This window comes from Lethenteron reissneri, chromosome 33 (genome assembly GCF_015708825.2).
Source record: "Lethenteron reissneri isolate LAM-NWPU_2019-01 chromosome 33, ASM1570882v1, whole genome shotgun sequence".
Lineage (NCBI taxonomy): Eukaryota > Metazoa > Chordata > Hyperoartia > Petromyzontiformes > Petromyzontidae > Lethenteron > Lethenteron reissneri.
Genome location: NC_083811.1, coordinates 15,093,878 through 15,154,825, shown reverse-complemented (window position 1 = coordinate 15,154,825; position 60,948 = coordinate 15,093,878). Strand labels below are relative to the sequence as shown.

The 60,948-nt window shown below is 44.4% G+C and overlaps 2 protein-coding genes across 4 annotated transcripts; both read right to left on the bottom strand.

Moving 5' to 3' along the window:
• Positions 1 to 2,058: 2,058 nt before the first annotated feature.
• Positions 2,059 to 29,055, bottom strand: GTF2H3 (general transcription factor IIH subunit 3). 3 transcript variants are annotated; one of them, XM_061564704.1, is made up of 13 exons: positions 28,964 to 29,055; positions 21,724 to 21,803; positions 21,079 to 21,185; positions 19,615 to 19,763; positions 19,381 to 19,446; positions 17,858 to 17,887; positions 13,473 to 13,504; positions 12,785 to 12,859; positions 11,901 to 11,950; positions 9,407 to 9,479; positions 8,995 to 9,130; positions 8,421 to 8,457; positions 2,059 to 3,387 (listed from the first exon to the last, which is right to left on the bottom strand). In XM_061564704.1, exons 1-13 carry the CDS (start codon positions 28,971 to 28,973, stop codon positions 3,306 to 3,308), a joined length of 927 nt encoding a protein of 308 aa, XP_061420688.1. In that variant the 5' UTR covers positions 28,974 to 29,055; the 3' UTR covers positions 2,059 to 3,305. The 3 variants fall into 3 exon arrangements, with proteins under 3 accessions (XP_061420688.1, XP_061420691.1, XP_061420689.1); XM_061564707.1 differs by lacking the exon at positions 28,964 to 29,055 and adding an exon at positions 28,911 to 28,940; XM_061564705.1 differs by lacking the exon at positions 28,964 to 29,055 and adding an exon at positions 23,308 to 23,618.
• A 3,734-nt stretch (positions 29,056 to 32,789) lies between these two features.
• LOC133350414 (uncharacterized) lies at positions 32,790 to 46,509 on the bottom strand. The gene is made up of 3 exons (XM_061564750.1): positions 46,372 to 46,509; positions 36,340 to 36,403; positions 32,790 to 36,147 (listed from the first exon to the last, which is right to left on the bottom strand). Exon 3 carries the CDS (start codon positions 36,143 to 36,145, stop codon positions 35,201 to 35,203), a length of 945 nt encoding a protein of 314 aa, XP_061420734.1. The 5' UTR covers positions 36,146 to 36,147; positions 36,340 to 36,403; positions 46,372 to 46,509; the 3' UTR covers positions 32,790 to 35,200.
• Between the last annotated feature and the right edge of the window lie 14,439 nt (positions 46,510 to 60,948).

Genomic DNA, 60,948 nt, shown 5'->3' with positions numbered 1-60,948 from the left:
CGAGCACGGCCCTCCTGGGGGGTACTTCTCCACCCGGTGCCTCCGCCTGGTGTGCCCAGCTCGGTGGCACTCGAACCCAAAAGTTGTGGGTTCCAGCAGGACACAACGCCTCCCCGTTTCTCCGCACGTCCACTCCCCACTTCGCCCTCTGCCTCCCCTTTCCTGGTTCCCACCCACTCCGGACCCAAGCTTCCAGATTCGCTACCGAACAGGGAGGGGTCGTCCGGGACTCGTCAGCGCCGATCATATCACCCAGACTTTCCCATTCCAAACCCACCCCTAATCCCTTAAACCCCTCAACTGCCCGTTAACTGCTCATTCGTTTTTGACTTAATCCCAGCGAGTAGTAGTCGTTCTCACAGGCTTTGGACCCGACCATTTCCTTCATTCTGCTGGGGACCACCACGTGTCTTATCAACATTGAGCCTCGTACATTCGGAAAACACATAGTCAGCAGTGGCGGCTCGTCAATAGAGGGCGCAGGGGCGCCGCCCCCATCAATATTCCAGAAATATACATATACAAAATTTATATAAAAATACATAAATAAAATATTTTTTTCATACGATGTGCCGGCTGGTAGTAAGAAAAGCATCAGCATTTAATAAAAACTGCCTTTAATCGGTCAACTATTTTCTATGTTTTTCAATGTGTTTTATGCGGGGCGCCGGACAAATGGATGTCTATGTGAGACTTTACATTTTCGGACAGCATGTGACCTGAAGCTGGTCTCTAATTGGTTTCTTAAAGATTCTCCTCGGGGCGCAAGTCGTTGCGTCCCTGGCCAATCAGAATTGGATACATGTTATTTTATCCAATCTGATTGGTTCTCGTCACCTGTCATTCAAATTTACGCTGTAGGCCACTACTGCGAGTGCGAAGGCGACACCACTTTGACACTTGCTAGGCTGATCAAATTTTTTGTGTAAACAATGGCAGCAGTTCATCCAAATTCTGTAATTTATTTACAAAAAAACCCTTTCACAAGGCTTTCGCTGGAAGAAATAAAAAAGATAAAGGATCTCGGACCGGACCAACCCGATTTACAAATCCAGCAGCAGGCCAGTGACAGAGGACGAAGCTACACACGAAGCTTCACCCGCGCTTGTTATGAGAAACGGAGGTGGCTGGCTGGATGTGATGTTAGCAATTCTCTTTTTTGTTTTCCCTGTCTTTTATTTCAAAGTGTCGGCACTGAAGTTTTGTGGACAACGACGGGGGTAAGAGACCTCAAACATCTCTCTGACAAATGCAAACGTCATGAAAGTAGCCGCAGCCATATTGATAATAGCATGAAACTAACGTTTTTATGTTCAAGTAGGAAACATGCTTTTTGGTACTTTGGTCTGAAATGTATATAAAAGAGAAACATTTATGTTCAAGTAGGAAACATGCTTTTTGGTACTTTGGTCTGAAATGTATATAAAAGAGAAACATTTATGTTCAAGTAGGAAACATGCTTTTTGGTACTTCTTTTGGTCTGAAATGTAAATAAAGATCATCAAAATTTATATTCAAGTAGTCAAAATGGCTTTTGGTACTGCTTTATATTTATTTGCCCCCCTCAATAAAATTTAAAAAATGCGCCCCCCCAAAAATAAATATCACCAGCCGCCACTGATAGTCAGGCCTCCAACTTGGGAGTGAATTGCTTCAAGACGTTTGTCCTGGGTGTGGGGAATGACGGTCCTAACATCGACCAAGTGGCAGAGAGAGATCCGTAAACAATGTGCATTTCACATTGAGCTTGTCCTTGCGTAGTAAACGGGGATTTCCAAAGGTTCCTTCATGTGTTTGTGTGCTTATATACATTTGCATCGCTGCATTATCTACATGGCACCGTTGGCACACGCAGGTGTGATGATGACGTTAATCATGTGAGAGCTGTGCCTCCTGGGGGGCGCACCTGCCCTGCTGCCCACATTAGCAGGTAAACGGGCTTGAGCACAGGTCATGGTCCGCTCGGTGGTCTATGGCTCCACAGACGTTTGCCGGGGAGGTGAGCGGGGTGTATCAGTTGCGTCAACTCTCAGCCCGAGTTAAGCTCGTTCTTCAGTAAAAACTTGAAAATTTATTAAACTCAGAAAAGTATGTAATCGGTCAACTACAATTAATGATATGTACACAGTTTTCACAGATGAAAGGAATTCTCTTGAATGCGATTACTCTCCGTTAAATCGCCGGTGTTTAACCCAGCCTCTTACCGACCACAGCCGGACAGCAGACCGCGCGGGTCTTCTCCCTGTCCGTGGGCTCCCAACACTCCTCCTACTTTTAACCCCCCCCCCCCCCCAACACTGCTCGTCACGTAGGCCACCCGTTTCCCCCTAGCCCCTCCACATGAAACCTTGCCTTATTAACTTGAAAATTCTGTAGCCCTGGGTGGCTGTTTTGAGAGATATCGCAACTGCGAGGTGTGCTGCATCGTGTCAACCTCGCTGTAAACCCTGTTGACCTCCCCCTCTTCAGTAACCCCCCACCCCACTGTTCTCCAACTTATCGCTGGCCCCCTCGCTGAGGCAACCTCAATGCTATTCAAAGTGCTGCCCCTATCCGTGGCAGCACCGCAATGACTCCCAAGTCAGTGCGAAGACGTCACGATACCTATTGCCTTATTTTAGGTTTACAAAAACGGTCACTGCTTCGCGCACTCTCAGATGCGCTTCTGCGGCTGTCTGGAACGCTCTTCCATCCAATATTAGTAAGCTACTGGAGCTACGAACTTTTAAATCTAAATTGAAAACTCATTTCATTAGAACTGCCTTTTGTGTTTAGTTTGTTCTTCCCCGTACCTCCAATTAGCACGGTTGGCTACGCACGGTGCAAAAGAAGTTCAACATACATGTTCTTTGGTTCTTTCGGTAAAGTCATGTAGGTATAAAATAACATATATACCTACGTAACTTTACTGAAAGAACCAAAGAGTATGGATTCCTGCAGTCACGAAAGCAAGCTTCAAATGAAGATCATACATATGTTGTTGTTATTCACAAGCTAAATCAAATTTTTACATTAATTGGCTTATTTTATGGCTCAATACAACTGCACGTTACTGACAGACCAAGGCTGACTTTGAGAAATATGTCCGGGGTTGGTCAGTGGAACCTGCAGTAACTCCCAACACCTCCAAGGTGGTTCTTGCAAAGCACGTGTGGGTCACTTGTTGCATCTGTATGCCAAATGCAATAAATGTGACTTTGCCAGCGGGGGAGGGGCAGGGGTAAATCTGAAATAAGAATGTACACAATGCTTAACGTAGCGTCGTGTACGTATACACAGTGCACATGCACATTCTGTTGGCATGTCTAAGACGTCAGCCCAGATGGAAGTTTTGATTTCTTCTTCTTGGTTTTGAGTCCAAGAGGTAGAGCCAGCCGGAATGCTGTCCTGTATGTGCATAGTGATGTAACATAGTGATATATTTAGCAGTCAAACATGTAGCATAGTGATGTATGTAGCATTGTGACGTATGTAGCAGTCATGTATGTAGCATAGTGATGTAACATGATAGAACAGTGAAATATGTGGCATAAGGATGTATGTAACATGGTGATACATGCAGGATAGTGGTGTATAATGCACATATTTAGCGTGTTTGTGTATGTGCGATGTGCAGCTTGCAATGAAGGTGATAGGTTTATGAAGAACTAGTGGTAAGTACCTGGCGTTGCCCGGGCGAAAAAGACAAGACAGACACATCGACTTACACACAGACATCGACCCACACACATCGAAACTTACACGCACACACACACATAAGGACTTACACACACAGACATCGACTTTAGACACACACACATGGAGTTACACACACACATCGACTCACACATACATACATAGACTCACACACACCTTGACCTACACACACATATGGACTTACAAAGACACGAGGCACACATACACACATTGCCGTACACACATCGACTGACACACACAGACTCACAGACAAACACACATCGACTCACCCACGCACATAGAGCCACACACACATGGACTTACGCACACACACATGTACGTACACTCACACAACAACCGCCATTCGCAACTAAGTGGCGTTGACGTCACCACGACGCTTGTGGAAGGCTATGTGCACCTTGAGGCCACATGAAGTGCCGAACGCCCCCGCTGGCAAGAGGTCACGGGGCAAACACAGGTGCCACGGGTCGACTGAGATGACTGGCTGATGCACCACCTGTGCCCCCTACTGTGCCAAATTGCTGTGCTTTAGCCACCCGGCACTCCGCTCGTTGTTGTGAGCGTCGCTCCTCTGGCCTCCGTTGTTGTTGAAGGGCAACTGCCTTCAACTGCCAGCGTCCTTCACGAGCCTCCTCCACATAGGCCGATCTTGACACCGCTTGTACCAATCATCGGCAAGTCCACTCAGCTCCACATCCTCTTGTACCACATCACTCCATCTCTTCCCTAGCCCATGCTGCGTCCGTTTAGCCCCCTCGATCAGGTCGAACAAAAGTTGTTTAGGCATGCGGTGACTTGGCATGTGGGCTAACTGGCCCAGCCAATGCAGCCTTGCCTGCCGGAGGAGCTCACCGATGAGTCTTTGTCCAGATCTTTCAAGGATTTGTGAGCTCCTCACACAATCCAGCCTAGTTAAACCCAGGATGAATCGTAGGCAGGCCAGCCTAAATGTTTCTAACCAGCTAAGATGCTCCATTAGGGGGGTCCACGTTTCGCAAGCATAGAGAAGGGAGGGAATGACTGTGGCCGAGAAGACCTGAAGCTTCGTGTGGAGCGACAGACCAGGTAGCTTCCACACAGCATTACGCAACCGATGAAAAGATGTCACTCGATTGATTTGGAGTGAAACCTCTGTTGTTAAACCGGAGCCGGTCATAAGCACACTGCCCAGATATGGGAAACTCTCCACTCTCTCCACAACTGCCCCAACACCAATTGGGAGTTGTAGGGGTGAAGTGTTCGATGGTACAAAATACCCTGGCAGGTGCTTAGTTTTGGTGGGGCTGATGGTAAGGCCCCACCTCTTAGTGGCAGACTCCAGGTTTAGCAGCAGTGCCTCAAACTCCTCCTCTGAGTGAGCAGCGATTACCAGATCATCGGCATACATAACATGGTTGAGCAAAAGGGAGCCATCCCTTGACCGCACCCGGGCATCGATCAGCCTCCCATTATATTTGTACCAGATAGAAATTCCTCCGGTACAGCTGTTGAAGGCCTCACGAACTACGTAGTCAAAATAGATGTTAAATAATGTGGTTAGCCAGAGGACATCCCTAATCCCTGTCGCACTCCAAGGTGTAAGCTAATGGCTCTGACTCCCGGCCACATAGATTTACCCGGGCCCACTCACCATCATGAAGGTCCTTAATGATCGTGAGCAGAGGGTCAGGGAATCCGAAAGCACGAAGAACAACCTAGAGCCCAGGCCTACTGATGGTATCATAGGCCTTGACCAGGTCAATAAAGCAGAGATGTAGGTCTTGTTGGAATTCACTTCTGCTGTAGCAAATGGACAGAAAATATGGCATCCGTGCAGGACCGCCCTTTCCTGAAACCACATTGAGGCTCCACAAGCCTCTCCTCAGCGTGCCTAGCAAGGCGATGTTGAATAATTCTTGCCAGGACCTTTCCCGGCACACTGAGGAGTGAGATGTCCCTGTAGTTGTTACAGTCTGTGTGGTCCCCCTTCTTAAAGAGGGGGACCACCAAGGCATCCTTCCAGTCCTGCAGAACCCATCCAGTGGTCCAGACTGTTGTGATGATGTCATGTAGGGCAGTCTGTGCACAAACGCCACCCTCCCTCAGCATTTCGCTTGGGAGATCATCTCTGCCCGGTGCCTTTCCAGGTCTCAAGACTCTGGATCGCCTTTAGTACTTCCTCAACAGATGGCACCTCAGCCAGCCACTCACAGGGGGTGACTTCAAATATTTGGGGCACCGCAGCCTCCGCAGGGTCATCCCCACTTTGTCTCACGATGTTTCCCATGTCGAGGGATTTCCCCTCCCCCAGGACTTCACAGAAATGCTCAGCAAATCTGCAAACCTGCCACGCACACAAAGCGACTAACACACACGCACATCGACTGACACACACATGCACATATCGACCCACACACACAAACACATCGACTTACACACACACATATGGACTCACACACACATAGACATCCACTTTAGATATAGACACATGGAGTTACATACACACATCGAGTGACACGCACACATGTATGGACTTACACACACATGTGGACTAACACACACATTGACTGACACACACACACATCGACATACACATACACACACATCGACAGACACACAAACGCACATTGACTTACACACTCACATGGAGCCATGCACACACATCGACTACCACACACATCGACTAACACACACACACATCGACTAACACACACACACATCGACATACACATACACACACATCGACAGACACACAAACGCACATTGACTTACACACTCACATGGAGCCATGCACACACATCGACTACCACACACATCGACTAACACACACACATCGACTAACACACACATCGACATACACACACATCGACAGACACACAAACGCACATTGACTTACACACTCACATGGAGCCATGCACACACATCGACTACCACACACATCGACTAACACACACACATCGACTAACACACACACAGCGACTGATACATACACATGGACTGACACGCACACTTGGACTGAGAAAACAACAACCGCCATTCGCCACTAAGTAGCGGTGACGTCATCACGACGCTTGTGCTAGGCTGATACACACACATAGACGTACACACACACACCGAACGTTGTCCGTTCAAAAAAGACACACACATCGACTTACACACGCATGGACCTACACGCACATACATATGGACTCAAACACACACACATCGACTCACACACACACATCGACGTGCACAGCAGTCCCCGATGATGGCACAGCTATCAGCATCGCAGTACTATGTATCACTAAACAGCATGATGTGAGCCATCGAAACAATGGAAATAAATTTAAGATATAAGCTAGAATAAGTCGACATTATAGAGCAGCAGTATGCGCAGGTAAGTTAATAAGCAGGCTGCAGTCTAGATTATAGACCTCCAGGACGCATACTCAATGACATAGGCATTACAAGAGTTGACATAATAAGCTGGGAATATGGTCAGCAGCTGAAAAAGCTGGATACAGTCTACATGAAAGGCTGGCACTACACTGAGTGAGATAAAGAAGCAGGCAACAGATTATACAGTGGCATACACTCTAAATGGGCAAAATAAATATTAACAGTGGAAATAATAGAGTGGCAGTGCACTGACATTAATTAAGAAGCAGGCAGCAGGCCACATGACAAGACTGCCAGTACACTGGCTCAGCCTCATGAAAACATACCTAACTAAAAAAATTAGCTACTTTGTATTGAAATCTAAGTTGTTTACACACAAACATTATTAAAGTAATATTTGCAAACAAAATTGTTTCATAATAGTAAACGATCTACGTGAGTTATTCATGAAAGAAGCAATACAATTGTAACGAACATTGCCGTAGTGAGGCCTAGTCCCGTGCAGAGCCTGTGTACTCGCCTAGATTTCTCAGCCGGCCAAGGTGCCTCTCTGGCAGGCTGTGGGCTGTGCCGCGACCCCCACACACCCCCCCCCCCCACCATGAATAATAATGCGAAAGCGCTATAACATATACATCTAGGGACTTTATAGTAGTAACTGCACGCATGTCGGTGGGGGAAGGGGGGACATAAGACTGTGAGGAATTAACCTCAGCGTTGTGTGTATTTGGTGCATTTCTATCGCGAATGGAAATGTGTGCCGATCATGTGTGTGTTGCTAGGGGCAGTTAAAAGTGTAATGTTATAAATACGTATAATACTAATGTGTGCGACTTACCTTGTAGAGTGTGCAGGCGAATAAAGAACCACACACACCTCCGTTGATGGCGCGTGTGGATTGCTAGGGGCTAACCTAGTAGGCGTTGTGCGCAAGTGCAGCCTGCTGTGTTGTCGTTGCAGAAGCGGCGAACGGAAATAAATAATACCAAAACTAAATATATAAATAAAGAAACATCGCCCAAAAAGGTTATTTCAACTAATTTCAAGGTGACGGACGTGAAAAAGGAATAGCGCTTGCTTACGGGGTGGTACCTGGCAAAATATTTTTTACGTAAACCCCACCGTTTGAGAGCCAAATCCCTCGCAAGCGTGTGAACACACACAGACAGACAGAAAATGACATTTATATGTAAGATGAGACGTGGCATAGTACGTGACACAGTACGTGGCATGTTCATGAAGTATTTGCACACGAGAGAAAAAAAACTAATTATGCATTGTCAATAACAATAATATTGTACCTTTTGGAAATATTACAGTTTAAAAAAACTATAACTCTGTCATGACGTGCAGTTGGGAACACTTACTCGCAAGTTGTGCAGATTGGGCTAAAGGTGCAGAAAACTGCAGGGCAGAGGGAGGGAGGAAACACAAATGGACTTAACACATGAAACAAACTTGTTATGGTTTATCGTCCTAGCGTGGCAGATCATCATCGCTATTTCTTATGCACTTCTAGATGAAGGCCTCTGCATAATGATGTCATCCCTTACAATCCCACTGTGTCACAATCCATCTAGCTTCTGGAAACTAGCTGATCTCACAGCTCCAACTCCGTGGTGGGCTTCCTTTCGGGCATGTTCCCTGCTTTGACTGCTTTTCAATCAGCAGTTTTAACAATGGGCCATCATCCTGTAAAAGCTACATGTCTTGCCCAACCCACTTACTTTTAAGAAGTCAAGATGATATCTCTGACTGTGAAAGACACACATTTAATATGATGCGAGAATGATGCTTGCAGGATAGGTATGCCACCATTTCCACAGACCAAATGTGTATTTCTCTACAATGTTTTGGTCTACCAAAACCCAAACACACAGATGCCAGTTCCTGTACCAATTGGTTCAAACCCGGCCGGGTGGTACACGCGTAGGGCCTTACTGGAGAGGCAAACAGAGCAGACGTAGCCGATGGCGATGAGGTTGCGATGGCAGAAGCAGGCAGCGCGGTAGTCCACCTGCACGGGGGGTGGGAGGACCAAGCTGGCACGCAGCTCAGGGTCTGGGAGGAAAACCCACTGGGTGAAGTGGGGGGAGAGCAGGAGGGGGCACATTAGGGTGCGACAAAGGGAAGGCAAAATGTGGCAGTGGGGAACAGATGCAAGTGGAAATTGGGAGGGGCATGAATGATGAAGGAAAAGGGAAATTGAGAATAGAAACGAAATTACACAAATCAGGGAAAAACAATAGTTAGCAAAATTTGCAAAGTACAAAATTCTACGTTAAAATATGAATTTGCATCGTTTATAATTAATGCACGTGTGTGTAATTTTACAATTAAAATAGTTACAAACCTGCAAATATTGCAATAAGGCTGCTATCTGTGGAACTTGCAGATAGATGCCACCTGTGATGTCACATGCCTGTCAAAATATGAAATACTCTTAATGGAGATGCAACTTTCCATGATTTACTTTTACAAAGTTGCTAGCAAAGCCTAAACCTTCGTATGTGTAAGTACAGTAGACTCTCGATGATCCGCGCTAATAATGCGGAGGCCGCGGATAATTCACAATCGCGGATAATCCAAAATAACCATTTTCTGCCGATCATGAAGCCATCCAGATATATAAACACAGACACAATTTCAACCGAGAAGATGGGTACAAACTGAGCAATCATTGGAAGGATGTTATTAACCAGGTAAAGTCATAACTGGCTGTGATGCTTCCATCCTACCTGCCGATGTTAACAGTTATTTCCGACTCTCTGAGTTACATTACCTTGTTAAATGTCTTTACATTAACAGGCTAAATGTCTCACTAACATAGCCGCTGCTTTCCTTTTCCTCGATGTGGCGGTGGCCCATTGTTTAATAGGCTTAATGTGTCTCATTAACACAGCTGCTGCTGCGGGAGCCATCTCACATTGACATGCTAATCTCTAATCTCGAGCAATACAATGGCTTCTTCAGCACCGTAGTCATGGGGTTACATTAACAGATTGACATGCTCATCTCTAGCAATACAATGGCCGAGGGATATTACTTGTAAATTCCATGTCTCGCCCTGCCCACTTACCCTTGGGTTGTACCCATCTCAACCTATATAATCTCTTGCTGCAGTAGTTCTCTCACTATATTTATCCTGCCTCAGCAGTTCGCCTGCTGTATTTCTTCACCTGAAGATGATTGCTCGTGTTGCGATCGAAACGTCGTGATTATTAATTATTTTTCTATATACATGACTTTACCGAAAAAACCAAAGAGTATGAATTCCTGCAGTCACGAAAGCTTTAAGTCAACATTATGTTACGGTTAAGAAAATTTAGTTTGTTAAGGAACAAAACTAAAATTTGTAGTAAAGAATGTGTTGATCTTGTTTTCTTGCAGCAGAGCCACGCCAATCAACATCAATCACAGTCCGCCCACTCTTGTAAATATATGCCACCACTGTATTGTAGAGGCGATCACGTGGATTTAGGATTAACCAGAACACATATTTGATCGGTTTAAGCAGGTGACTTGTAATAAATATTTTCTAGAATAACAAAGTATAACTGTTTTTAGATTATAAATTTGGGCTTAAGGGAAAATACATGAGTTACTAATTTACGTCAAAATGTCAGGTACTCAGTTAATCCGCAAATCGGATAAACCATACGTGGATACACTATGAGATCTCCTTTACCAGTGGCAAAATATAGTAATAGGTTTTTACCCTTTTAACTGGTATAAAATCTGACACCTTTATACAAGGCATCATGTTTGCAATAACCTCAACACAAGAAGTCAAAATGCAAACAAAAAGAAACAACTCTGATGATGATAATGATATGCACTGTCCTTGAAGTTGATTGGTCCACACCCGAGACAGCTTTCTTTAGAGCTTAGTCTCCATTGGTGTTGGACCAGATGACACAATAAGTATAACCCGTAAAAACAAAGTTTTTCACTCTAAATCCTTTATATGTGTGGCGGCTAGAGTCCTCTCGTCCTCTGGCTTGAGATGGCTGCCACCTATGGGTCAGATGATTGTCTGCAGTATTAAACAATTGGTAATTAAATATTTAATTAGTTTTCCCTAAACAGTGTAAAATTTTGGATATTTTTTTCACGAACATTAATTGTCTCGCACAACGAGTCTGTGTGCAAAATGCCAGCTCGATTGGATCACGGGAAGTGGGTTAATAAACGACCGAAAGGTTTGCACGGTCGTAAGCAAGCAAGCAAGCACGCAAGCAAGCAAGCACGCAAGCAAGCAAGCAAACTTAATATAAAGGATTTAAAAAGGCGTACAACTCAAAGACAGTGCACTATCAGAGTATTGAGAGCTCGGGGTAAGCATTTACACTATGAGATCTCCTTTACCAGTGGCAAAATAGAGTAATAGGTTTTTACCCTTTTAACTGGTACAAAATCTGACACCTTTATACAAGGCATCATGTTTGCAATAACCTCAACACAAGAAGTCAAAAGCATTTACGCTATGGTAAAGGAGATCTCAGTGTAAATGCTTACCCCGAGCTCTCAATACTCTGATAGTGCACTGTCTTTGAGTTGTACGCCTTTTTGTGTCATCTGGTCCAACACCAATGGAGACTAGGCTCTAAAGAAAGCTGTCTCTGGTGTGGCCCAATCAACTTCAAGGACAGTGCATATCATTATCATCATCAGAGTTGTTTCTTTTTGTTTGCATTTTGACTTCTTGTGTTGAGGTTATTGCAAACATGATGCCTTGTATAAAGGTGTCAGATTTTGTACCAGTTAAAAGGGTAAAAACCTATTACCATACGTGGATAATCGAGTCTACTGTACACGGTAAAAATAGAGGAAAACTACTTTCCTGTTGCAGAAGACCTGAGTCTGATCCCAAAACACAGGCATCAATAAATATATTCTGTGGGAAAGAGGAACATACCAGAACAGCATTGTCATCATACCGTACATACACAAGATATAATCAATGGGAGGTTTTAAAGAGCGTATCTTAAAATTTGCAGGGAATTTGTTGTAATTGGTGCAATGGTAAGCGAGGCAAGAGGGTGGTGCGAGTTGAAGGCAAGGGAAAGAGGCAAGGTGAAATGATAACAATGGAGAAGGGTTTCAAGAGTTGTAAAGATGTGAGCCAACTGATAGGGAACAATTACAGAACAGTGATACGTTCAGTACTGTTATATGGTGCAGAGACGTGTTCACCAAGGGACAAAGAAGAGGCTTGAAAAGACAAACATGCCGAGATGGAGTTTGAGATTATCTTCTAAGGGAAAGAAGAATTGGAGAAGTTAAAGCCTCTTCACAGGTGACTAAAATATGTTCTAGGTCAGGGAGGTGAGACTTCGAAGGAGATGAGAGTTTCAAAGACTCACATAAAGACCCAAAAGTCTCACACAGAGACCCATAGACTCACACAAGAGACCCATTTACTCACATAAGAGAGCCATATATTCGCACAAGAGACCCATAGAGTCACTCAGAGACCCACAGATTCCAAGAGCTAAGGAGATGCCACCAGTGCAGGGCACAAGTATAATACTAAGAAGGCAAAGGGAGGATGTGGTGGAACAAGATACGTGAACAGCGGACCTTACTGGAGAAGAGGCACAGAATATAAGCTCATGGAGCAGGGAAATCCGAGCAGCCGACTTCCGTGCAAAAATGAGACTTTTTGGCTGAGTGTAAGTATAGATGTATACACAATTGTATACATTTTAAGAAAAGTGTTGATACAAACCTGTTTCTGTGCTGCAAAAATGACATTCATGAAGTTCATGTACTGAGAAGCACTGTCGTCCGCAGCTTTAATCACCTGGCAAGACACACACCGGAGTTTCAAAGTTGCAGGTCAATACACACTTCAAAGCTTTTAAAATGGTTAAGAAAATTATCTGCATGGTTGTTGGTCTAGATAACAGATGCTGAAACAGAATTTTTTAATGTGACAAATCGATGTTTATCACAATTTAAAATACAAAATTTCATTGAAATAGAATTTTAAATTAAATTGGAATTTGAAATTGTCTCATTAAATGTCAATGGATGGCTAAGACAAGCGTATCGTAGAGTTCCACTGTGACCCTTACAATTAATCGAGCATTCTCCATCTCCCTTGGTGCTGATAGCATGAGCAAAGGTCCACATGAGCCGCAAGACTGCACAGCCTGGAAGGCTTGTGTGGGATGTATGTTGGTGAATACAAAACAAAAGGACTGTGGCTCTGCTGATTTGTATCTTATGTGTTTATGCCATTTTGCTTAATACCATGTTTATTCAGGCGAGCCTAATTGCTGTTACAAGAACAAAATACAGCTCACACTAATACATTTTAACAAGGGGCCAAAATGTGTATCGTAGAAGCTGTAGTTGAGACACTGTGTATAATTTGTAGGTGACGGGATTTCAGTGTACATGAATAAACCGACCAGAATTCTGGACTTTACATCTTGTCCTGCCCCTACACACATTGGTGAACACATGCGCACACAGGGAGAAGCAAATAAGGGCTTGGATAATGCATATAGATTATAACATTAATAAGTGCATCACTACAATGTTACTCTACTCTTTGGTTCTTTCAGTAAAGTCACATAGGTATAAAATAAAAGAAATCACGTTTCGGGCACAACACAAGTGTCCATCATCAGGTGGGAAAGCATGGTCTGCCTCAGCAGCAGACCATGCTTTCCCACCTGCCTCAGCAGCAGGCCATGCTTTCCCATCTGATGATGGACGCTTGTGTTGCGCCTGAAACGTCGTGATTTAGTTTATTTTATACCTACGTGACTTTCCCGAAAGAACCAAAGAGTATGGATTCCTGCAGTCACGAAAGCTTCAAATCAAGATACAATGTTACTCTTAAGATGTCTATATGAAGGAGACATAGAGTAGTATGGCTGGAGAGAAATAACTGCAAAGCCTTTGTCAATGCACTCAACTGCAAAGGTCTCTCAATCTAATGAGGAGCTGTTTGACCATACATCATCATCCTAAGTCAGTGCAAGTTGGTGAAAGCGGGGCCCCAAGACTAGTCCAGATATCACTCGCCACCGATGTTAACTGTAGACATCTGTTCTCAAACAACCGAGGGAATCGAATCTGCCGTATACTTTCTGCCCATGTATAATCAATTATAATCAGAATTTGTATTTATACTAGAGGAATCCGATTAGCTATAAAGCTCTTTTTCACATTCTATATTCTTAGGTTTTTTTGGTAAAGTCACATAGGTAAAAAATTAAAATTAATAAAAGTAAAATAAAATAAAAATCACGACGTTTCGGAGGCAACACAAGCTTCCGTCTTCAGGTGGAACCGTCACAGCACGCTTGCTGTATCAAGTAAATGAGAAATTCCAAGAGATACTACCCCGTATATATACTGGTTGAGGGGGGATGAGCCAGGACAGGCCCCCTTTTTATTATTATGGTAAGGTTGGTGCAGCTTGAAACTACGGCTAGTCTACATAACTAAGGACTGAGCCTTTGTTATGTAGACTGGCTGAGAGGGGGGGGGGGGGGTGCCAGAGTTGTTAAAGTGCAACTGCTGCTAATGGAACCGAGCCTCTGCTATGTAGATGGTAAAAGCAAAAAAGCAGGTCAGGAAGAAACAGCCTCCTGCTATGTTGCTTGGTGGGTAAAACTTATAGCAGGAAACCAGCGCGTGAAAAAAGAAGCTAAACATGGTAAAACAAAACTGGCTGTCTATCAGTAACATATGTCCAGCAGGGGTAGGTAAGAACGTTACAACAAAAAAAACACCAGAGGAGTGCAAAGTCTAGGAAAGGTAAACATATCACTTCAAATATACAAATATACATATTTGTTTTATCTTACCAGGTAAATCCCACTTATTTTTCAGACTTACCTGGCCACAAATGAAAGTTTAAGAAAGTGGCTTATCATGTGTAAATTTATAGCAGCAAATTTATCTAAATAATCTCAATGTCGGGCCTGCCACCAGTCTCTTTACCAAATTACGTAGTTTAAGTTTATCGTATTTGTCATACAGATGGTCTCGTTTAGCCAGTTTCCTGGCTATTTTACAAGGGGGATATGTGGTGCATGAGCACAGCAACAACAAAACAAAAACATAAATATCGCCAAGGTTGAGTTACTTGATCCTTCTGGAATATCGCACAACAATCGAGGTATTTAACGGTTGTCAATGACACACACACGAATAAAAAAAAAACTGTGCAAATATAATGAGATCAAGATGCGCCAGAAAAAGTTATCTATAAGTGCAAGTAAGCTCTGTGTATTTGTTGTTTAATAGAGAAATAAAGAAGGGGAGTGAAGCGAGGAATAAGGGGGCGCTTTTGAGGCTAGGGGGAAGGGCGTTAGAGGAGCAAGTGGTCCTTTCAGTAATTGGCGGATTTAAGACGACGTTTAGGATGAAGACAGACCAGTGACGGTCTCTCTGGATATCCAGGGGGGACAGGTTTGAGTTAATTCATTCAATCAAAACTGTTTTGGAGTAAAAACTCACCTCCACGAAACAGGGCATCACAATACTTTACAGTATAAATTAAACGAAGGTAGTCCTACCTATAAAATCAAGACATAAAAACATTAAAATAAGGGGACATACTCAAGGAAAAGCTAATTTATAGGTTGTGTTGATGAGGAGGCATCAAGGGCAAAACAGAGTGGAGTTGTGAAATGGAATAAGACATCTTTGGGGAAACTAAGCGACATGTCCCGGACCGTGTTTGTGAATATAAAGCAGATCTGAAACACAGTAGGACCAATACCTCGGCCGTGGCTGATCATTGTTTTAATGCGGTGGGCTCACACGAAATAGATTCCTCGAAGACGAAGGTACTTTGCAAACCCACGGGCTATCAACAAAGATTCGTTCATGAAGCCATCCATATATACAGACATAAACACATTTTAAACCGAGAAGACGGGTACAAACTCAGCAATCACTGGAAGGACGTTATCAACCAGTTTAAGTCATAACTGGCTGTAATGTTTCCATTTTAGACCTGGCAGCCCTTTAATGGGTGGAAGCCCACCACCAGTCCCGTCACCTCTAGCAGCAACAGTGTGAGTGTGTAAAGCGAGGTGCAATGATTACTTGGCAACCCTTGAATTGGTGGAAACACACCACCAGCGTAATCATCACCCTCCACGAGTACCATCACCTCTTACGCCTCACTACATCACCTTCTAGCACCCCCTACATGCTGGGGCACACCGTTTTTAATCCTTAACATTAACATTAGCTTCCCCGTCCATGCCGCTGACACTTGGGCTACACCCATTTCAAACCTTTATAAACAGTTTGCCTTTAGAGGCTAACCCCCTTTTCCTGATGACAACTGCTTGTGTTGCGATCGATACGTCGTAGGTTTAGTTATTTTCCTTGAAACTAAAATGTGACTTTACCGAAAGATCCAAAGAATATGGAATGAGACATTTTAAGGAATATACAGAAGCTAGGTGGTAGATAGTGTCACATTTGACAAATATGGGCAGGGTGGTAGCTTAAACTATATTCAAACGGAGTTGAGGTGGAACACAGCGTTTGTTTCTGTATAGGAATCCAATTGTGGGTTTTACATTATTGGCCATGTGGCCAATGTGGGACTTGAAAACGATTTTGAGCCCAGGAAAATAACTAGATATTTAAAATTGTCAACCTGCCCAACAATACTATTACTATTGTTGTCGATTATCAAACATAGGTTTATGCTGTAATATTAAATGTTTTTTGAACGTAAACAAAATGGCAACAAATCTAAACAAAAACTCTATTATTTTTTTATTTTACCAGGTAAGGCCCACTGAGCTTTTTGCTCTTTTTCAGAAGTGACTTGGCCACAAATGATAGCTGACATTTCTAACAGTGTTGAGGATGAGTTATAGGGCATTAAGAAGAAGTTGAATATGATCAAAGTCCTGTTCGAAGATGCTGTTGCAACTCCTCCATGAAATGACCGAAGGCCATGGAAGCAAAAAGGTTAATGTCAGAGTACAGATTGTTGAAGTAGAGAGAAAACAGGATAGTACCAAGGACAGAGCTCCGAGGACCTCTCTTAGTAAAGGGAGGTCCTGTCAAATGATGTATTATTGATGGATAAATTTGGTCAAAAAATTTGTTACAAATCCAGTGGATTGCACAATCCAAAATTAAAGAATTTAAGCCTTTGCAACATTACAGCATGATCCACAGTGTCAAATGGTGCAGGCAAGTCGAGGAATAGGTTGTCACGATGACAACGAGACTCAAGACTGTTGAAGACAGAGTCAGGAGTATGGAAAACCGCAGAGGCTGTAATACATTTTTCTCGAAAGCCAGATTGCTTAGGGTGGACTAAGAAATGTTCTGAGATAAAATTTGTGATTTGTGATTTTAAGACCTTCTCAAAGATCTTGACGAGAAGGGAGAAGATTCAGATGGGGCAGTAATTGTTTGGGTCGTCTGCAGCGCTACCTTTATGATGAGGGCATGCAAGAGCAGTTTTCCATTCAGGAGGGATGGATGCCTCCAGAATGGAAAGGCACATTGAGGTACATCGTCATTCTCTACAGTTGGGCTTTCAGTCTCAGTGGCACACGCTTGTCACATGCAACCCCCCCCCCCCCACCCGAGGCATTATTTCACTCTTGCATCAGGCCCTTGCACAAATAACCATGGCAGCAAGGAATTTAACTGCTTGCTCACAAGGGGTTGTTAATCTAAATTTTGTAAGCTGAAGATATTACTATTTTGGACCCATAAATTGTGCAACTAATGGCCCATTCGGTGTTTGTCCCCACAGTGAAAAAATGTCACACAGACATTTACAATAAATACGTACCTTCATTCTCTTTCATGATTCTGTGAATGTCTGATGAGGTCAAGTCAAGGTTATGGTCATGGTTGTTCATGTACACGTAGTAATTCGAAGATAATATTACATATACATATTAAGTATAGGCACATAACTGCATTCATTCATCCATCAAATAAAATCGATTATGCTCACAATACATATGAATCGTGCAAACGAGTCAATTATCTTATATTCGTGTTTGTTGGCATGAGTAAACATCAGCTTAGCCACTGTTCCAAAACACACGTTTCTTGAATTTAATCACGACCCAGAATGACAATTCTTATAATCGCGAGGGAGAAGCATTTAAGCCTTATTGAATCTCAAGATTGTTTTCATGAGGGTCCTGATAGGTTTTTTTGCAGCACAGGCAACAATTGCAATGTTTTCCAATTGAGCAATGTGCCATGTAATTTTTCAAAATTTGTATCATGATGCCACACGCAACAGCCTGCTCTTCTTCGAATGACATCACAAGTAACTTCAACATCTTCCGTGAACACACGACACATTCATGATTAATACACCCGCACAATAAACTTTCTGGATCACAGCAGCCTCACTCCATTCCACAAATACAAATGAAGACGAGAGATGGAAGCAAGTCTGGACTGCGGCCGACATCAAAAATAAACATCTCATACAGGACCCTACCGTTGAATCTCCCCGTTTCAACCTTCCACGCCGCCAACGGTCGACCATCAACCGAATGGGGACCGGGCATGGCCGATGCGACCACCCAATGCACAAATGGCGCATCGAAATTTCGGCGGCCTGCGAGTGTGGCCCAAAATCCCAAACCATCAACCGCATCGTAAACACCCCGCTGCTGTTGTGGTGCCACGACCGCGGAGCCACTCCGCAAGCGCCGCGATTCCCCCCCTACCCCGACCCTGAACGCAGACACGTCGCGCACACACACATGTAGCGTCCCGGCGGGGGATCGCCTGGCACCACGGGTTTTCATCTGAAGGGTCCCTAGGTGGGAAGTCCCGTGGTTTCCCGGTGCCAGGAGAATGGCCAACCCCCCCAGGACAAATCACATTGCGGCCCCCCTAAATTGGCTTAAAATTGTATGGGCGCACAAAAGTTCACCGGGCCAGCCGCAATGAGTCACTCATAACGCCAGGGAGGGGCCAGGGTGAATATTAAGCGAGCAGCGAAGACGATGAGGTCAGGGGGAAATCCTAGGGCACACTCGCGGGTGTGTATTCGCCAACTGGGCGGCCTTCCAGATTAAACCGGCTGAGTCAAGGGTTAATGAGACAATGGGAAGAAAAATAGCGTAACGTAATGCTCTAGGTAAGGGCAGAGAAACGTTTGAAAATCAAAAGGTAGGCGCACAATTGGCTGCGCAGGATGCCGTAACGTAACCCTGGATTTTCGAAATCACAGGGCATAAAAAGGGGAGCCGAAAACGGTTAAGGCAGTTCTGATCTTCAATAGCTTGGTCGACAAGACCCCCTCTGCCTTCCAGAATAGCGGACCCTGAATTGAACAAAGGATACAACACAGCGCCTTTGCCAAAGATCCAGCCAAAAGTGAATCAGACCTCATATCTGCTGTCACTTCAGCTGAAAAAAACAAACAGAAGGCATTTTTGAGAGCTTTAGAATAATATCATCATCATTAAGTAGCCCCACTCCTTTACCTTCTTCCATTCCTCTCCCAAAGCTTACACCGGACAAGTGGTAACACCACTACAATGTAAATAGTGAAGTGGGGAAGTGGAAGATGCCTACTGTTGGCAAGCAATGCCGTGATCTGGGTGGCGATGGCGTGGTTGGCGGTCGCCAGCAGCTCACAGCGGCCGTCACGTGGGCCAGCCGAATCCCCCGCATCACTCGCCTGTTGCTCCGTGGCTGTCCCACTCGCCGGGTACAGGAACCGACTGTGCACACGTAGGTGGAAAAAGAAGCATCAGTCACACGAGCACAGGCCCAGTAACAAAACAGCACCATCAAAGTCTTAACAGATAAAGAGTTCACATGTCCCTTGAATTGAGCAGTTATACGAGCTTGGAAAAATAAACGATGGGAAGATATTCCAAAGTGGAGAAGTGCGAGGGAAGAAGGAGGAACAGAAGTGTTGTGAGCGGCAGTGTGGTGGGTGGGTGTGGTATTGTGACCTGCAGTGTGGTGGCTGGGTGGGTGTGTTGTTGTGATGTGCAATGTGGTTACTGGGTGGGTGGGTGTGGTATTGTAACCTGCAGTGTGGTGGGTGGGTGAGTGGGTGTGTTATTGTGACCTGCAGTGTGGTGGGTGGGTGTGTAGATATGACCTGCAGTGTGGTGGGTGGGTGAGAGGGTGTGCTGTTGCGACCTGCAATGTGGTGGGTGGGTGTGTTGTTTTGACCTGCAGTGTGGAGGGTGGGTGAGTGGGTGTGTTTTTGTGACCTGCAGTGTGGGGGGTGGGTGTGTTGTTGTGACCCACAGTGTGGTGGGTATGTGTGTTGTTATGACCGGAAGTGTGGTGGGTAGGTGAGTGGGTGTGTTGTTGTGACCCGCAGTGTGATGGGTAGGTGTGTTGTTGTGACCCGCAGTGTGGTAGCTGAACACAGTACGAATTAGCCCAATCAGCTTGGTAGGCCGTGTCCTTAATATGGGTGAATGAATCAATGAGTGAAGTTCACCCAAACAGCAACCATGACAGCAGCGATATAAGCATGACTAGGAGGCGATTGACTGCCGGTGACTGAGCAACCAGAACATCAATCAACTTGACTGCTTTACGTTGAAACCTATTGAGTACTGTGAGGTAGGACTGAGTGCTCCACTCCAGATATGAGAATAGCATTCCAACTTCAGCCAAATTTGCGCTTGGTACAGTTGTAATAATTTTTGAAATTAAACAGCGTTTGGCATGGAGGGGAAATGGAATGGGATGTGCCCACGGCACTATTCGTGGGGATCATGACTCGGCCAGGCTTGTATGTATGTCTTTGTATGTTGAACTTCTTTCGCACCATACGTAGCCAACCGTGATAGTCGTGGTTTTGGTTTGGCTCAGATCCCAGCATGGCTGTAGCTGCAATGAAGCGAGCGTGCAACCATGGCATATGCTGATGAGTTCTGATGAGGTCCACATAAAAACATGGCTTCAGGCAAATGCATTGTTCACGCCAGGAGATGCAACTTCACGCACGGAAAATCACAGGCAAGCGCCCACACGCAAGCCCATAAAACCCCCAGCACAAAATGATCTCACCTCTCTTGGTTGTGGCTTGCGATGACTGCAAGCCGATGGTTCCTGCTCATTGCCAGATGGGAGTTGGCGAAGACCATCACAGCATCCACACAACGTGGCAGTGTAAACTAGGTAAAAAAAAACATTACCGAGTTATAATCGTAAAATGTACATTTATTTATAGAGGCATTACATGCCAGCACCACACGATGACAGCCAGTGAAAATGACAGAACTGTCGAGTCAAAAAGCAACTATTAACGATGCCACATATGGTCAACAACATCCAGCTGTCTTTCTCCCCGGCTGTGATGTTGACATATTGCACCCAAGCCAATTTAGGGGAGGGCTCGGCCAAATGCAAAAAAAATTTGCCAGCGATTGTGAACATGGAAAGGAATTGAACACAGGTCAATGAAAACCTAGTGCAGTGCAATGATCACTCAACTACGACTACCCATAAAAATAAGAGGTATTGTATTATTTCCCTTCTACGTGACTTTACCGAAAGAACCAAGTAGATGAATCCCTGCAGTCACGAAAGCTTTAAATCGAAATTTAAACATTCCATAATTAAGAGTTATAAAATACCAGAGCAAGTTCTGTTAGTTATCAGGATGTATGTCACTAATAGACACTCACACACATTTAAAGTTTAATCGGATACCTCCAGGTTTTGGAGTTTTCTTGTTCCCCACCATATGGGATTCACATCCAACACGATCACCAGCAGGTTAATGTCCTCATCTGTTAAAGAAAGTCAAATCACTTAAAACGTAGGTTTGTGTAGCCAATATTGATCCATATTTGTTATTTTCGTTTAATCTATTTGTGACTAGATTTGGATTCTTGTCTTGGATTAATACACGGCCTACGTGGAGGGTTGGGGGGGGATGCGTGACGTCAGCAGGCATACTGCATAACGCTGCCGCATGCGGGTGACATCACAGATGTGACGTCACCGCTCACTTGCCGTGCAAAATATATGCATTATTGCCCCCCCCCCGCTCCCCAAAATACAAAAGTCTATTTTTATACTTTTTGTATTATGTACAGTCTGGAAGCTACCCACATGCCAAATTTCAAGTTTGTTGCATGTCGGTAAGTACACTAAACATTTTTAACAGACACACATTCACAACTTTGTCTTTTATATATACAGTATGGAGATTGAAGGGTATGTCAGGAACTCAATATCTACTAATAGCAAACTATTTATAGGGCAATTTAAGAAATGTTCATAATTCTTTTTTTTACTTAATGTCATTAGGTTCCATGGTTTAAAGTACAGACCCCAACTGTTATTCTCATCCACTCTGTCTCTGTGGCCTATGTTTGTGCCAAGAAGGAAGGCCATTGCCTAAAACGTCGCCTAATGCAATGGTTCTCAACCAGGGGTACGCGGACCCCTGAGGGGGTACATGGTAATGTCCCAGGGGATATGTAAGGTGATTTATAAATTAAAAAAATGTGAAATTATATCATGCATGAGTCATCGGTGAATGATGTATTAATCTGGCAATATAAAACTACTTTGAAATTAAAATCCATAGGGTAATCGATAACGGTATCAAATAACTTTCTAAACTCATTGATCATCAACAATGCGGTTTCCAAGAGTAACCAGCGAGAGCATTCAAATCACGTCACGCATGCAGTCAGTTATTTAACTAGTTAGGATACCTGACAAAAAAACAATTGGGTTTAAAATATTGACGTTCATTATTCATACATTTATTCTCAGAAGCGTTTTGGGTCAGTCACGGGGGATTACTCGGTTAAAAAAATGCAACAAGGCGGGCAGAGTAAGCCAAACAAAGGCTGAGAATCACTGGCCTCAGGTTATCAGGTACACTTTAACATGCAAGCCAGTGTTTTGATCAGTGTTTTTTTATCGTTTCACACAATCGAAACAGTTCGATTGAAACATCACATGTTGGTATTAAATTAAACAAAGTTAAATTCAGGAATGAAATTCTTACACCACCAGTGAGGCGTTTTGATCGGTCACAATTTGATCAATCTGGGATGGATAATAAGTATCTTTGTATACACAACAATCTTTTTGGGCAATGGAGTTGACATGAATTTTGACAGAAAACTAATAAATTACTGAACCCAAAACAAATATCGATCAGCAGCGTCAAACATCTTAGATAATACACAATGTTATTTGCGTCATTGTGGAGAATATAAGTAACAAAATAAATGAGCAGATAAATTACATCTCATCGGCCATGTCACCCATTACCTCTGGCCCCCAGTGTTATCGCTGTCAAAGGGTTACCACTTGCCCAGTGTCACCACTATCCCACTGTCACCACTAGCACAGTGTTAACACTGTCTAACTGTCACCACTACACAGTGTTAACACTGTCTAACTGTCACCACTGTCACAGTGTTAACACTGTCTAACTGTCACCACTAGAAACAGTGTTAACACTGTCTAACTGTCACCACTGTCTGAGTGTTAACACTGTCTAACTGTCACCACTGTCTGAATGTTAACACTGTCTAACTGTAACCACTACACAGTGTTAACACTGTCTAACTGTCACCACTACACAGTGTTAACACTGTCTAACTGTCACCACTGTCTGAGTGTTAACACTGTCTAACTGTCATCACTGTCTGAATGTTAACACTGTCTAACTGTCACCACTACACAGTGTTAACACTGTCTAACTGTCACCACTAGCACAGTGTTAACACTGTCTAACTGTCACCACTACACAGTGTTAACACTGTCTAACTGTCACCACTACACAGTGTTAACACTGTCTAACTGTCACCACTAGCACAGTGTTAACACTGTCTAACTGTCACCACTACACAGTGTTAACACTGTCTAACTGTCACCACTACACAGTGTTAACACTGTCTAACTGTCACCACTAGCACAGTGTTAACACTGTCTAACTGTCACCACTAGCACAGTGTTAACACTGTCTAACTGTCACCACTAGCACAGTGTTAACACTGTCTAACTGTCACCACTAGCACAGTGTTAACACTGTCTAACTGTCACCACTAGCACAGTGTTAACACTGTCTAACTGTCACCACTAGCACAGTGTTAACACTGTCTAACTGTCACCACTAGCACAGTGTTAACACTGTCTAACTGTCACCACTACACAGTGTTAACACTGTCTAACTGTCACCACTAGCACAGTGTTAACACTGTCTAACTGTCACCACTACACAGTGTTAACACTGTCTAACTGTCACCACTACACAGTGTTAAGACTGTCTAACTGTCACCACTACACATTGTTAACACTGTCTAACTGTCACCACTACACAGTGTTAACACTGTCTAACTGTCACCACTAGCACAGTGTTAACACTGTCTAACTGTCACCACTAGCACAGTGTTAACACTGTCTAACTGTCACCACTACACAGTGTTAAGACTGTCTAACTGTCACCACTACACAGTGTTAACACTGTCTAACTGTCACCACTAGCACAGTGTTAACACTGTCTAACTGTCACCACTAGCACAGTGTTAACACTGTCTAACTGTCACCACTAGCACAGTGTTAACACTGTCTAACTGTCACCACTACACAGTGTTAACACTGTCTAACTGTCACCACTACACAGTGTTAACACTGTCTAACTGTCACCACTGTCACAGTGTTAACACTGTCTAACTGTCACCACTAGAAACAGTGTTAACACTGTCTGTCACCACTGTCTGAGTGTTAACACTGTCTAACTGTCACCACTGTCTGAATGTTAACACTGTCTAACTATCACCACTACACAGTGTTAACACTGTCTAACTGTCACCACTAGCACAGTGTTAACACTGTCTAACTGTCACCACTACACAGTGTTAACACTGTCTAACTGTCACCACTGTCTGAGTGTTAACACTGTCTAACTGTCACCACTGTCTGAATGTTAACACTGTCTAACTGTCACCACTACACAGTGTTAACACTGTCTAACTGTCACCACTAGCACAGTGTTAACACTGTCTAACTGTCACCACTACACAGTGTTAACACTGTCTAACTGTCACCACTACACAGTGTTAACACTGTCTAACTGTCACCACTAGCACAGTGTTAACACTGTCTAACTGTCACCACTACACAGTGTTAACACTGTCTAACTGTCACCACTACACAGTGTTAACACTGTCTAACTGTCACCACTAGCACAGTGTTAACACTGTCTAACTGTCACCACTAGCACAGTGTTAACACTGTCTAACTGTCACCACTAGCACAGTGTTAACACTGTCTAACTGTCACCACTAGCACAGTGTTAACACTGTCTAACTGTCACCACTAGCACAGTGTTAACACTGTCTAACTGTCACCACTAGCACAGTGTTAACACTGTCTAACTGTCACCACTAGCACAGTGTTAACACTGTCTAACTGTCACCACTAGCACAGTGTTAACACTGTCTAAATGTCACCACTAGCACAGTGTTAACACTGTCTAACTGTCACCACTACACAGTGTTAACACTGTCTAACTGTCACCACTAGCACAGTGTTAACACTGTCTAACTGTCACCACTACACAGTGTTAACACTGTCTAACTGTCACCACTACACAGTGTTAAGACTGTCTAACTGTCACCACTACACATTGTTAACACTGTCTAACTGTCACCACTACACAGTGTTAACACTGTCTAACTGTCACCACTGTCTGAGTGTTAACACTGTCTAACTGTCACCACTGTCTGAATGTTAACACTGTCTAACTGTCACCACTACACAGTGTTAACACTGTCTAACTGTCACCACTAGCACAGTGTTAACACTGTCTAACTGTCACCACTACACAGTGTTAACACTGTCTAACTGTCACCACTACACAGTGTTAACACTGTCTAACTGTCACCACTAGCACAGTGTTAACACTGTCTAACTGTCACCACTACACAGTGTTAACACTGTCTAACTGTCACCACTACACAGTGTTAACACTGTCTAACTGTCCCCACTAGCACAGTGTTAACACTGTCTAACTGTCACCACTAGCACAGTGTTAACACTGTCTAACTGTCACCACTAGCACAGTGTTAACACTGTCTAACTGTCACCACTAGCACAGTGTTAACACTGTCTAACTGTCACCACTAGCACAGTGTTAACACTGTCTAACTGTCACCACTAGCACAGTGTTAACACTGTCTAACTGTCACCACTAGCACAGTGTTAACACTGTCTAACTGTCACCACTACACAGTGTTAACACTGTCTAACTGTCACCACTAGCACAGTGTTAACACTGTCTAACTGTCACCACTACACAGTGTTAACACTGTCTAACTGTCACCACTACACAGTGTTAAGACTGTCTAACTGTCACCACTACACATTGTTAACACTGTCTAACTGTCACCACTACACAGTGTTAACACTGTCTAACTGTCACCACTAGCACAGTGTTAACACTGTCTAACTGTCACCACTAGCACAGTGTTAACACTGTCTAACTGTCACCACTACACAGTGTTAAGACTGTCTAACTGTCACCACTAGCACAGTGTTAACACTGTCTGTCACCACTAGCACAGTGTTAACACTGTCTAACTGTCACCACTAGCACAGTGTTAACACTGTCTAACTGTCACCACTAGCACAGTGTTAACACTGTCTAACTGTCACCACTAGCACAGTGTTAACACTGTCTAACTGTCACCACTACACAGTGTTAACACTGTCTAACTGTCACCACTAGCACAGTGTTAACACTGTCTAACTGTCACCACTACACAGTGTTAACACTGTCTAACTGTCACCACTACACAGTGTTAAGACTGTCTAACTGTCACCACTACACAGTGTTAACACTGTCTAACTGTCACCACTACACAGTGTTAACACTGTCTAACTGTCACCACTACACAGTGTTAACACTGTCTAACTGTCACCACTACACAGTGTTAACACTAACTGTCACCACTAGCACAGTGTTAACACTGTCTAACTGTCACCACTAGCACAGTGTTAACACTGTCTAACTGTCACCACTACACAGTGTTAACACTGTCTAACTGTCACCACTACACAGTGTTAACACTGTCTAACTGTCACCACTGTCTGAGTGTTAACACTGTCTAACTGTCACCACTGTCTGAATGTTAACACTGTCTAACTGTCACCACTACACAGTGTTAACACTGTCTAACTGTCACCACTACACAGTGTTAACACTGTCTAACTGTCACCACTACACAGTGTTAACACTGTCTAACTGTCACCACTACACAGTGTTAACACTGTCTAACTGTCACCACTACACAGTGTTAACACTGTCTAACTGTCACCACTAGCACAGTGTTAACACTGTCTAACTGTCACCACTAGTACAGTGTTAACACTATCTAACTGTCACCACTTGCACAGTGTTAACACTGTCTGTCACCACTAGTACAGTGTTAACACTATCTAACTGTCACCACTAGCACAGTGTTAACACTGTCTAACTGTCACCACTAGCACAGTGTTAACACTATCTAACTGTCACCACTAGCACAGTGTTAACACTGTCTAACTGTCACCACTAGTACAGTGTTAACACTGTCTAACTGTCACCACTAGCACAGTGTTAACACTGTCTGTCACGAGCGCGCCACTCACTCGCCAGCGGCACCCCTCGCTGTGGCCCCTGCTACTGCACCAACACCGCACAACGCTGCACCAACACTGCACCAACACTGCACCAACACCGCACAACACTGCACCAACACTGCACCAACACCGCACAACGCTGCACCAACACCGCACAGCGCTGCACCAACACCGCACAGCGCTGCACCAACACTGCACCAACACCGCACAACGCTGCACCAACACCGCACAGCGCTGCACCAACACCGCACAGCGCTGCGCAACACTGCACCAACGCTGCCCCAACACTGCACCAACACCGCACAGCGCTGCACCAACACCGCACAGCGCTGCACCAACACCGCACCAACACCGCACAACGCCGCACCAACACCGCACAGCACCAACACCGCACAGCGCTGCACCAACACCGCACAGCGCTGCACCAACACCGCACCAACACCGCACAACGCCGCACCAACACCGCACAGCACCAACACCGCACAACACTGCACCAACACCGCACAGCGCTGCACCAACACCGCACAGCGCTGCACCAACACCGCACAGCGCTGCACCAACACCGCACCAACACCGCACAACGCCGCACCAACACCGCACAGCACCAACACCGCACAACACTGCACCAACACCGCACAGCGCTGCACCAACACCGCACAACGCTGCACCAACACCGCACAGCGCTGCACCAACACCGCACAACGCTGCACCAACACCGCACAGCGCTGCACCAACACCGCACAACACTGCACCAACACCGCACAGCGCTGCACCAACACCGCACAGCGCTGCACCAACACCGCACCAACACCGCACAACGCCGCACCAACACCGCACAGCACCAACACTGCACCAACACCGCACAGCGCTGCACCAACACCGCACAACGCTGCACCAACACCGCACAGCGCTGCACCAACACCGCACAACACTGCACCAACACCGCACAGCGCTGCACCAACACCGCACAGCGCTGCACCAACACCGCACCAACACCGCACAACGCCGCACCAACACCGCACAGCACCAACACCGCACAACACTGCACCAACACCGCACAGCGCTGCACCAACACCGCACAACGCTGCACCAACACCGCACAGCGCTGCACCAACACCGCACAACGCTGCACCAACACCGCACAGCGCTGCACCAACACCGCACAACACTGCACCAACACCGCACAGCGCTGCACCAACACCGCACAACGCTGCACCAACACCGCACAACGCCGCACTAACACCCACTTAGCCCGCGTGCAGCACAGCGGCACAATGCCGCACTGTACACACCACTGTACCTGTGGCCATGTCGCCTCCACCAGCGCGCGACGTCCGCGGGGGGGGGGGGGCACGTGATGCACGCGGGGGACGGGGGTGTGGTCAATCAGAGGGGGTGGGTCATGAGGCGTGGTCACGCGGAGGGGCGTGGTCAGGCAGGGGGGGTCACGCGGAGGGGCGTGGTCAGGCAGGGGGGGTCACGCAGGGGAGGCGTGGTCATGGGATATATGGGCTCGGTGTGCGTAGTTTTAAATCCTTTATATTAAGTTCGCTCGCTTGCGTGCTTGCTTGCTTGCTTACGACCGTGCAAATCTTTCGGTCGTTTTTTAACCCACGCCCATACTTGAAAAGTGTTGTATATACGACCTGTAGTAAGAGATGAATCCCAGCATCTTCCTGAGCTCTCCCACTGTTGCAGGCTTCCTTGCCTTAAGTGCATGAATTGGGGAAATCTCTGCTGGGTCCATAGTATCACCATCATTCGATACAATTTTGCCTAAGTATCGCACCTTATTCTGGAACAACTCACATTTTTTGGCTGTCAGTTTGTTGATACCAACGCAAGACCATTTGTACATGCTGAACATGATCTTCAAAGGACTTGCTGTGAACAAGGTTGTCATCCAGGTAAGGCTGACAGAATTCATCCCGAAGACCAGACAGGCAGTCCTCTGGAATTCTGCTGGTGCTGAACTCAAACCAAAGGGGATACCCACCCACTCATATAATCCCCATGGTGTGATAAAAGCTGTGAGGGGGCAACTTTCTTAATCGAGGAAGCCTTGATGGTAGGCTTTCCCTTGGTCTAAAACAGAAAACCAAGAACTCCTACTCAAACTGTCAAGCATGTCTTGGATACTTGGAATGGGATGCCTGTCAGGAACAGACTTCCGGTTCAGCTCTCGATAATCACAACATAGTCTCAGGTTTCTGTATTTCTTCCTTACGCAGACAATTAGTGAAGAATATGATAATCTTGATTTTATCACCGAGCCTCGGTTGATCAAATCTTGCAGATACTGCTTAACTTCATTATGCAATGGTTTTGGGACTGCAATGTACGTCTTTTGCACTGGAGTCCTATCCTTGAGGGTGATATGCATTTTCAATGAAGGTATTGTCATCCCTAGAAAAAGAATGCCATTTCTCTGTGAGCATCATCTTGGTGGCAATTTGCTACTCCTTTGTTAGGTGGTTCAGTTTTACCAGTGGGTCCCATTTTTCACTTTGCTCTTGAACTTTTGGCCTCAGCTGCAGCCCCTTAGCTTTTGCTCCACCAGTTATGTGGCCACCCTGTGTTTGTTGGCATATCTGATCCTGAATAGGGGTGCCTTGGTGATATGCCACAGGTCTTATTGCTGCTGGATACACATGTTTCACTGGCTGTAAGTGTCCTAGGGTGACCCGCTGATCAAGTATGATGCTGTATTTGGTCGTGTTGATCACTGAGATTGGTATGCACAATGAGTTGCCTCTACCCAGCGTCGCCATGACCTCATTGATGTGTAAACCCTCTGGCCATTGGGGCTTCTCTTCAGGGACAAACAGCATCACTTCATCTTCCTCCAGCTGTCCTAAATGAGCACGACTTAGAACCATTGTGGCTTGAGCTGGTGGTAGCACCACTCTCTGCCTGTCTTGACTGCCCCACCATCACTGTCCCGGTTGCCAGAAGGATGAGGACGTTTGTGTCTCCCGGAGTGATGGAGAAAGCTTCACCCACAACCCCCACTTTAATGGGGTTCGTATTTGGCTCTCCTCCTTCCACAAGCCCATTGATGACCTACTCGATGGCATTCAAACCAATAATGGGATATTCTGCAACCCTGGGGTCACTGAATACCAGCATTGGAATGAGAAAGCACTGACTGGTCCCTATATTACTGTTCAATCTGAATGCCACCTCTATCCATCCTGTGAATGGTATTTCTGTTTGTTTAACTGCCATTCCAGTAATTGTACCAGTCCCCAAGAGCTCTTCAATTGGTTTTACTATTGACTTCGGTAAATGCTCATTTCGCCATGCTTCATTTATACCACAGGCTTGAGCTCCTGTGTCCCAAAGGGCAGAGGTTGATACGTGGTCCAGTAAACACTTCACAATGCATCTTTTCCAATTAACTTTAACAGTCTGTTGTTGCATTTAGGCCTGAGATAGCTAACTTTGCCAATATTTGGGTTCCTCCACTCTGGTGTCTATTCACATTCTGTTTCCTTCTGTAATGTGATGATTGCTTGTGCTCTTGCCAGTGTTGTTTTTGGCAGGTATTCGAGCAGTACTGTACTGCATGACAATGTTGGCACTTCTGCAGTCTTACAACATCATTCTCTTCACATAAACAGTACTGACACCCTTGGGACTCTGGCATGTAGGTTACTACAGGTCCCCCTGCAGCAACCCTCGCCAGTTTCCTTGCTGCTGTCAAGAGGCTCGACATCCACGGGGTAGGTGTCCCAGCTGGCCACATTTGAAACAATGGTTACATGTACCACCTGCTCCAGCCTCTTGGCACATGCTACAACCTCTTGGTCGCATTGCTCTGTCTTGGGCTGGTTGTTTCCAGTTTCCTCGCTTGGTGTCTGGGGTGACATCATTCTGCCACCTCCTCCTGAACTCTGCAACTTTAGCCCTTAACTTGCTTACCATCTTTTCAATCCCATCTCGTGATGGCCTTTCAGTTGCTGATGTCTTGTTGTTTTGGTCCTGACATATCCGTTGTTGGATGGTGGTATTGGTGATGTAACCACCTTAAATGGTCCCTGTGAGTCCTGCTGACAGCCTTCCCTACCCTTCAAATCAGCTTGCAGTTAATTCATCCTAGTCATTTTGGGAGCCAAATTCTGTTTGAGCTTGTTTTGTCTCTCAAGTTCCAAGCTGGCTGCTTTATTGACTTTTTTAATCAGCATCTCAACAGTGACGGTGATGTCATCTAGATGGGGCTTTATTTGGAATTGTATAGGGTCACTGAGCAATCCTGTGCCAATCGATATCAGGAACTTCCTGCGTACCAAATCTAGACTGTACTGGTCATCAGCTCCTTGTTCTTTAGATGCAAATAATAGTCTGTCCTTTAATTCGATAGCTCAGAAAAAAAAGATTAGTGCAGTTGCACTTGGCTCCTGAGAGATGTTCATCAACTTCTGATAGAGATCAGATGTGCTTTCTTCTCTATAGTGTCCCTTCAAAATGTTTTTTTTTTACTTGAAAATAGGCAAATCAGTTTTATTTCTAGCATGTCCCTCAAATTTAGACCAGGACTGATTGGTCTGACTACTGTGACTCTTGTATTTCACCATCCATATCTTCAGATAGTTTTGATGGTGGCAGTGTTTGACCTGTTCCCTTGCTGTCTTTCTCTTTCTGCTGTATTGTTTTAATGAAATACAGCAGGTTTTAAACATATACACAGGCCTCATCATCTTCTTCTTGGTCTCCAACTTCATCGAGTACCATTTCTGCCATACGAATCAAAGCCCGTCTGCTTTTTATCTTTACCAGTCTCATCATCATGGAAACACTTCAAATATCTGTATGTTTTCATGAGCTGGGCTCTTTGCAGCTGATTCAAAGCAGTACTGGCCTTATCCTGCAGCTGTTCCAGTGCCATGATGTGAAGACCGTTCAGATCCTTGCACGACTGTCTTTACATATGCTTCCTGTACAATTGCTTGGTCCGTCTCATTGTAAGAGTTGATCCTCGTCTGTGAACTCTGGGAAACTCTCCTGTCTGGCTCACCAAAATATGTTGCACACTCTAAATGAAGGACGTGGGCAGGTGCTCCAAATCGAGGGCAAACACATTTATTGTAGTCAATCTGTAAAATGTAACAGCACGTGGTGCCACACACAGCAATCCGCAATCGAGTCGCCATTAACCACGTGACTGGTGTACAAGTCTCGTTAATCAATAACAGTTTCTCTTAAACCAAATTCTACTACTGTAAAAAACCATCTTTGTCTTTGACAATAACCCTTGCACTTTACTATTCAAATATTACTTTAATCCTAAGCTGTAGGTCTATCTATACCATCCACTTATATCTGTATCTTACACCCATTATCGGTACTGTATGTGTACCGTATACGTAATGCACTTGTCACCATTGTACAACTTACTACTATAAATGTGTTCTATTCTCAATAGCATTGCAAGTAGTCATACTCTGGGTGCATGGGCGTGGTTGTAGAATAAACAGTATTAGGGTTAGATAATTACAAGTATTAACTACAGTACATCATCATTTACAGTGCACAGTGCTGAAACCCCTCCTATTGAATATATTACAAACTAACATTTCAAAGCCAAGCTTGAAGTCTAGAACAAGTCTAAAACATTTCTATAACGATCAAAAACAACCTTTGGGTCCTTTATCTGTAAAATGCAACAGCACGTGTGTCACACACAGCAATCCTCAACCGAGTCGCCATTAACCACGTGACTGGTGTACAAGTCCGGTTAATCAATAACCCTGCCAGCCACCCACAGGCCCAACTCAGTCATCGCATGCTGGTGTACACACGTGCATTGATGTACTGCACAGCACATACGGACTGTCACAAAACCACACTTTACTCCCTTGCTGCACGAGGAAATAATTAAAAGAGTGGTTCATTCCTCATGTGCCACACTCATATGTGAGTTAAATGTGGCAAGGTAACGTTCTGTCTTAACTTTTGCTTAAACAGCCCCTTCTTGACAGGATGCCCATGGAATGCTGTGAGGCTGTATTGGGATATTCCTCCTCTGCAACATGTCTTCAGCTTCTGTCACCCAGGCATAGTAGGAGGCACTAAGTTTAAGTGCATTAGTCCCTTTTAAGGACTTGCAATGTCCTCAGTTTGGGGTTCAGACCACTTGCCAAACAACAAGTCGTAAAATCCGATGACATTTTCTGCCCAGAAACAAGCCTTTACTCGTCTAAAATAAGATATTACACATATTTTATAATTTTACCTCAACATTTTACACCACATTTCATCACACTGTACACGTGGAGTACTGACGCAAATTTAAATTAAGAATGTTTCCATAATTAATAGTAACGTATTTCATTTGCATATGAGTTGTTATCATTTAGAATATATTTAGAAACAGAAGAACCTTTCAAAACATTAAAATGTATGATGCATAAACTAATTTTAAGTATAAGGAAAAGCAAGTGGATGGCACATTGCCTATATACTATACTGTACACATAAACATGTGGTACAGTAAGATGACACAGATAGGGTATAGAGATGTTATACATGGAGACAGAGTTAACCATCTCAGATTGTGCTGCTTTTTGAACCATTGGGAGGTCATCCATTGTCGTTTGTCGCCACACTGATGGCATTGGTCAAAGCGAAACACTTAAAATTCAACAAGGCTGTGATAGACATGCTGCACATGTGTGGAACTCATGATATGTGCCCTTAAATTACGTTCTCCACATCTTCATAATTAATGTACTGTGAAGGAATACGTTCATGTTCAACAACCTCTAATATGTGTGTGGAAATCCACACACAAAACGAATTCCTCTTCATTTTTAACTTCATGACAAGCTTTGCTGCATCAGTCGTGTTACCTGCCCATCACGTCACACCGCTTATCCTCCTCACTCAACGGTCGAGTGAGTACTTGGTAATCCGAAGGGTTGCGAGTTCTAATCCGAGTTGGGAAATTGACAATGCCCATAAGCCCTCCACCAGGGTCAATTAAACAAGAGTACCACTTTGTTGGGAAATCGACAGTTATTGACTTATTCATAGACTTGCCCCCACTTTAGACATTTAGATATTCCCCACGAGCTCAGGGACTGAGCACCACCTGAATGCCCATTTAAGCAGCACATCCATTGATTGGACACCCTTAATAAAGTTACCTGTCTCCTACTTGCGCAGTTTCTTGATTTGTGTTTTTCATGTTTATAAGTCTAACGATAAGCGTAGATCAAGACAAGATGGTGGCTCTGTTGGTGGTACCGAGATGAATGGTGGAAATTCCAAATTCACATGGCAGGGACAAATGTTGAATCCATAGGACAACCACTTTTAACTTCAAAGTGGTTCTTATTGTGTTGCCTGTCAAGGTATGATGGGCCTAGTCGATATCCAAACAGAAATTGAATAAGACTATCGGTCTTACGATGTACCATAGTAACATCCAAACACATTTTAAGCAGTCCTGAAGTGAAGTGTTTACCTTCATTCTACACATGATTAAGGAAATACTTAACATGCAATTATAGGTTCTGTGCACGAATTTACTCGGTCAGTAAATTAGTGTAAGTAGTATTTTTTCAGAAGAGACACAATTCTTTGCATGATCCAAGCAGGGCATTACCTGGGCGTATGTGTCACCATTCAGGGGGAGTGTCACTGCACGTAGTCCAGGGGGTATGGCAGGAAGGGAAAGAAGCACCAATGCCATCTCAACTTCACCGCTATTAACCGTGTTTTCACGAGCTTCATGGTTTACATCATTATTAGCATGTATACCAAATATACCCCTCTTATCTGCAACGTTATCATTATGCCCGACATTAACATTAGCATATTCGTTTGGGTCTTCATAAATATTGCCGCGAAGAAGCAAGCACGAACGGACAGCGCCGTCGTCATCTGTGTGGAAATCCGCACACACCTCCCGCAACCCTTGCAGCATGAGCACGCAACCACCACTACCATTTTCTTCCGTTTTGGTGCAATCACCGCCAACGGCTCCCTCCGTGTTGTAGGCACCTCCCTCTTCATTGATGGGTTTGTCACTGAACATGCAGCGCGATATGTGAAGTGAATTCACATGCAGTGGGCACTCGCTGGCCAGGGCATGGGACAAACGCACAGCCAGGTCAGGGGAATCTTGCCAAAGCCACAGTGACAGACTTTCCATGGCTGCAGCAGCATCTGTAACGAGTTTGCTTATTTCCACGTGTGTCTCTTGGATGGATGTCTCATTATTAGCAGAGGCTGCGTGAGATTTGCAGACGCAGTTTGTCAGAGCGAAGTGGACATCGCAGTGTGCGGGTGGCAGTGACGCACAGATGCAATGAAAGAACGAAGAGGAAGTGTTTGGTGTTGACGATGCTGAGGATGATGTAATTGGCATTGGGTGTGGGGGTGACCACTGTTCCACAAACAAGATGTGCTTTGCCGTCGTAAAGTGTAGCATTACGTGCACCGTAAGTGCAAGCACAAGAAGCCCACGTGGTGCCATAGCTGTTCACACATACACACGCCCCAAAAATCTGTTAAATTTCACAAGAATATCATCACAAAGGGTCCCAACATTTCCAAAAAAATAATATTGCATTGAAAATGATTACAAACAAGCACAAAAAACACATATATGTTGACATCAACAGCAATAAAAAAAAATTGTGGAAAATGTAATCATTAAACTAATCTTACCAGACAAAAGGTATTGCACCGAGAGATTTTTATATTGTCAACGTAGTTGGATCCAATCGATTTTCTGTAAAAAAAAAAAAATATGGGATTTGGTGAACGAGTTTTTCAATGCAAGCATAAAACATCGATCAGAACCAACCGTTCGCAAAAACAATTGACTAAAAACTGCAAAATTTCGACTCTTGAAACTCGACAGTATACAATAGTTTGCAGTATTAATTAAAACAATACTCATGTATTTAATTAAAAGTCACAATTTCCATTGTTTTCATCTGAGGTATAATATCTTAGTTGTTACGGAATGTTATGTCGTGTCAATCATGTGACTCGCAAAACGGTGCAGCGTCAGCTGTGTGGTGTTACTTTTCGTTTGTTGACGACGTGCGGCATTAATTTACAGAAAATAAGTTGCATACAACAAACAAAGTACCATTGCCTATGTGGAGAAGCCTTGGAATTTTTTATCCAGCAGGAAAATTATCGGAATTTTTAACATCGAACCCGCAAGTATATGTCTTTTTCTGAGTGGTCTTAAAAAAAGATTAAAATGTGTAATTTGCCAAATATCTGATAATTACCAATGTTTTCGAACATTTTTAACGGCAAAAATAAATGTAAATTTTTTTATGGACAAAAGTGAGACTATGCACGGGTAGCAAAATATGATCCGAAGAAGGATCTGGAGGAGAGCTCATTTAGAGAGATGCTCACGACTGAAGGCCAACGACAATCTGACGTTGAAGGAGACATTATTGGTGTGAAGTGGTTGTATGAAAATAGCTCTTGTTGGTTAGATTTAGAAAAATCTATACAGTATTTGTAAATTGTTGTTATTCATTGGTTAACTTTTAATAGTGAACCTATTTTGTGTAAATTGCGATTTTTGGTTATTGTAAATACTTGCATTGCTATTTGTTCAATATATTTATACGTAGGAATTTTAAAGTATATGATTAATATGAGAATAGTTTTTCCATTCTTTTTGGCAACAAAACAGGTGTTAAGATGTTAAAACACCAAACTGAAACCTTTTACAAGGAATCATGTCTATATTAACCACAATGCTTGTGGTTAGAATGCAACCAAAAAATATACTCTAATAATACAGTATATGCATTCAATCTTGATTTGAAGCTTTCGTGACTGCTGTAATCCATCCTCTTTGGTTCTTTCGGTAAAGTCACATAGATAGAAAATTAATAGATCACACAAGCGACCATAAAAAGGTTTCAGTTTGGTGTTTTTAACATCTTAACACCTGTTTTGTTGCCATAAAAAAGGAGAAAAACCTATTATCATATTTTGGTACTGGCAAAGGAGGTCCCATGATGTAGATGCTCACCCCGAGCTCTGATTACTCTGATAACACTGGTCAAAAAAAAAATCTGGCCTGGACTTTTGCAGCTGTTTTAGACTAATTTCAGGGTGCTGATTCTAAATCTGATCTCAGATTTGCTCTATCACATCTCATCTTTATGCTATCGGCATACCCCTTTGTCATTGATTTTACTCGAAATTAACTCTGTCACTTATGATTGCAAGTTGTTGCGAGTCAGTTACTGCTTTAGTGTTAAAATATGGTGCTGTATTTTTAGGATAGTGTGTTTATAATATAATTTTATGTAGATATCCACATTTATTTAATATTTTTCTTATGCAGGGCGTGATCTAACAATGGCTACAACATCCGAAAGAAGGAAATGCAGTAATCAAAGGCGCAACATCAATACTTTTGTCAAGAAGGTTTATCTTGCCTACTTTAAAGTACGACTTGGAGACCAAGACAAAATTGGGCTCCTCACAAAGTGTGTAAAACCTGTGTTGAAACTTTGCGATCATGGTCTAAAGGAAAGAATGCTAAGCTGAAGTTTGGTGTGCCAATGGTTTGGAGATAACCTACAAACCATTTGGATAACTGCTACTTCTGCCTTGTCAATGTAAAAGGTTTCAATAAGAAAAACAAATAACACTTACAATACCCAGATATCCCATCTGCCAGACGACCAGTTGAACACTGTGAGGAAATACCTGTGCCTGTATTTACTGGGCTACCAGAGATTGATGTTGAATCCCTCAATTTACCTGCTTCTACAGATGATGATAATGATGCTCAGATCGAATATACGCCATCTGATGCAGATTGTGATAACATTTTTCTGTTTAGTCAGCCTGAATTGAATGATCTTGTAAGAGATTTGTATTTGCCAAAGCAGTCTGCTGAATTGTTGGCTTCCAGGCTGCAAGAGAAAGGACTACTCAGACCTGGCACTAGTGTCTCCTTTAATCGTAACAGAGAAGCAGCACTGCGAAAGTACTTCTATTCAGATGGTCAACTTGTTTCTTGTAATGATGTTGAAGGGCTTCTTCTCAATATGGGACTGCCCGCATATGATTCAAGTGAATGGAGACTTTTTATTGACAGTAGTAAAAGGAGTTAGAAATGTGTGTTACTTCAAAACAGAAATATATATGATTCAATCCCAATAGGATACTCTGTAAAAATGAATGAAGAGTATGCCAACATCAAGATTGTTCTGGATAGATTGGAATACCATGTTCATGGATGGATAATTTGTGTTGATTTGAAAATGGTTAATTTTCTGCTGGGTCAGCAAGGAGGTCACACCAAATACCCTTGTTTCCTGTGCTACTGGGACAGTAGGGCTACATTAGAACACTGGGTTTAAAAGAACTGGCCACCAAGAATCAGTTTGACGCCTGGTGACAAGAACATCAAGAATGAGCCTCTGGTTGATAGGAATTAAATTGTATTTCCCCCACTGCACATAAAACTTGGGTTAATGAAGCAATTCGTCAAAGCTCTTGATCACACTGGAGACTGCTTCAGCTATATATGTTCAACCTTTTCAAGTCTCAGTGCCGAGAAGAAAAAGGCAGCAATATTTGATGGCCCTCAAATAAGAACACTAATCAGGGATCCACACTTTGTTACATCAATGACTGCGGCAGAGGCTAGAGCTTTGAATGCATTCTCTGATATGGTGCGGAATTTCCTTGGGAACAGGAAAGCGGACAACTATCGAGAGATTGTGGAGGAGCTGCTCTTGAGTTTCCAAGCACTTGGATGTAGAATGAGCATCAAGGTTCACTACTTACATAGTCACGTGGCCCTGTTTCCAGAGAACATGGGTCACGTGAGTGAAGAGCAAGGTGAACGCTTTCATCAAGACATTAAAGTTATGGAAGAACGTTAGCCAGGCCGATGGGACTCAAACATGATGGCAGATTACTGCTGGTCCTTGATGAGAGACATTCCACAAGCTGTACATTGGAGATCGTCAAAGAAGAGGTCGTTTATGCAGATGTAACATCAGTATTGTGAATGACCTTTTTGTACATATTTTTCTTATCTTCACAATTAAATTGTTACATGGTAATATGCATTCACTCACATTGCTATGCAGTCACTCTCACAACTTTGTGCTACGGCTCATTAAATGTTTGTTTTATTATCATTGTATATTGTATCTTATCTTATTCTTGTATGGATGTCTGTTTAGCTATTCGTATATGAGCATAAATTTGCTTTTTTATTAAAAATGCAATATTTGATATCTCAAAAACCTGATGTGATAGGCAAAACTGATGCCAGATTTGGAATCAGCACCCCAAAATTACCTTAAAACAGTTGGAATACCTTATGCCAGAAAAAGTGTGTTGACCAGTGTAATGCTTGTCTTTGTCCTGTACGCCTTTTGGCGTTCTCTGGTCTAACACCATTTTGAGACGAGGCTCAACAGAAAGCTGTCTCTGGTGTGGACCAATCAGTTTCAAAGACAATGCATATATTATCAGAGTATGTATTTTGGTTGCATTTTGACCACAAGCATGGTGGTTAATGCAGACATGATCCCTTATTAAAGGTTTCAGTTTGGTGTTTTAACATCTTAACACCTTACTCTTTGGTTCTTTCGGTAAAATCACGTAGGTAGAAATAAAACAAAATAAATCACGACGTTTCGATAGCAACACAAGCCAGCATCTTCAGGTGAAAATCGCGATAGCCGCGATGTTTGCTGCGAGCAGCACGATGTCTGCTGCTTTGTGAAGAGAAGCTGATACCAGCAAAAGTTTATACAGTATACGTTTTTGTGAACAAAGGTAGCCGAAGTAGTTATCGGTCTGTGTTTATATACTGTATCTGGATGACTTCATGAACAAATCTCTGATGATAGCCAGTGGGTTTGCAGAGTACCTTCATCTTGGAAAAATCAATTTCGTGTGTGCCCATAGCGTTAAAACAATGATCACCAATGGCAGACGTATTAGTCCTACCGTGCTTCAGATCTGCCTTATTGTTTGCAAACACGGTCCGAGACATTTCGTTTCGTTTCCCGAATGTAACTGCTGCCGCAGCCACAACTTAGTTTGTAGATACCAGGATATTGCATGTCAGGAATCACATCCTTTACAGATGGGATCAAATCACAAATTTTGCATACTGTGTGGAAACGAGACTGGATCTTGTGATTGTTTAAGATTTTGGAAATCTTTTTGGTAACACGTGCTATGTATGGCAAGGTGATGGATTTTGATTGGGTCCTCAGATGGTTGTCTCCCCATGGCTGGGGAGACAGCTTTGCTGATTGTACGTTCAGAATATCCATTCATCCTGAGGGCTTGGTGTAAGTGCTCTAGCTCACTGGCTAGGTGGTGGTGGTTGGAGATGCAATCGGCCCTATGGTGGAGTGTTTTGATGGGGGAATTCTTCTGGGCTGGATGGTGGTGGGAGTCTAGCTTTAGATAGGCATCCGTGTGGGTGGCTTTCCTGTAGACAAAATGTTCCAACGAGCCATCAGGTCTCTTCTCGATCAAAACATCCAGGAATGGTAACTTGCCATCCTTTTCCACTTCCATGGTGAATTTTACGGCTGGGTGTATGGAATTTATGTTGTTGAAGAATTGGTTTAGTGATGGCTGGCCATGTGGCCAGATGACGAACGTGTCATCTACGTATCTCTTCCACAAGGAAGGACGTAGAGTAGATGTTTGGATGACATCTGTCTCAAATTTCTCCGTGAAAATATTCGCTACCACTGGCGATAAGGGAGAACCCATTGGGGTACCCTCTTCTTGTTTGTAGAATGTACCAGTCCAGGTGAAGTGTGTATTGGTAAGGCAGTGCCTTACCAAAGTTGGCACATCAGAATTGAGTCCCTGTTGGACCAAGTCCTCAATGATTGCAATGGTGTCAGGCACAGGTATCTTGGTGAACAGAGTGACTACATCGGAACTGACAAGCAAATCATCTGGAGACAGTTAGATGTCTTTTATTAGAGAAACCAAGTGAGCTGAGTTAAGTACAGCTGAGGTGGTCTTGCCAGTGAATGGAAGCAGGGTCTCAGACAAAAATCGTGCCAGTTTGTAGGTGGGTGAGTTAATGGTGGAGACGATGGGATGGAGTGGTGTACCTTCTTTGTAAATTTTTAGGAGGCCATAAAATCTGGGTGGGCTAGCAGCAGAAGGTTTTAGAGAGAGCAGCTTGGTTGGTTCGATTAGAGAAGTCGAGTTATTGATGACATTGTTGGTTTTCGTAACCAAGCAGTTGGTAGGATCTCTATTGATTTTGGTATAGCTACCATCCATAACAAGGTCCTGAATTTTGTTGTTGTATGTGGTTTTATCCATGATGACAGTGGCATTGCTCTCGTCGGCTGAGAGGATGACAATATCATTTCTCTTTTTTTATTGAGCGAGTTCAAAACGCATAGTGTGCTGATCTTTAAAGGTGTATTGAAACATTTGGATACTGCGACTGATACTCCTACTGTTATGGAGGGACTCATGCAGCCAGCTATGGCTGCAAAGTTTGGTCTTAAATGTTATGTATATCATTTATTGTTAAATTTGAATCACAGTTCCTATGATCACTGTTACATTGTTTTTATAGCTATATTTTGGTGATTTTGAAAACGTTTTGGTTTAGCCATTTTCGTTTGTTGTAGTACAGAGTTAGCCTGATAACTTTAATCTAAATTGACTTATGGTTGTTATTGTTTGACTTGCATCCCATTGGGATTTTTGCACACAGCGTTTATATACGGTGTTTTTTCTGGAAGACTTTGCTGTTTTTTTCATGGATTTTTCTGTTGCGTGTAGTCACTTTGAGATGTTTCTTATTCATGTTTTTGTTTGTTGCGGTTGCACACAAGTCAAGAACCGCATGGCTCACAGGGTTATACCTAATAAATGAAATGAAACTGAAATGCCAGTGGGAACAGTAGCCAGCTTATTGTGACTGCAGTGCGTTGCACTCAGCCATTGCTTTGCTGGCAGGGATGGTAACACACTTGCTCAAGCTGATGACCGGGTTTGGACTCTTATTTGTACTCATTCAAGTACGAAGGGGAAAATGTGAACGTGGTGTTTTCTGACATTTCAGTTTTAAGTAAACGCAATCGCAAATGTAGCAGTGTTATTGTTATTGTGCAATCACATATTTACACAAAATATACGATTTCACTTATTGAGGACTTTTGTCCTGTTATTTACTTGTTTTGCTCATTTAGGTTTTTGGTTTTATTTCTGTTACAGTTAAGTGAATTATTTTCCAATTAAATTGTTTCCAATAAAGCCGAAACTGATTAATTGAGCAGTTGAATAATGTGTTTTTCCTGGGCAAGGCTACTTATTTATGGGCTCTAAAACTAGTGGTGCCAACTGTCTGGTTTTGTCCTTGCTTTACAGTCTCAGGCCAATTACACCCAGCAGAGGATCTTACCTTTGCTCTAGGACAAATTTTCAGCGACTCCTATAAACCATGGGCCGTATTACATGCCACTACTATTATGTGTGAACCATAGCGACTCCGTTTATCAATGGGCACTGTGACCCACGACTCATTATGTGTGCACCATAAGGGGGAACATTAAACATTGTCAGGTCAATTATACATAGGACAGGGCATTACAATTGCTATCGGACAAATTAGTCATGACTCCTATTAACCATGGACCCTACTATGCGCAACTACTACATAAGTTTTGAAAGAAGTTCAGCATACATACATCTGTCGACCATAGCTATTACCCACGACTCAGCATTTTCCATTACCAATGACTCCTGTTATTTGGGGGAAACTGTAGGGTTTACACAAGCTCCTATGATCCGTGGCCCTCAGCTTCCAATTATCTGTATCTGCCTTTATTCTCATCCTGCTTTGCATATTGGCTTCTTCCTGAAAATATGTGAAGTTTTTGTGTGAAAATAATGACTTAACAATAATAATCTGTAATATTTCCGAAGAGTATTCTGGTGGATGTGGCTGGTTTTTCAGAGAACTGACTTGTAACTTTACAGTGGTTGAGTGCACTTTAGCAAAACCACGCAGGAGATCTTACACATGGCCGGACAATGGAGAGAGATGTCGGCGAGCAGCGACGCAGCCTGGGCCCAAGACCCCACACACGAGCCCCGAGCCCCGGGTCCACTCCCCCTTATATACCCCCAGGCATGGCTAGGCCCCGCCTCCGGCAACGCCATCTCGTGGAACCCTTGAGCGGGTTCCCGGAGTTCTCGTCTAGCCCCACCTGTTACATTTGCCCCAGATAAACATCCTTCTCTGATTGGTACTTAACCATGCTCGTACCCGTGATTCCCTTTCCGGCCAGCAGGTGCCACCCTGTCATTACATCTGAACCATATATTCTTTGGATTTTTCGGTAAAGTCACGTAGATAGGTTTAAAGAAAATAACAACATATCTACGTGACTTTACTGAAATACCCAAGGAATATTAATTCCTGCAGTCACGAAAGCTTTAAGTGAAGATTTATGTACTATATGTTTAACTTATTTCACACCGTACGTAGCCAACCATGCTAATTGGAGGTGTGATCCACCAACCCTTGCCATCGCAGTGCTAGATTACAGGGTAATTATGTCAGGCTGTCGCTTTCTAAACGCACAATATGAGAAATGTACGTTGATACGTACTTCCAACTTGTAAACATGTCTTCTTGCTGAAACTAGCGTGGAGTGGTGCCAATTTTCATTGGAGTCAGGAATGTAAAGTCTGCATTATAACTAACTATTAACTAATGTTATTTACCAGGTTAAGACCTACTGAGCTGTATAGCTATTTTTCAGAAGCTCAAATAAGTGTTTTATCCCGTGGAAATTTATCGCGACCAAATACTCTTCACGGATATTTCTAAATGTGGAGAGAAAAAATTGGAGGTCCCGGACAAAAATCCACATGACCACTGGGAGAGAGACATGTAAAGTCCAAATATACAGCAGACGTAAGGGTTGGGATCAAACCCACGACCCCTGTACACTAGGCAAGGTAATTAACATTTCACCACAATGGCGAGACCCTACTGCGTAGCTGAGATTGAGGTGTTTGGCAGTTAACTTAAGCAGAAAGTGGCTACTGGGAGAGCTTTCATCTTTTCACAATTTGAATGTTCCGCAGCAAGGCCGTTTGAGGGACAAGGCGTCTTTTGCAAGCTGCAATGAGCCGGAGGGGACCGGTCTATCATAAAGAACATCGCCGTTGGCTCCAAACACATATAAATTTTTGACCTCAGGTGGATGATAGTCCGAGTTGAACCCCCATTGTGACAATAACTTGCAACATTCTAAGTGCTTGTTTAGGTGCTCAGACACAACACCGCGTTAGCTGCATACAACATCCGCCATTCGCGACTTAGTGGCAGTGACGTCACCATATCGCTTATGACAGGCTAGGTGTACTTTGGAAGCCACGTGAAGTGTAATAAACTCGCCGACAGGCTCATATTTACTTACAGCACATCTCTGTATGAGCTATGTCGTTTCATCACCTTCCATTTAGCTACGTCCATAATATCACGCAAGGACTTTACATTACATACTGCCAGTTGCATCCAATTATTAACTTTGCTTATGCACTTAATTCACTCTCTTCCCCCGCTTGTTGTACCTATACCGTTTCGAATAAAACGTTATATTCAAAATCTTATTTTCTCATTACATGTTCAAGACATCTAAACTAGCCTTTCTAGAATGTCTTATTAATTGTCTTGCTGTTGCACCCTGCTATCTATAATACATTCATGTTACTCATCGTATTTGTCCATGAAGTTGTATACATACATAAAATAAAAACAACTTTTCTATTGCTGCTAGTTTGCTTTGTATTGTCATTGTAATAGTCCATATATATGAGAACATACCACATGTGACACTGCAGTATTTTAATTATTGTTTTCATTATTAATTTCTGTTTAAATCTAGATCCTATTGTCTGAAGTATATATTTTGCCAGTGCTCGTCTTTAGTTATCACGCCACCTAAACAGTTGAAATGCTCCACCCGTTCAATGTTGGTGCCACTGACTTGTACTTGACATGAGTGTGATGTTTTTCTCTGATACGACCTTTCATATTGTTTTCCTTTCACAGTTCATTGTTAATCGTTTCTTTCGACTTTCTATAATTTTACCCATATTTTGCAAATATATGTAAAGATTCTGCACCTCTGGTTGTACGGATGGCTACATACAGTGCATACATTAATATAATTCAGGTATCATCAGGCATATCTCGGGTGATTTATATTCTGAGCACCAACCTCTCCTGAATATCGCTGCTCTATCTCTCAGAATCATTTCACGATGTAGAGAAAACGAGTCAGCTGATGATGCACATCCTTGTCTAAAGCCTCTCTTTACGGACACAACACCTAACCTCTCCATCAACTCTAATGGCTGCTGTTTCTCTCCCAAAATAAACGAATTATTACTCTAAGGTGTATTCCATATCGATGGACATTCCCGAGCGCAATCATTTCTTCTTCACGCCTCTCTTTATTGTCATCTTTCGTGCAGTCAATAAAATGTAAAATATTAACATATTTCTGAACCACTACTGCCCGTTCGCTCAACATTTATATTGTAAGACATTTTTACTTACGGCATACGATTATAAATGTGCAATTACAAGAAATCAAACTCGTACACATAAACGTATGCTATCGATAGAACCTGCAACGATGTGCGTGTTTAGGCACGAATGTGGATGCTGTTTACCTTTACAAAGGAGTTGACTGCAAACGCAGTTCTTTAAATTTATTGATGACACGAACAGAGATCTCAGTTAGGTTATTGCGGAAAATTGTATTAACACGTGCAGTGTCGAGTTATCACTCAAACATCGGCTGTCGCTGTACTTTGGAATGCCTTAAAATCACATACCAGTTGCCTTTATATAAGGGAAGTGTTGTTGGTGTTGAGACTTCAAAATAACGCCTAGTCATACGGCCAGTTGCCTTGGCGTTCCAAAGTAAAAACACAGTATGCCACTTAATGCTGCAGTGCCTTCAAGAGTATATGTGCAGGTGTTCTGGCGAGGTTGTTAACATCTCGCTACCGTGGCGCCGTAGTCACACATTTATCCACTTTATTGTGGTGAAATGTATGAATACAAGCCATGCAAAGTATTTACTTAAAATCTGCGTTCCCTGTTCTTTAAAATGATTTAAAATCGTATACAAGTCACCGCAATGTGAAGAAAGTGTCGTTTAAGTTGAGACTTAAAAGTAAGTCATACAGCCAGTTGCCTTAGCGTTCGAAGTAAAACCACACAACAGCATGCCACTTAACGCTGCAGTGCCTTCAAGTGTATCTGTGCGGGTGCATGTTTGAGTGCCACTGTGAGGACACTGCGCACCGACTCCACAGAAGCTCATGGCTGGCTGAGCTGCGCTCCTCAACCCTGTAGCACTGAGCACTCAAAGCCCCTGGTCGACACAAGCGCGATCTTGCCAGCTGGTTGTACTGTAGCTCTAGTTTCTCGGTGCTTGCAGGAATCCCAGTGGGAACAGTGGCCAGCTTCTTGTGACTGCAGTGTTACACAGTCACTGCACGCAGGCATGGTGAAACACTTGCTCAAGCTGATTACATGGTTTAGCATCTTTTTCAATATTCATCGGGTGGCATGTTAGCGCAATGGTAGAACTCGTTATCCTAGCAGAAAAAATGGCCTGGCGTTCGTTTTCTAACGTGGGCACCTTTCTTTGTTACGTGTATAATCTCCCCTTGTTCATCAGCCCTTAACCAGTTCACGATATGGAACAATAATAAAAGTCAAAGATCGAATTGTTCAACACGTGAAGGGATCTGTGCCTATGAAGTCGACAATAATTGCAAAGCAAAGTGAGTGGTGCGATCAGCGAAATGGGGGAAAAAACTGTTGCTTATACGGTGTCAGGGCCAGAATGAGCATAATGCTGATAAAAAAAAAGCATGGGTGCTTTCACAGATTTAAAGCGAGGGCAAATTTGATAACATTAAATTAAGTGGGGAAGCCGCTAGTGCTGATGTGGAAGCAGCAGCTCGTGAATACCCTGACCGTTGGGCTGATACGATTCGCAATGAGGGGAGGGGGGGGGGTCAGTAGGTGTTCAACGTGGATTAGACGGGGGTTTTTTGGAAGAAGATTCCTGCTCGTACTTACATCGCACAAGAGGATACGTCTTATGCCAGAGTTTAAAGCAGCAAAAGACAGGTTAATCATATTGCTTGGCAGAGGTGTGGACTCGAGTCATGTGACTTGGACTCGAGTCAGACTCGAGTCATGAATTTGATGACTTCAGACTCGACTTGGACTTGCATAACAATGACTTTGTCCCACCTCTGAGGTGTGGACTCGAGTCATGTGACTTGGACTCGAGTCAGACTCGAGTCATGAATTTGATGACTTCAGACTCGACTTGGACTTGCATAACAATGACTTTGTCCCACCTCTGTTGCTTGGTGATAATTCAGCTGGCAGCTGCAAACTAAAGCCTCTTTTGGTCGAGAACCCTAGGGCCCCCTAGAGGGCATCTCCAAGGCATCATTTACTCTCATCTGGAAGTCGAATGCCACGCCGTGGGTGACTGAGAACATTTTCGAGGACTGGTTTTGGCATAATTTAGTGAACGAACTGGATAGGTTACTGTTCATCCAATTAGCTGGCCTTTAAGATATTGCTCACGTTGGGCGAAGGCGGCAACGGCTAAGGTGGCGAAGATGACAGCGACAACGAGATGAGTCCACTCCCAGAACCAGCAGCCCAGAGCTCTTGCTCTCGACTGCTTTTATTCCACTCGGTGTGGCCTGGCTCTGCTCTGGCCGCGCCTCCCTTCCCGAACCCACTAGCGGGTTCCAGGGGCCTCCCAATGAGGTCTTCCGTGACCCTTTCCCCAGTTCCTCCGCCCTGCCGGCACACTCATGTATATTCTCGACGCCATGTGCGCTAACTGTCCGCTGCAGTTGCCGCTGCTGGACAGCAGTAGGCGCTGTGTCACTACACCAGTATGAAGGTTGTCTTCCTGCCACCCAACGCAACATTCATCCTGCAACATACAGATTAGGGGATTATTGCCTCATTTTAAGCCTACCACATACGTAGGACATTTGGAGAGGCAAATAGACAAAACAGAAGGTGATGCCAAACTTTAAGGAGTTTTTGAAGGGTTTAAATATTGACCAAAAGGCATCAAGAACATTTCAGAGTCATGGGAAGAGGTGAAGCCAATTATTTAAGGGGGTGTGAGGACACTGTGGACACAGTGACAGACAAAGTGATTGAATTGGGAAAGCAACTTGAGCTGGAGATTCAAGATGATGATGATGCTAAGCAGTTGCTCGGCTCCCATTAGCAAGAGCTAATCAATGTGCATATCGTGGAACTGGAGGCACAGACGTATGCAGACGAAGCCGAAGTCGCTGACATTCCGGAGCCCAAGAGGTTCACAATCAAACAATTGGCGGAAGCTTTCCGGCATTTTGAAGCTGGCTTGGCTGTTCTTGAGGCACAAGACTACGACGCGTCTCGATTTGCCAATGTCGTGAGAGTTAACAACGATGGGCTGAGTTGCTACAAAGAGATTTATGAAGAGCAAAAAAAGAAGAAGATGGCATCTATTCCAGTTCCCCTTGGTGGGCTTTTCAGGAAGATTGAAAGGGAGCTAGAGCCGACCTCATCAACATCGTCATCAATAACTCTGGAAGAGTCTCCTGAAAAGTCCACTTCACCATCCTGGCCTACATCACTATCTTCTTCCAAGTAATCATCCATCTCTCCTCTTAGACAAGCAAGCCAGTATCAGGACTAAAGGTAAGGATTTTTTTTTCATGTTGATGTATTTATGTTTATTTACTATAAAATATGTATTATGTGCAGGTATGCAATATGTATTCGTATTTATGAGTTTAACAATGCTTCCGTTTTTTGTTGAACCATAACAGATTTTACAACACTTATTGTTTGTATAATTAAACAAAGTAATTGTATGAGTTCCGAGATACGAACAAATAGACTTATGAACGGGTCTCCAGAACGAAACCCTTTCAAGTCGGGCCCGTAATTAAATACCATTGCAAAGTTAGCTGTAGTATATTATTACTACTTTTGTGTGGAAATTCATGAGAACATATAATTGCAGTTATTTCTTTGCTTTGCTCATTTTGCTATTTGGATTTTACTGATTGCTGTTCTACAGTTGAGTGAATTTATTTGCCAAGTAAGTAACAACCGGCAAAGGCAAAAAAGTTATGATTTGAATATATGTATATTTGTTATTCAACACATTATTCACTAGTGTTTGGTATTTAATCTGGCAACACATTTTTTTCTCTCGAATCTTTGGGGCTTTTTAAGTATTGCTAATTTTTTTGCAAGCCACAATGAGTGGTAAGATTCTTTTTCAGGAGGTTCCTGCTAAATTGTGATTTTTGTTTAAGATGCATAGAGCTAATGAATGGTTGTCAATACGAGTGGGGCTGGTCACCCTTGGTGCCCTTATAAAACTCAACGTTTAACCTACTCACGCCGGCTTGTGCCCGCCCTCACAGTCGGCCATATTTGCGGAATACACCACGCCGCCGTTGACCCTGGCCATTGACCGAGCAACCCAACGTTCCTACCAGCTCCCTCCGCAGGAATGTGTTGGAAGACACTGTTTGGTTCTTTCTCTCCCCCGGCCACCGCGGGGTGGATTTCAACACAGCTCTTTCATTGACATGCTCATTTCTCTGATCCAGCAGACACACCTCTCTCTCTGCCCAACCCCCCCCCCTCTTTATTTAAGGCCTCGGCACAGAGGCGTTGGGTCTCTGTGTGTCTATGTTGTGTGTCTTTTTCTGTGTGTCTCTGTGTTGCCTCTCTCTGCTTGTGTGTCTGTATGTGTCTCCGTGGCTGTGTTTTGTCTCTCTCTCAAATTTAGCAATCTTTAGAAGAACGTAATCAACCAGGTAGGGTGTTGACTGTTATGTTAGCCGACTCTCTGTTTTATTGCATTATATTTCTAAGTTTACTAGGATTGTTTGCTCTTTCATTTGTACCTGATGATGATTGCTTGTGTTGCAATCGAAACGTCGTATGCTATTAAAAAAAAATTCTACGTGACTTTGCCGAAAGAACCAAAGAGTAATTCCTGCAGTCACGAAAGCGCCAAATCAAGTTTGAACCACCTCCACGGGGAGGTTTGTTGTATATGTTGGTTATCAAAATTTGTTATGTTGTATGCGTGCGTGGGTGAAATTATTATGTTGTATATGTGGGTTATGAATATTCAGTGAAAATAATAATAATTAAATGAAATTTGGCCAAATGTGTAATTATCCGGAAATATGTTAATTTATGTAATTATGCACATTTTAATTATGCCAATTCGAGAGGTAATCGTATTAATTATGCGAGTGGGTGTAATTATGATAATGCAAGTCGTTATGATAACCAGACCCCGCCTCGGTGACGAGGGTGGGTTATCGATCGGAATAAGGCAATTAATCGTATGCAGTTATGCAGGTGTGGTGTAAGTATGCAAGATTAACTTAGATTAACTCGGCATCGTTGTCTAGGTTCGTCTCATTCTCGCTTTAACATTCCCAGAGTGTGTATTCGTGGTTATATTTTAGGTCCCCGGTTCACCCCGTTATCGCTTTAACATTTACTGAGTATGTATTAGTGTGTTTATTAAGGTCACCAAGTTCAGATCTCAACGCAGAAGCAGATCTTATGCATAGTTCAGGAAAGAATCACACAACCACTTCTGTATTGATCAATTTATAACTAATTCAACCTTAACTATGATATAGTATGCGAACTCTCAATCCCGGAACGTCAACACGGCATCAATACAGTATCATCAACGATTGTCTGATTTCACTTTGACAACGGCACATGGATCCCGCATAACGCGATGGTTGTTAGTGAGAGAGAGAGTCGTTAAAATATGCAAATACTATGCTAAGAAAACCTTAACGTTAATGAATGATTATACTCAATATTGTTCACGCAGTACCGCACTCCTTATTGATCATACGCAACCCTTATCACGTAGTTAGCACCTTGGGTCACGGGACAGTTGAATATTCTGTAGAGGATGCGAGTACGTGCGGCGATTATGACTGAAAGATACTTGAAAGATTATACGGCGATAAAAAAAACACAATCAAAAACAGTTATTATTCTTAAAGGCACCAATCTCAACAGATACATCGGCAGGTTATCTGACAACAGAACGGCTCGGAGTAAGGGCCTGCGACGGTGCTCCTTTTCCGAAGATCATTATCTTATACCAAGTTTACTAATTGGGGACCAGATCACCTGATAAGGATCCGGTGGGCCACCACTCCCCACGTGAGCGTGGCTCGGCAGAAGGAGGTGCCAAGAATCAGTTCGTATTGATGGATCTGTTGGGAATTTATGCGATTAAGAGTACAGCCCACTAAATATTAAAGATAAAAATTACGAATACTCTTATAAACGACGGATGGCCATCACTCGGTCTCGTTGTGATGCCTTCCCAGCCACGGATGGCTTATGGGTTCGAGTGTGTTTGAGTGGTAAGAGTTGTCTTGAATAGTCAGTGTTCGGAGTCGATTCTTTATGTCAAACAGACGCCTGGTGGTCGTGTGGTGAGGGGGGCGGTGCGCGTCATACGTATCAGTCGCTCCCCTGTCACCGTGGGGAACTGGTTCGGATGCCCGTTGATACGCTGTCGCAGTTCGGAACCCGGTCGGTAGGTGGCGCCCCCAACTCGTTCGCAGCGTGCAGTGTCGGGTCGTCGTGTGCACGGAGCCTCGTCGCCAAACCGCGACCCTCACCACTCCGGCGGCAGCAGAGACCTCCGACTCGGCAGAGGTTGACCCACGCAGGCCGAGTTGAGCTGTCAAGCGGGTCTTGCCCGCCTGCAGAGGAGATGGGGAGCCGCTTGAGTCGAGCCCCGAGAGCCGGCTTTGGCAAGCCGATCGAACTCGGCTGAGTCCCAGACGAGCTGAAGATGAGTCGAGCCGACCCGCTGGTCGCAGCTCGCTCCTGAGTCGACCCTCCCGGTCGAGCTCGCTCCTGAGCCGACCCGCTGGTCGCACTCCCCACGTGAGCCGACCCGCTGGTCGCACCGGCTCCTGAGCCGACCCTCCCGGTCGGGCTCGCTCCTGAGTCGACCCGCTGGTCGCACTCCTGAGTCGACCCGCTGGTCGCACCCCCCACGTGAGCCGACCCGCTGGTCGCACTAATTTCCAATGCTCAGGATCCTTTCCTTTATGCCGAAAAATCCCCCTGGATCCCGCCCACAAGGCGGGGCTTCTTTCGATTTTTGCTGTGTCAGGATCTGTCCGTAGGCAGGTGTGTCCATGTGTGTGTCCGTACGTCCGTATGTCCTTGTGTGCATCACTCACGGTATATTCCGTTGTCACCCTCCCTCCATAAAACCCACGAGCAAACAATCAGATGTTACAAATTGCCTCGAAGTCGTCTCTCTGTCTGGGTGCAATATTATCTCTTGTCTGGCCTTCTTCATGAACCCAAAACACAGACGTTACAAATCGTCTCATAGGCGTCTTTGTTCGTGTTGCACAACCTGGAGGGAGGGGCAACACTCTCTCCGACCCGGCGCACAAAGAAATGGTTAAAAAGTTTTAAGTTAACATTTGTCCCTTACTATTTCACAGTTATGATTCTGTATGTAACCTAAGGTCTGTCGTTTCCCATCGTGGTGCTTGACTCAAGTGGAGGTGTTTCCCCGAGCGTATACACACTCCTATCCCGCGCTGCGGGGATACAAAGACGGCCGGGATCTCCCCTTCTCTCCGACCCTGGGTTTAACATCGTTTTTTTTATTATGTATTTATATTCGACCTGGTGGTGATTCATCCCGTTATCCTGGCTTTTCCATAAGTTTTACTTTTGTCTTTTCATGCATGTGCTTATTACTATTAATTTATTTCCGATATCTTAGGTTAAGGGGTACGTTTCTTGATCCTAGGAATTCGTATTCCTTGGTGTCTGCATGGTTATATAAGCGGAATATAGTTTACGGTGAATAGCGTTAACATTGATGTTATGTACGATTTTATGTATTGTGATGTCTTTAACTTAACTTGTTTGTCAGGGCTTTACTGACACGAAGTTGCATTCCATAGCCCCGCAGTCTTTGCCCCACCCTATCTCTGCTCGCCGTGGTTGTTGCTGTCCAGCTGACGTCGTTAACTCAAGGCCTCATTAATTTCCGTCACTCCTTGTGTGTGAGGGCGGTTGAACCTTGGAGTCAGTTCTGGTTTTTGTCTGCCTGCTTCTTCTTGTGTCCCCTGACCTCGGGAGTTATTATTTCTACTTTTTATGGCCTGTCGAAGCCCGACTCGCTGTTGCTGGGCTGGTCGTTCCCGGCTTTTTGCTTACGTTTGCAGTTCGCCGTGCTCTTAATTTCCTTCCCTCTTCAACCTTATGTAATAAAAGGACTCAGACACTTCTTGCTGACTCCGTGTCCTTTATTTGGGGTTCGCGTTCTCCTTCCCACACGGCACTCCTCCTGAGACTCTCTCCCTGGCAGCCCCACATCTGCCTTCGCTCCCGTAGCCTTCCACGCTCCTGCAGCTCCGCTGCAGGCTCTTGGTACAGCCCTCTGGCTGCTCCCCCAGCAGCTCCATCTCTGCTCCCTGTTCCTCCGTGCGTGGCGATCTCGCCACCTCCCAATGTCAGCCCTTCGTGGCCTCTATGGCTATCTCGCCATTTCCTACCTCAGCCCTTCGTGGCCTCTGTGGCTATCTCGCCATTTCCTACCTCAGCCCTTCGTGGCCTCTGTGGCTATCTCGCCACTTCCTACCTCAATCCTCCACTCTCTCTTCCACCCCGCTGGCTGGCGCCGTCATGAGCCCCTCAGCCACCAGGCTGAGGCACGGCGACCACCCAACGTGTTCACCACCCTTCACTCCCCCGACTGCCCCAGATAGCTTCCTGTCTCCCCGCTATAACTTCTCCCCCACGTCACCCTGACTCCTCCCTCTCGGATCGTCATATCCGCCCCGCCCATTTACGCCCGCATTACACTTATATCGACTATTCGCTCCTGTCTGGGTGCGATTCAATTTTAACTTAGGAAGGTTCTGATTGTCATATGCTTCGGGTCGAGTTGTATAGAAAGTATTAAAGTATGGAAATAACATTTCATATTGACTTAATGATGGTGATGGTTCAGTAGGCGTAACTTGTGGCCTGGTTTAATTGGAGTGGGTGTAAATATCAATAACTTTAGCCTACCCTGTTGTTAAATTCCGACTTTAACGTTACTTTAATAGCAATACAGAATAATTGAGCTTTTTGTCTTAACTAGGCGAACGCGAACTTCTGGTGACCCCCGCAGCCTTGTTGTTCAGCTGGGTCTGCCTCCTTGAGAGATATACACCACTCTTATTCTCGTCCCACTGTGGCCATCCAACCTTCTGCTCTGGGAGTGTTATTCTTAATTTCAGGTCAAAGGCCCCCTCACGTTCAGACGTGCAGGGTTGTTTAAATCAGCTCCCTCCCCTGTGCACGTGTTCCAACTAGCTCGGAATCCCTAAACACACAATCAGTGATGATTCCTGGCTTTCTGTGGTTGTGATTTAGACAAAGGCGCCTCTGTTTTCTTCCATTGCCTTTGAGTCGACACTGCCCTATTATTTGCCCATGTGCTGAGGTCATAGAATTCGTTTTGACTTCAGTAATATTAACATTCAGTATTGGATTAGCAAATGGGCAATGGTTCATTGATGTAGCTCGCAGCCTGGTCTCCAATTTGAGCGAGCGCGAGGATCGATAATTTAGCCTACTCTGTTGTTGAATTTCGAATTTTGACGTTACTTTAAGACCATGCAGGATGGTTGGGCTTTTTGCCTTAACTATGTCTGGCTGACACTCCCACTGTCTCTGCCGCCTGCACGGGTGACATGTGCCCGTTCATCAGGCCTTATCTTTCCTTGAAGCAAGGTTGCAAATTCTGCCATCCTAGCCCTCCTCCAGTTCATCACTTAACAACACCTGGTGTTTTGCAGTTTGCTGCGCTTTTGGTGTGTTTCATTCATTAAAAAAACAAGTAAAAAGATAATATATAAAAATATCATCAAATATTATTAATCTCAATTTTGGAAGAAGGGTTAGTATACAACATTCCGCCCTTTTAAAAATGACCAGTGGTCAAATGGCCACGGGTTATTTTTAAAAAAAATGTATACCCTTCTTCCATCATGAACCATCGATTGTCCTCAAGTTTTGCTGCTATTCCTTACAACGCGCGCGTACGTGTCACAACTTAACATGGTTATATGTGACAAGAGAGAGGAAAAAAGAAAAAAAGGAAAAAAAAAATTCTAAAGGAAGGTAAAACGATAAGGGAGGGAAAAATTATTCTATTGACTACGTGTTATAGGAGATATCGTTAAAAAGATAGTTTCTACGGTTATTCTTGGGTGGCATCATCAGGCCTTGGCTCCCTTCTAGCTTGGCAAGGTACGTTAGCAGGAGCGTGAGCAGGAGGGCTGCCATTCTCTGGAAAACATGTTACATATTATTGTAGTGTGATAAGCCCATTAGTTTAGTTCCCCCCCCCCCTTTTTCCCACCTTTATTTCTCATCTTGCTCCACCAGCACAGGGTACGGTTTGATTTGGTTGATGTGCACCCACTTGTATTGCTGCTCTCTTCCTGTCTTTGTGATTTTTAGCTGATATACGACTGGGGACATTTTGTCAACAACCTTGTGTGGTCCTGTCCAGGAAGGCAGGAATTTCCTGCACTTCTGTTTTCTTTTCTCGTAATTGAGGTACCACACCTGGTCTCCTAGCTGGTATTCTGCGTGGCTGGCTTTTTGGTCATAGTATGCTTTGCTCCCCTGAGCCTCTACTTGCAACTGGTCCCTGACCATAGCGAATGTGCTCTGTAGGTGACTATTGAGTCCCGTCAGGTATTCAGTTGGCGTCATTGCCGTCGGGGTCTCGTCCTCCGCTGGGACATATAACAGGTGTACTGGGAGGGTCATTAGCCTCCCTGTCATGATCTCGAAGGGTGTCCTGCCTGTAGCTCGGTTGGGTGTGGCTCGCATGGCCATCAAGACTAGGGGTAGTTTCGTATCCCAGTCGCGGCCCGTGGTAGACACATATTTCTTTAGGAGGCTCACGATGGTCCTGTTGGCTCTTTCCACCTGTCCTGAGGATTGTGGATGGTATGCGACATGTAATTGTCTTTTTACTCCCAACATCTTCCACACTTCTGTGATGACCTCGGCTGTGAAGTGGCTTCCTTTGTCTGAATCGATCGTTGACGGTAGGCCCCATCTACTGAATATTTGGTTGATCAGTAGGATAGCGGTCGTTTCCGCGGTGTTGTTGGGTGCTGGTAAACACTCTGTCCATTTAGAGAATGCACAGGTCACAGTTAGCATGTACTTGTTCCCTTTGGTTGATCGGTTGACAGGTCCTATCCAGTCGATTTGTAGGTTGGACCAAGGATAATCTGTTCCCCTCCTCTGTAGGGGTGCCCTATGCTGTGAGGTCGTTGGCTGGTACTTACAACACACGAGACAGTTGGACACATGTTTGTGTATGTCTTCCCCCATTTTTGGCCAGTAGGCCACCTGTCGCAGCATCTGTCCCGTATTCACCTCGCATCGGTGGCCGCTGCACGGTTCATTGTGGGCGTGTTGTAACATTATTTCTCGATATTGAGAGGGGACTACCCATCTAGGTCGACCGTCTTTTTCGTTTGTGTATACCAGTAGCCCTTTTCACATTGAGAACCTTTTGATTTGGCTATGCATGATCTCGAGCTCTTTGTTGTCATTCAAGTTGTCAGTAGTGATTGGTTTTCCTGCTGGATCTTGGATATGATCGGCGAGTGTCTTTAGTGTTTCGTCCTCTTGTTGCATTCTGATCAGGTCTTCGGAAGGCTGGGCACTGTTCAATTGGGCTCTGGTTCCAGCTTCTGCCGGGTTCTTCCCACTTCTTGTGACCAGTCTTATCACGGCGATGTCTTGGTTCGTCGACTCTTGTTGTCCGTTTCTGTCGGTTTGGTCTTCTAGCTTCCACGGGGTGCCTTCCAGGCTTCCCACTTTTGCTATGGCATCTGCTTGGTCGTTCCCAGTTTTCTCTTGACCAGGTATCTTGGAGTGCCCTTTGACTTTCTTCCAAAATATCTTCATATCCTTGTTCTGAACCATCTTATCTATGGCCTCGAATAGTTCTCGATGGTGAATTGGTTTATTCCTATGGTTCTTCATCTCGTTTTTTTTTCCATATGGGTAGGTGGTGCAGGAAGCTGTGCTGTACGTAGTTGGAATCAGTGCACACCACCATGGTCCGTATTTGGTTATCGGATGCCATTTGGACAGCGATGTGTACCCCGACCAACTCTGCATACTGGTTTGACTTTGGTCCCAGCTGAAATCCCTCTTGAATCCCTGTGAGTGGGCCAGTTTCCCAAATGACTCCTGACCCAGCGTGAAGCTTGTTCTCCTTCATCTTGGAGCATCCATCGATGTATACCACTGGTAGGTCGGCACATGTCTCCTTCCTGAAGGGCAGGTACCTGTTGTCCTCCGGAGGTATCTTTCCGTCCTCTGCTTCTATGCTGTCAAAGGTACAATCATGTAAATCGGCAAGACCTTGGGCCATTGGACTTTCCTTGTTTTTTGCGTATTTCACTGTGATTGGTAGGCCTTGGAGTGTCAGTGCCCAGCTGGCTATTCGGCTGCTGGTTACGCGGCCCTCTCGAATCTTCTTACTGTTGAGGTATGCCAAGGATTCATGATTCGTTTCCAGGATGATCTTCTCTCCGTTCAACAAGTTCCGAAAATGTTGTATGGCCCAGATGTTTCCAAATATCGCCTTCTCACACTCGGAGAACTTCATCTCCACTCCCCGGAGGGCTTTGCTGGCATAGGCAATAACTCGTTTCTCTGCTTCCTGTCTCTGGTACAGTACCGAGCTGATACTATGATCTGAGTATGCGGTCTCCAGGTAGTATTCTTTCCCTTTCTCTGGGTATGCTAGGCAGGATGCCTCTGTGATCTGTCGTTTTAATTCTTTTTCTGCGGCTTCCTGTTCCTGTCCCCACTCCCATGGTTCGTCTTTTTGCAGTAGTTTGACTAAGGGTCGAACGATTCCTGCGTAGTCGTCCACGAACTGTCGAAGGTAGTTGCAAATCCCTAAGAAGCTCCGAAGGGTCGTGACTGTGGTGGGCGATTTGAGTGCGAGGAGGGCTTCAAGTCTTTTGGTTTGGGGTAACATTCCCTCAGTGCCGACCTGGAGCCCGAGGTAGTCCACCCTTTTGCGTGCCCACTGTCCTTTTTGTATTGAAATCTTTGCGCCTGCTTCCTTTAACTGCTCGAGGGTATGCTGGAGGCTCTCGAGGTGTTCTTCCCATGAGGAGTCCTTGACCAGTATATCGTCGACATAGACGATGGTACCTCGCTCTTTTGCGTCGTCCATTGCCTTGTGTAGGAATATGTTAAAGTCCGCAGGTGAATTTGAGTATCCAAATGGACATCGGTTCCAAGTATACTGTATTCCATTGAATGTAAATGCCAACTTGTATTGATCCGCTTCTTTCACGGGCATGGTCCAGAAGCCATTTGATAGATCCATGGTGGTGAGAAATTTTGCGCCTTTCATTTGGTTGATATTCTGGTCGATTTCTGCCATTGGCCATCGAGATAGGGGAACCGTTTTGTTGAGTTGCCTATAGTCGATGGTGAGTCGCCACTTGCCTGTGGGTTTCAATACAGGCCAAATCGGTGAGTTGTAGGTTGAGTTGCATTCTCGAATTATATTCTTCTTGAGTAGGTTCTCCAAGGTTTCTTGGATTGATTCGTAGGCAGCCAGTGGAATCTTGTATTGTTTCACATATACCGCTGGCGCTCCTTCCAGTGTGGGAATAGATACCACGTGTAGGCCGGTTTTGCCGCAATCATAGGGGTCTTCTGAGAACAGGAAGTGGTATTTGTGGAGCAGTTGACGAAGCTCATTTCGTTGAGTGTCGTTCTCGAGGGCGTCTGCTGCTTCAATTTGTTGTTCGATTTGTTCTTCTATTAGGGAGACTCCTTGTCCTGGGTCTGGGTCCAAGGCCTTCGTGGTTTCGGGCGGCTCGGTTGAAAGTTCCTTTTGCGTTACTATCGGTTGAGTTGCCTTGGCTTCATCCGAGGGTAATACGCTCTTGCCCTTGTGTTCTCCTTCATCAGTTTGCAGTTCGTCGGTTTGGCCTCCAGGGGGCGGTATATACTCCATGAGGGGACGGTCATTTGGTGATACTGACTCTAAGTCGGCTTCCTTTCGGTCTTCTCTCAGTCTGTTAGTCATTAGCTGAGTGATTCGAATTCCTGCTGGGAGCTCGTCTTCGTTCCTGATTGTCGTTGATAGGTCGTCGAGCTCTTGTGTTATCACTTGGATTCCCGTGGAGTCTCTCATAACGTCTTCATCTTCTGAGTCCCTTTGTTGCTCCGGCATTGACTGTGCCCAAATTTGTCGGGATTCAAGGTTCATAATGGGTTTCAGGCGATTCAGTAGTTCTATCCCAATGATCAGCTCTTTTCCGGGGCTCCGTACGACATATAGGGGATGGTTCATGTTGATTTTGTTGAACGTCAACTTCGTCATAACTTTGCCCAATGGTCGCATGTGGGTCCCTTCACATCCTGAGTAGGTAAGTTTACTTGGCATCATTTGTAGTGTTTCATTCTTCCTCTGGAGGGCAGTCTGGAGTTCGTCAAATAATTCTCTGGATATCATGGATATTTCTGCTCCAGTATCACAAAGGCCCTGGCTGGTCAGGGTGTCTTGCAGTATTACTTCCACGTGGACTCGTCCGACTGGTCCTACGGGAATCAATTCCCCCAGATGGTACCCTTTTCCCTCTGGTACCACTTCGGTGATTGCTTCGAGGCTTCTTGTCTTCCCTACGTTCACTTGGGCTACCTTTGTTCTGGGTGTGTCCTCCTCCTGTGTGGGTATAGTTGGTATTCTTCCCTTCGCTACTTGCATGGGAGTCTTCAAACTCCCTAGGAGCTCTTTTTCCATCCTAATGTGGTGAGCATATCGATTCCTGTTAGCTAACGGTGGTCTATGCTCTATTGCTAGTGGAGGCGGCAGTGGGGGACGATTTGGTAACTGGTTTGGTGGGCGTCGGCCTCCGCGGGGTAGGTATGGCCCGTCACTCGCTCTTCCTCCTCCATAATTCCAGCCTCCGCCCTCTTCTGCATTCCATGGTGGTGGCGGTTGTGGGTGCCAGGTTCCTCTGGCCTCGTTCCTCCCCCCACGTGGAACGTTATTCAGCGTGTTGTGGACGGGTGTTGATTCTATTGGGTTAGGCGCC

Excerpts from the sequence above, each read along its gene's own strand:
- GTF2H3 (XM_061564704.1), bottom strand. Across the intron at positions 21,186-21,723 it reads GAAAACTCCAAAACCTGGAG|TTTACACTGCCACGTTGTGT; the intron begins GTATCCGATTAA and ends TTTTTTACCTAG. Across the intron at positions 9,131-9,406 it reads CCTTATTGCAATATTTGCAG|TGGGTTTTCCTCCCAGACCC; the intron begins GTTTGTAACTAT and ends CACTTCACCCAG.
- LOC133350414 (XM_061564750.1), bottom strand. The coding sequence starts at position 36,145 with ATGGCACCACGTGGGCTTCTTGTGCTTGCACTTACGGTGCACGTAATG.